The 70448-nt window shown below is 39.1% G+C and overlaps 7 protein-coding genes and 1 pseudogene across 9 annotated transcripts; 7 read left to right on the forward strand and 1 right to left on the reverse strand.

Annotated features, from left to right (window-relative positions):
* The first annotated feature begins 9549 nt into the window (after window positions 1–9549).
* Window positions 9550–11713, forward strand: LOC137743278 (epidermis-specific secreted glycoprotein EP1-like). Its single transcript, XM_068483148.1, has one exon. The coding sequence runs from the start codon at window positions 9566–9568 to the stop codon at window positions 10862–10864; it is 1299 nt and encodes a 432-aa protein (XP_068339249.1). The 5' UTR covers window positions 9550–9565; the 3' UTR covers window positions 10865–11713.
* Window positions 11714–28537: 16824 nt separating this feature from the next.
* LOC137743414 (protein trichome birefringence-like 41) lies at window positions 28538–31009 on the forward strand. Of its 2 annotated transcripts, none has more exons than XM_068483298.1 (5): window positions 28538–28867; window positions 29107–29278; window positions 29781–29956; window positions 30065–30223; window positions 30650–31009. In XM_068483298.1, the coding sequence occupies exons 1-5, from the start codon at window positions 28578–28580 to the stop codon at window positions 30939–30941; spliced, it is 1089 nt and encodes a 362-aa protein (XP_068339399.1). In that variant the 5' UTR covers window positions 28538–28577; the 3' UTR covers window positions 30942–31009. The 2 variants fall into 2 exon arrangements, with proteins under 2 accessions (XP_068339399.1, XP_068339401.1); XM_068483300.1 differs by having other exon boundaries at window positions 30656–31009.
* Window positions 31010–47031: 16022 nt separating this feature from the next.
* Window positions 47032–53150, forward strand: LOC137743918 (phosphoenolpyruvate carboxylase, housekeeping isozyme-like). 2 transcript variants are annotated; one of them, XM_068483847.1, is made up of 11 exons: window positions 47032–47186; window positions 47500–47698; window positions 48342–48733; window positions 48863–48947; window positions 49242–49464; window positions 49585–49688; window positions 49833–49923; window positions 50648–50802; window positions 50923–51921; window positions 52010–52396; window positions 52574–53150. In XM_068483847.1, the coding sequence occupies exons 2-11, from the start codon at window positions 47531–47533 to the stop codon at window positions 52868–52870; spliced, it is 2901 nt and encodes a 966-aa protein (XP_068339948.1). In that variant the 5' UTR covers window positions 47032–47186; window positions 47500–47530; the 3' UTR covers window positions 52871–53150. The 2 variants fall into 2 exon arrangements, with proteins under 2 accessions (XP_068339948.1, XP_068339947.1); XM_068483846.1 differs by lacking the exon at window positions 47032–47186 and adding an exon at window positions 47286–47363.
* Window positions 53151–58605: 5455 nt separating this feature from the next.
* On the forward strand, window positions 58606–62780 carry LOC137743464 (alpha-1,2-mannosyltransferase ALG9-like). Its single transcript, XM_068483359.1, has 10 exons — window positions 58606–59034; window positions 59703–59790; window positions 59905–60064; window positions 60141–60358; window positions 60512–60807; window positions 61301–61415; window positions 61505–61643; window positions 61896–62092; window positions 62175–62264; window positions 62342–62780. Exons 1-10 carry the CDS (start codon window positions 58748–58750, stop codon window positions 62471–62473), a joined length of 1722 nt encoding a protein of 573 aa, XP_068339460.1. The 5' UTR covers window positions 58606–58747; the 3' UTR covers window positions 62474–62780.
* Window positions 62781–63037: 257 nt separating this feature from the next.
* On the reverse strand, window positions 63038–63580 carry LOC137741916 (uncharacterized). The gene is made up of 2 exons (XM_068481617.1): window positions 63447–63580; window positions 63038–63335 (listed from the first exon to the last, which is right to left on the reverse strand). The coding sequence occupies exons 1-2, from the start codon at window positions 63578–63580 to the stop codon at window positions 63038–63040; spliced, it is 432 nt and encodes a 143-aa protein (XP_068337718.1).
* Window positions 63581–65261: 1681 nt separating this feature from the next.
* LOC137741336 (AAA-ATPase At3g50940-like) lies at window positions 65262–67024 on the forward strand. Its single transcript, XM_068481062.1, has 2 exons — window positions 65262–66298; window positions 66517–67024. The coding sequence occupies exons 1-2, from the start codon at window positions 65330–65332 to the stop codon at window positions 66940–66942; spliced, it is 1395 nt and encodes a 464-aa protein (XP_068337163.1). The 5' UTR covers window positions 65262–65329; the 3' UTR covers window positions 66943–67024.
* A 575-nt stretch (window positions 67025–67599) lies between these two features.
* LOC137741917 (probable protein phosphatase 2C 55) lies at window positions 67600–68640 on the forward strand. Its single transcript, XM_068481618.1, has one exon. The coding sequence runs from the start codon at window positions 67600–67602 to the stop codon at window positions 68638–68640; it is 1041 nt and encodes a 346-aa protein (XP_068337719.1).
* Window positions 68641–69144: 504 nt separating this feature from the next.
* Window positions 69145–70448, forward strand: part of LOC137741918 (AAA-ATPase At3g50940-like) — a 1336-nt pseudogene continuing 32 nt past the window's right edge.

The following is a 70448-nucleotide window of genomic DNA, read 5'->3' on the forward strand; positions in this document are numbered from 1 at the left end:
TTTATTATTTTTGAAATTTTTCTTATAACGGGCATGGTATGTGGTTAATATGTAACTCACAACGGCCATAACATGTGGTGTTAGATTTTAATATATCACGTGCACAATTTGTGATTACATCGCATTTGACAACAGGCATTGCCCATGATAAAAACTGAAGTTTTTATCAGATCTAAATTACTAACGGGCATTATGTCCATGGTGAAGTGTAATCTACCACGGTCATTGACCATGATAGATGAGCTCTTGTTTACTAATGCTTGCTCTCCAAACACCAGAAAACCTTTTGCCAAAAAATCCTATATCGAGGTTTCATCGCCACCGCATGTCCCGTACTCCCCATTGGGGCCTGTTGGAGATCCCCCTATCTCCCCTCTGTCTCATTCCCACCCCGCAACTCTTTGCTTCTTCCCTCATTCTCTCCCTCCGCCCTCTTTATCCCTCCTAGCTCACCATATACCTACTTCTTCCTCCCCTATCTCACCGTCCCTTTGTCCTCTTCCCACCTATCACCTTTGTGCTTTTCTCTTTTCCTCGCTGCCCCTCCACCTTTTTCCATGATCTCTTCTCTTTCTTTTCAGTTCAGTTTATTTTCAGCTTTTCTTAAATTATCCAAATCCGCCTTCCTTCTCCGATCTCTTCCTTTCTCCCCACCGTTTTGTGAGCCACTTTCAGTAGTCGTTAGTGGGTTAGATCTACCCCTTGGCTCAATACCACGGTGGCTGCTTCGTGCAGCCAGATCGGTTATGACACATCTGGACGATTTTCGACAAACATGTCGGGCCAGGCAAAAGATATGCCGCTTGCAACACCTTGGGTGGTGAGGTCTGTTGGTTTACGCCCATTTGGTGTTCACTAAGGGATGCTTCCAACGCTTTCTTCAACATGTTATGTGGCTACGCTGCCTCGTACCACCAAAGCTGACGGTCAAGCCGTATTTGTTGGAAATTCAAATTAAAAGTTATGTGATATGTCCATGTGATGCTAACCTTTCTTTACAGATTGTTTCCAGCCAAATATAATCATCATTGCTCCTTCATTATTCAGCCAAATGGTGATGAAAGACAGCAAGTGTGCTGCCATGTGATGTGCTAGCAGGAAGACAGCAGTGTGCCTCCATATGCTAGCCGAAAGGAAGGTATTACAACCTGCCATGATGCAATGCATGTGTATGCCAACTATCAAAGTTGCTGCATGTGTTTGAAAGGGTGTAAAGATGTGGAACACCATCATTCATTATATGTATTGTTGGATTGTTTATTTTTTCAGTTTTTGTATAAATAGGCCATCTTGCTAAGCCTTAGAGTATATCATCCAAATCCCATCTGATTTGTCATTCAATTCTAGAAGTGTATTTGCAATCTGTTTTTAATATCAAAGTGCCTTGTTTGCCAAAGCTTGTAGCTTCCCTCATTTCTCTATTTCTTTGTCCAATTTTATTGAGAGTGAAAGTAAGAGGTGTGATAGAGTTTGTAAACTTATCACCCACATATTTTGGTATTGAGTTAGTAAACTTATCACCCACACTGCTGCACCTGCCAGAATGGTATCAGCAGTTATGGCGTCCAACTTAGTGCAACTCCAAGTTCCCACATTGAAGAAAGAAAATTATGAAAGATGGTGCATCCAATTCAAAGCATTGTTTGGATCACAGGAGCTATGGGAAGTTGTCAGTAGTGGGTATGTTGTACCCACTGCCGAGCAAGAAGCCGTTTATACTGCGGATCAAAGGAACACTCTCAAGGACTTACGAAAGAAGGACCAAAAGGCGCTGTATCTTCTATACCAAGGTTTGGAAGATTCAACGTTTGAGAAGGTTGCAGAATCAACAACGAGCAAGCAAGTATGGGATACACTCAGTACAATCTACAAAGGAGTAGATCGAGTCAAGAAAGTAAGGTTACAGTCACTTCGAGCAGATTTTGAAACTGCTCATATGAATGAAGGGGAGTGCATCTCCGACTATCACTCAAGGCTCATTGTGATAGTAAATCAGATGAGGAGAAATGGCGAGAGACTCGATGAAGTACGAGTTGTGGAGAAGATACTCCGGTCACTCACATCTAAGTTTGAGCATGTGGTGACTGCCATTGAGGAATCCAAGGATTTGGAGGTGATGAGCGCAGAGGAGCTACTAGGATCCCTCCTAGTTCACGAGCAACGCATTCAGAAGAATGCAAACCCCACAACGCTAGAGCAAGCTTTGGAGTCAAAGTTGAATATTGACAAACCAAATGGAGGTCGTGGGCAGTGGAACTCACGTCGTGGGAGTTCATCTAACCGTAGCCGAGGACGAGCTCGAGGAAGAGGTCGAGGCTATGCACAAAATCGAGGTCAGTCTCAGGAGTGGAGATCTACTCGAGGAAATGCGCATATCCAGTGTCACAACTGTAAGCAATATGGACATTATGCCAATGAATGTTCACATAAAAATGGTGAGCATGTCAACATGGCAGAATCAAGTGGAAATACTGATGAAGAACTTACAGTCTTGCTAGCACACCATGATTCCAGTAGCCAACAAGATGTTTGGTATTTGGACTCTGGTGCAAGCAATCACATGTGTGGAAAGAAGGAGTTTTTTGCCGAACTCAAAGATGGGGCCCATGGATCTGTAAGTCTTGGTGACTCCTCAAAGTTGCCAGTTGAAGGCAAAGGGAAGATCAAGATTATCCAGAAGGATGGTAAAGAAGAATACATCTTCGATACCTACTACATACCAGGTATGAAGAGCAACATTCTAAGCATTGGTCAACTGCTCCAGAAAGGGTACATTATACATATGGAGAACATGCTTCTCACTCTCAGGAATGCAAGGAGAAAGCTTATTGCACGTGTTCGAATGTTAAAGAACCGGATGTTTCCGTTGAATTTGAACACAAAGATTGGAAGCTGCAACATCGGTGTAATGGAAGATGAGTCATGGAAATGGCATCTTCGATTTGGCCATCTTCATTTCAATGGCCTAAAGTTGCTGTCAAGTGGAGGAATGGTTCGTGGTCTACCCCAAATTGAAGCCACACGCCAAGTATGTGAAGGTTGTATGCTTGGCAAGCAAGCACGACTATCGTTCCCTGTTGGTGATACATGGAGAGCAAAGGCACCACTGCAGTTGGTGCACACAGATATATGTGGTCCATTGGATCCCATTTCTTATGGAGGTAATAGGTATTTTATTACCTTCATTGATGATTTCAGTAGAAAGACTTGGGTCTATTTTCTCAAGGAGAAGTCAGTTGCCCTAAAAATTTTCAAGGAGTTCAAGGCACTCACAGAGGCTGAAAGTAACCACAAGCTTATGGCTGTGAGATCAGATAGAGGTGGATAGTACACCTCCAATGTTTTCCAAGCATACTGCAAGGAGCAAGGAATTAGGCATCAACTTACTGCTGCCTATACCCCACAACAAAATGGGATAGTCGAAAGAAAGAATCGAACTATCCTTGACATGACAAGGTCCATGCTTAAGGAGAAGAATTTGCCAAAAGAGTTATGGGCAGAAGCTGTAGCTTGTTCGATTTATTTGTTGAATCGATGTCCAACAAAGAGTGTCAAGAGGATGACACCACAAGAGGCTTGAAGTGGGTACAAGTCGAATGTTGCACACCTAAGAGTTTTTGGGTGTCTTGCATATGCTCAAGTTCCAGAAGCCAAGAGGAGGAAACTTGATGATAGAGGTGAGAAGTGTGTGTTTGTGGGCTATAGTGAAGAGTCCAAGGCATACAAGCTCTACAACCCACTAACTGGCAAACTAGTGGTTAGTAGAGATGTCATCTTCAGTGAGGAAGAGGCATGGAAGTGGAACAACAAAGAAGTCAGTAAAGAGAAGATCGTTTCCACTGATTTTGAAGAACCAGAAGTTGTACCACATGTTGAGCAACAGTCTGCTCAAACAATCACAACAACTCCAGTGCACAGAATTGCAAGGAGTGGTCCTACATCTAGTGAGGAAAGCAGCTCCTCAACTCCAGTGAGGTTAAGAAGTCTCACCGAGATATATGGATAAGAAGAAGAAGAAGAAACCAACCTTTTCTGCTTGTATCCAGACCACGAGCCTCTCTCATTCAATGAAGTTGTGGAAGAAAATCGTTGAAGAATAGCTATGGAGGAAGAAATCCATGCTATCGAGAAAAATGACACTTGGAAGTTGACAAAGCTTCCACCAAATCAGAAGGCTATTGGTGTTAAGTGGGTGTACAAGATCAAACGCACTGCAGATGGGAGTGTAGATCGGTACAAATCAAGGCTTGTAGCAAAGGGCTACAAACAGAAGTATGGAGTGGACTATGATGAAGTCTATGCTCCAGTTGCAAGACTTGACACGGTAAGATTACTAATCTCTCTTGCCGCTCAGCATAAATGGAAAATTTATCAATTAGATGTCAAGTCAGCCTTCCTTAATGGAGTTCTTGAGGAAGAAGTGTATGTGGAACAACCAGAAGGCTTCCAAGTACAAGGAGAAGAAGAAAAGGTGTATCGTTTGAAGAAGGCTTTGTATGGCCTCAAGCAAGCACCACGAGCTTCGAACTCAAGGATTGACAACTACCTTCACCAAAATGGATTTCAGAAATGTCCATACGAGCATTCAGTTTACATGAAGAATGGTGCAAAAGGGGAGTTCTTAATTATTTGTCTCTATGTAGATGACTTGTTGTTTACAGGAAACAATGAAGCAATGTTCTGTGAGTTCAAGCAATCCATGTTCAGTGAATTCGAGATGACTGACAATGGATTAATGTCATACTTTCTTGGCATAGAAGTGAAGCAAGGAAGTGATGGTATCTACATTTCTCAACAAAAGTACATGAGAGATATATTGGAGAAATTCAATATGGATAAGTGCAATATTGTAAACACTCCAGTTGCAACTGGATTGAAGCTGTCTAAGGAAGGAGAAGGTGAGTTTGTAAACTCAACCGTGTACAAAAGCTTGGTTGGAAGTCTAAGGTACCTTACAATCACAAGACCTGATATAGTTTATGGTGTTGGACTCGTGAGTCGATACATGGAAACACCAAGGGAGTCTCATTGGCTGGCTGCCAAGAGAATTTTGAGGTACATAAGAGGTACTCTAAACTATGGTCTAGTTTATAATTTTGGTGAAGATGCAAGATTATTTGGTTATTCAGATAGTGATTGGGGAGGTGACCAAGATGAAAGGAAAAGCACAACTGGCTATGTGTTTTTTCTAGGATCAATAACTTTCTCATGGACTTCAAAGAAGCAATCAATTGTTGCTTTGTCATCGTGTGAAGCCGAGTACGTTGTTGTAGCCTCAACCGTGTGTGAGGCAATTTGGTTAAGAAATCTGTTGAAGTCAGTGTGTCATCCACAAGCGGAATCGACTGTGATTCATGTGGATAACATGTCTGCAATCAAGCTTGCAAAGAATCCTGTTCAACATGGAAGGAGCAAGCACATTGATACCAGGTTCCATTTTCTAAGGGACCATGTGAAGCAAAAGACAATTGAGCTTGTCTATTGTCACACGAAGGAACAAGTGGCAGACATCTTCACTAAGCCATTACCAGTTGAATCATTCCGGCTGTTACGTGAAATGCTAGGCATGAAGGCGTTTTAATTTGAGGGGGCATGTTGGAAATTCAAATTAAAAGTTATGTGATCTGTCCATGTGATGCTAACCTTTCTTTACAGATTGTTTCCAGCCAAATATAATCATCATTGCTCCTTCATTATTCAGCCAAATGGTGATGAAAGACAGCAAGTGTGCTGCCATGTGATGTGCTAGCAGGAAGACAGCAGTGTGCCTCCATATGCTAGCCGAAAGGAAGGTATTACAACCTGCCATGATGCAATGCATGTGTATGCCAACTATCAAAGTTGCTGCATGTGTTTGAAAGGGTGTAAAGATGTGGAACACCATCATTCATTATATGTATTGTTGGATTGTTTATTTTTTCAGTTTTTGTATAAATAGGCCATCTTGCTAAGCCTTAGAGTATATCATCCAAATCCCATCTGATTTGTCATTCAATTCTAGAAGTGTATTTGCAATCTGTTTTTAATATCAAAGTGCCTTGTTTGCCAAAGCTTGTAGCTTCCCTCATTTCTCTATTTCTTTGTCCAATTTTATTGAGAGTGAAAGTAAGAGGTGTGATAGAGTTTGTAAACTTATCACCCACATATTTTGGTATTGAGTTAGTAAACTTTCGAATACCAACAGTATTAGGGACCGAGTTCGATGGCCATGCCACTCTGGGCGACAAGATTGGTTAATTCCGCTGCATTAGGTATTCCGACATGGCTGCTCCGCCGCCATGTGAACCCTGATCAAGTGGATGACCGCCTTAGGTGACTGGACCTGACGGATGCGCTGCCCTATGCAATGGGATGTGGCGTTTTGTGCCTCCTTGAGCGACCAGATCCATCGATCCGCTGCCTTAGGCATTCAGACATTTTTAGAGCAGTATTTATTTTTGGCGGATGCTGAATCTTTCTAGTATAGGTGCAGTCCTCACAAGGAGACGAGTGGATTGGTGGTACTTTCTCGGATTAGGTAGTTTTTTAGTTTTAGGTTGTATTTTGTTTGTGTTGTGTTGTGCCGCTTAGCTAGGTTATGTCGCTCTGGCGAGTTTGTTGTAGCTTCGCAGTTTTAGTGGTGGTTTGATGTGGCCTCACTTTTAGCCGTGGTGTTGTGTGTACTTTCGGTGCTAGATTTGTCGTCTCTATCATCTTTTATAAATTTGCACTTGCATTTTGTGTAGCGGTTTAACGTATTTGTTGGTTGTGCATCTTAATGTATATATTGCTCGTTTGAAGTATTGCTGATTTGATGTATGACATAGTATCCATTCCACATTAACAACTTTGCAAACTAAGAATAATGCAATTTATCAACTACAAGAATCAACTGTGAACAAATATTCTTTGTTTAGGTTTAGCAGTCCAAAACTATGAGTTTCTTTTTCTTTTTCATTCCAACCGATATTGAATAAAAGAAAACCGAAGACACGACCTAGATGAAGAATATTCTTCGCTAGCTACTTGAGGAGAGTTACAAGCCCTCTAATTATATGAAATGAATTTTTACATATGAATCGTATATTTTAAGCTTAATTGGATTAATAGTCTTTGTGGTGATAAGATAGTTAGAAGACAGCCTGTGGTAAAAAAAAAGAGAAAAAATATATATATTTTTTAAGCCTTTGTGGTAAAATCTGTTAGATTTACACCCAAAGTTGTAGATTTCATCAACTCTTCATTAATTGTTAGTACATAAGGCTCACATATGAGACTAAAAAAATAAAGTTAGCCTTACATGCAAGCCACACTTGCTAACAATTAATGAAGAGTTTCGTTTTAACTTAATATGTTTGGCTCAAGTGCTAATAATTAACAGAGAATTGACGAAATATTCAATTTTGGGCATAAATCCTTATAGACTTCACCACAGGACCTTAAAACCTTTTTTTTTTATTTTTTTATTTTACCGTATGGACTATCTTCCAACCACTCTATCACCACTGTGACTAATAATCCAATTAGGCCTTTATCTTATCTACACCTAATTATATATATATATATATATATATATATTCTAAAATCCCAAATTTGCCCTTATTTAAACATATTAATAGAATCTTTTTTGTTAACCAAATGATGATGAAAAGACTATTTAGTCTTTTACCACAATAAAAAAGTTAAGAGCATTAACGTAATTTTACAAAACGAAATTTAGCTTTTGTTTAAGCATCACCTACAAGTGATTTTAACATCTCTAATTTTTAAAAAAAATTATATCTCTCTTCCTACTCCCACATTCTCTCTCTCTCTTCCTCTATCCTTCAATTTTGAAAACGAAAATAAAACATTTCACACATTTTGTGTATGGTCATATACTAGTGCTAATAAAAAAATTAAAAAAAATTAAACCATCCAGTCTCCATCAACCACAATCGAAAATACACGGACACGCTACCTAGTTAAACCACGACAGAATGCATTACGCTTAAACTAGGGTTAACAATGCTGCATGCATTTACTGCAGTACGTAGTTCATATTCATTGTTGTGTTTGTTCTTAATATGTATACAAATGTATTCTTAAAGCTTTCAACCCAATGACTAAACATCCAAAATTAACAAATTGGGTGACCAACAAGAATAGTAAAATTTAAAAAAGGAAATACAAATTGGATGGAGGAAATAGAAAAGGAGGATAACAATGTAATTGAGAAAGAAAAGGAGCCAGAGAGCAATAGTTCATTGGAAGTTGGAACGTTCACAGCTTCCAGGTGCTTAATTATACGTCATTTTGTGAAGGGTAAATTTGTTAATAACATTTTTATTAAAAGATGAGTGAAAATAAGACATTAAAGTGGAGATATCCGTTCTTATTTTTGAATTAGTGTACATTACATATGGCGCGGAGTTACCTTGATTTTGTGTTCATAGTTCTGCGAGCATAGGTCTCCTACTGATATTATGTGGATGTTGTTCCAACTAATCCAATTTGTTGGAGACATTTTCTGCTGGTGGTTTAGACTAAGTTGTAGCATTTGGAAAGGACTACGGAAGAAATGGTCGAAAGCTTTGCCCCACGGTTGGCGCTCACTGCACGAAATGGTCGAAAGCTTTGTAACCAATCAATAGTGGGTTGAAGTCCCCCGAGTTGCATATTTTGTTCGAAGATAGTTCAGAATTTGTTTATGGATTGACACTTGAGGATAGGTCATTTATGTTGTGCGGAACATTCTTTTCCCTTCAGCTGGAGTGCATTCCCGACAAAATTTTATCGAGGCCCAGTATGCACACTATCCTCAATTTGTTTGTATTCTGAATTTGCTTGCAAAAATTTATCGTATTTCTCTCAAAAAAATAAATAAATAAATAAATAAACAATTAACCTTCCGACATAACCTTTGTGATTTGGACAGATGGTCTCGGATAAGATGAGGAAAATCGTTATAATATGTGCAACTAGACCGTTCTTAGAAGTACAAAATAGTAACTATCAACTCCCAAACAAATAAATAAGGAGAATCAAACAGGTACAATGTAATATAAAATGTTTGCTTCTAGATGTGTAAATTATATAATATACAAAGTTATATAAATCCGCATATTTGAGAATACATTATCATAAAAATAATGCTAAAGACAACGAATTTTTAAATTATATTTATTTTGTAAATCATGTGATGTTGATAATTGAATTATTACTTAAGTCTTAATTAAACGAAATTTAGTAAACCATGTATGTTAGAATAATTAACATGCTTATTTTCTGTTAATAACATGTAATTTAATTTATTAATTTAATTTTAAAATTTAGTATCCCAGCGTTATCCTTATCATAATATACCATTATCTTATAAATCCAACACGATCATTACCGCTTTATACAAAGTGCAGCTGTGCAGGGTAGGGCTGATCAACATTGGCGTCTAAGCAGTCGGTGCACGCAATGATGAATGATGGCTATATGTTAGTAATATTTATCAAAGACCAGATCTGAGAAATGATCCCAATCCAAATTATAAATAGAGGGACTACTAAGTTCTTTAGATCAAACTTGAACAAGATTTCTACTACATAATTTAACTATGTCACCCTTGTTTTCCCTCTTTCTTTTCTCACTCTTTGCTTTCGTTGCTCAAGCTCAAGTTCCCGCAAATCAAACCTTCAAGTTTGTCAATGAAGGTGAATTTGGGCCTTACATTGTAGAATACGATGGAAACTATCGTATGCTCAGTGTGTTTAGCTCCCCCTTCCAACTTGCCTTCTACAACACCACCCCAAATGCCTTTACTCTTGCTCTTCGAATGGGTTTGACTCGTTCGGAGTCACTCTTCCGTTGGGTTTGGGAGGCCAATCGAGGAAACCCAGTTGGTGAAAATGCCACCCTCGCATTTGGAGAAGATGGCAACCTTGTACTGGCGGATGCCGATGGTCGAGTGGCTTGGCAAACCAACACTGCCAACAAAGGTGTGGTAGGCTTCAAGTTGCTTCCAACAGGCAACATGGTACTTTATGACTCCAAGGGCAACTTTGTTTGGCAAAGCTTTGACCACCCTACCGACACGTTGTTGGTGGGACAATCTCTAAGGCCAGGAACAATAAACAAGCTGGTGAGTCGGGTCTCCGAGACAGAAAACAAAGATGGGCCGTACAGCTTGGTGATGGAGCCTAAGGGAATATTTTTGTACTATAAGAGCAACAACTCTCCCAAATCAGTACTCTATTCTCAGTTGTTTACCATTGAGAAAGGCTCACTTGATCATGTCACATTGAATGTTGCACCGGACACAGATGAGGGTTATGCTTATGACATAAGCTTGGAATATCAAGTGGCCAACTCTTCCTCTGGTGGAAATGCCATTCTAGCTAGACCCAAATACAATAGCACACTGACATTCCTTAGGCTAGGAATTGATGGAAATGTCAGGCTGTACACTTACTATGACAAGGTGGATTGGCGTGCATGGGAGGTGACCTTCACTCTTTTCGACAGAGATAATTCGATATGGGAAACCGAGTGCCAATTGCCAGAGCGGTGTGGAAACTTCGGTCTCTGTGAGGACAGCCAATGTGTTGCTTGCCCATCCTCTAAGGGACTATTCGGCTGGAGCAAGGCTTGTGAGCCTGAAAAGCTAACTTCTTGTGCAGCAAATAGCTTCCACTACTACAAAGTTGAAGGGGTTGATCACTTCATGAGCAAGTACACCCGGGGAACTGCTATAAAGGAGACCGATTGTGGTAAGAAGTGTACTTCGGATTGCAAGTGTTTGGGCTACTTTTACAACAAAGATACGTCAAGGTGTTGGATTGCTTATGATTTAAAAACCTTGACCAAGGTTGCCAATTCTACTCACGTGGCATACATTAAGACACCTAATCAGTAATCACTAGTTTAATATGGGGTGCATTATCACTTGAATTTATTTATTGTGATTTGAACTTAAAAATGTTATTGCATCCATAAATAATTGTTATGATTCTCCAGTTGCATGGAGAACAATATATACATAACAGGGAACAACGAATATATCTTTATGTTCACGATTTGGTTATAAGTATATAATATAATTATCAATGTTTCCGGTGTTTAACCTCTGCTGTGCTTAGCGATCGAGCATTCTATGTGCTAAATTAAGTTGGCATATATATTTGAAAGGCATTAGCCTTGAGGAGTAATTGGCTGTGCTTAAAATATGTCCTTTCTTCTAGTGATTAATTTTCTTTCAGGTCTTATAAAATGGGTAATAGTCTTTTCAGTTTTGGTCATACTGATCTTCATTCCAAACACGAAAGGACCAAAGAAGAAAAATAAAAAATAAACTTTAGGAAATATTTAAGCCCTGAAGATTGACTTTCAATTTATGTTTTTAATGGATATAAAATAGATTAAAGACCAGAGTCACGAGAGGGTCATCAAACATAAAGCATCATATAACATCACACAACGTCTGTTGAGCCAGGATTGGAAGGTACAAACCCAATTACATCGGAAAAGATAAAGTGAGCATAATTGGCTAAAGCATCGAAAACACAGTTAACCTCTGCCAAACATGCCTAAAACTAATAGATTCAAAGGTTGAACTTACAAACAAAATATCATGGACAAGAGTTTTAATAGATTCAAAGGCTGAAGCCAAACATGTCGTCCCTTGTGCTATCAATAAAATCAACGACTTCCATATTTCTAAATGGTATCGTGAGTTTAGATTTCTAAATTTTCTTTGTGTCGTAGCTACCCTAGCTTCCCCTCCCTCTGCTTCTTCTTTTCCCAATATATTTTTAGTTACACAAAGTCACATGATTTCGGTCGACCAACTTCTATGCCCAATGCAGGATCCTATCCTATCAGATGACTAACTCATTTCACTCCAACTCGTCCGAGGGATCGGAAAAAGTTTTCCCTCCAAAACGCGTCTGCCACACGAACGATCGGATTCGGGAATATCTTGCTAAATGTCGAGGACAAGCTGATGCATGACAATCATACGAACCGCCACAAGACACAAATGAATGCCACCAACTAAGAATTGCAATAGAGTAAAATGACTACCCATGCTCTAGTTCAACGATAGCATTGAGGTTCGTCAAATTCAGTCTGTACAATTATACAAACCTCAAATGACTTTCAATCAATCCCATTGCTTTTAGCACAACACAAATTGCTATTCAGCTACAATCTAAAAGTCTTTCTTCAAAGCAAACGCTTCCTACGATCCCTATAAGATCTAAAACTCTTACAGCTTTGCCACCTCGTGGTGTGATTTGGTTGATGGGTTCCAACAATCCCTGATTTCCTATATGAGGCACTTGTTTCCTGCTTAGTCTAGTCTGGTACTTGTACCAGTGATGTCAATAGACTTCCCTCGCATTATCTCACCCTTCATGGCCTGAATCTTGCTAGAGTTTTACTGTTTTTTTTTTTTTTTTTTTTTTTCTTTTTTTTGGTTTAACCATTTTCAGCTCATTTACTTTTCATGTCATGTAGCTAGACTTACCATCATGTAGCTAGACTTACCATCCTAGATTTACTTTTGACTTCATCATGAAATGATTATGTTTAGTTTCTCATTTTAGTTTCTATTTCTCTTTAATGTACTTTTTAGGCAAATACATGCAAATTCATACTAAATTCTAAGTCCTCATTCGCTCGAGGCACAAAAATAAACTTAATTGAACTACCCTCCCACTCAATTCCCAATCTTCTGGTTACGAAGTCAATTTTACATGCAACCTTACACACACTCAAACACCAATCAGTGTCTGTTGGCATCCTCCAACAATGGCACGCATATCTTCTCTTTTTGTTGAGTCATCTCGTGGTACTGAGATCGAAAACAACACTCCAAACATATATGTGTTGAACCTAACAGACTCTATCCGAATTTTGATACCAACAAAGAAAAATTGATGTGGAAATATTTTGCATTCGCATTCTCGAAAAAAAAAAGTTAAGTCGGGTTAGGAGAGACGTCTGATTCCATAATTTAGCCCGTATAACATGTGACTCAGTTGCGTGATGGTTTCAATTTTTTGTTGATGTTGATATACTGGACCCTTTGAGAAAGTAATGGAACATTTAAGCAAAAAGACTCATAAGGGGGGAAATGGACATCGCATTCGCATCAATATCGTCTTAGATCTTTCTTTTTCTTGATAAACCCCTAAGTCTTTTTTTTTTTTTTTAGTTTAATGATGTGATAAATCGTGCAACTATACAGGGGATAAAGATTAGCCAATTGCTCATCAGAAGCAACTAAGACACAATCATGAAAAGTATTAAAGAAATAATATATAAATATTAAAGTCACCGACTACTATTCCAATGTCTACTTATCAACTAAATATGACACGTGATGAGCTAATTTCTGTGAATAAATTAGTTACTACAATTTTGACCCAAAAAAAAAGAATTAGTTACTACAACGGTAAGTTCTTATAACGAACATTAACCCGTAATTAGAAGAAACGAGTCACGTCTAATTACTATATTGGAATTTAATTAGGTCACCAGTAAGTAATGATGCAATTATAGTTTTTTTTTTTTCAAAAGAAAATGCTTATATTATTGAGAATCAAATTCGAACAGTTACATTGACTCAGCTGCCAATACATTGAAAAGCCAGATGATGACCATAAAATTACAAATTCGAAATTCCTAAATTAGTATTTTAATTAGTACTTTATTCTTTCCCTTATATGACCACTATACTATTTTGGCTATGTGGTTGTTTGTGTAGAGAGTAGATAATGTACAGCAAAATTGAAAAGGAGGGAATAGAGTAAGTTGGTTGAGAGAGAGGAACTTAAAATTTAGTAAATCGGAAATCAAATACGTAGGATTTTTTCTATAAAATATATTTGTGGATGCAAATTTCCGTCGTTTTCAATCTTGACGAAAATGTATTTGCAAAACAATCAATACCTTTGATCAAAGACCTAAGCCTCACGCACCCACGAGTTGGGGAAGGGGGTTAGGTCAACGGATCTCCGATACCTAAGTTAGTTTCTTTGAGAGAGTAAAGTGTTTAAGGTTTTTTTTAGGGTTGCAAGAGGCTTTTAATTTGGTAGAATGTGGGTATTTATAGGGCTAGTGCCGGCCATATAGGGTTTAATGGAGAAATATTCTTTAAATATTCCCAAGATATTTAATATGAGATAATATATTGAGATAATAGGGTAATAATCCTTAATTGAATTAAATTAGGATTACTTACTTGATTGGAATCAATCTTCAATTAGGAATGTATTAAAGATAGGATTTGGATAATTAATCCTTATCTTTAATTCATTGTCAAGGGCAAGTGAGCTGTGGGCAGTTGTGTTCAGCTACTGAATCTTTCAGGGATGTGAGCTGCGCGTGGGTGCATCTAAGAAGCCTGCCCATTTATTGAGGGCAATCTTGTCCTTCTTGAATAAAAGTCCACTTGTCGCCTCTAGAATTTTTGGGATTATTTTAGACTCCACAAATGCCCCCACACCTACTGTGCTGCTCACATGGAAAGGGTAGTAGGTGTAGAAATCCCAAGTTGCTTGGGTTTGTAGAGTTGTTACCCAATTTGAACTTGATATTCTTCCTTGATTTAGAGATAGACTTCTTATAGGAAAAGGAAAATAATTGCCCCCAATACCTATTTAATTCTGCCTTAAGCAGGGGATTAAATAAATTTGGAGAACAATCATTATTCCAACAAGAAAGAGAAGCCAGAGGATATTTTTTTCTTCCCCCTCCCCTAGCGTTCTTCTTTTCTTGCCCTTGCGAATAGTCGTTTTCTGTGCCGCACCAAGGTAAGAAAAATTTGAATTTTTTTCTTCTTCTTGAATTTTTGGGAGCCTTGGGGCTTGAAAAATTGGCTTGGTAGGTGCCAAGGATGCATGAATGGCGTGGCAGGGAGGTCGCGGGCTGTAGGTGGTGCGGCAAAGGTGTTGGCTAGCGTGGGGAGACCGGCTTGGGTTGGATCTCCATGGCTGCTGTGCTGGTGCCTAGGTAGTGGGAAGAAAAGAAGAAGGACCGGCGTGAGCCGACCCTCCTGTGCGCGGAACCTGGGTTGTGAGGCCTGGGTTTTCTTCTTGGAGCTCCTTGCGTGTGAAGGAGAGGAGAGGAAGGAGGCACGGGCCTCCCTTCCTGTTAGGCCACATCCATGCTGCTTTTCTTGGGCATATATATATATATATATATATGCATACATCTTTTTTTTTCTTTTTTTTTCGAACTGCCTTTTAAATATATATATTTTTTCTTCGTGCTTTTTGCAGAGACTCTCAAATGTCTTCCTCCAACCGCAAAAGTGACTAATATCCTCCACCTTTGTATCGTCAAGGTGGTTCTTCTGGCAAGGTGAGTTACTTCAAGGCTTCGCATGTCAAGATTAATTCCAATAAGCTGTTTCGGGATTTTCTTGAAGCATACAAGCATGCAATTCCGTCTGGGGTTCGTGTCAAGCGGGTGAAGGATGATAGTGGCCATGAACCATGTGGAGAGGGTGCCTCTGCTAGGAAGAGAGCTATCAAATTCCATCCATATTACTTTGTGTTGGGATTTACTTTTCCCATGCCACGTTTTTTCCAGGAGGTGATTTTCTTCATGAAATGCGCGTCTGCTCAGTGCTTCCCAAATGTAGTTTATGTGATGGTGGGATTCTTAAACTTAAGCAAGCTCTTTGAGCTTGGCTTGACCATAAATGAGTTTTGGTACTTCTTTGAAATCAACCACAAGGAGGGCGTGGGGCAGCTGAGATCTCCCCATAGGTTATTCGATACGTTTAACAAATGTGACCATGAGTGGGCGAGAGATACCTTAGAGGAGTGGGAGTCTGACTCTTCTCTTGAGATGTGTGTCCCGACAACTTTTACTGCTTCATGTATGTTCTGCTTGAATTTTTGTTGAGCTGCTCCATCATTTCAATTTATTGATCGTATTTCTTACTTTTTGTAGATTCGGAGTTTGGCTCAACTCCAAGGACTTCGGCGGATATGAAGAAAGCTAGCAAAGGTGACCATGAGTGGGCGAGAGATAGCTTAGAAGTGAGTGGAGAGTGGGAGTCTGACTCTTCTCCTTAGCTGCGTATCCCAACAACCTTTACTGCTTCATGCATGTCCTGCCTGAATTTTCGTTGAGCTGATCCATCATTTCAATTTATTGATCGTATTTCTTACTTTTTGTAGATTCGGAGTTTGGCTCAGCTCCAAGGACTTCGGCGGATATGAAGAAAGTGTACGTTGCCTTGGGCATTCCAGTTGAGTACCGTGAGTGGCGCTAACTACTCAGCCCTCTTCACCGGAGAAATCTGGCATGCCCCCGAAGGAAAAGATAAAGTGGATAAAGGACGAGGCGTTGGCCCGGCCGATCGCTGCTGTAGAGTTTGCTGTCGATGGTGGTGCAAAGAAGAGGTCTTCCTCACCTGCTTGTGAAGCTTCAGTTAAGAAGAAACCAATGACTTCTTTTGCTGCTCGTCTGCTGCCGAGAAGCTTGTCATTAATCTAACTTCCCCCAAGGGGGTGAAGATGACTGTTGACCCCGACCCTGTGCAACCTGCTACTCCGAATGTGATTGCATCCATTGCTGAGAGACTTATCCAACGGAAGAGTTCGGTGGTGCCTCCAGTGTTCGGGTTTGTATCGAAGCGTCCGTTGGGAGCTAAGTCTAGCTCTGCTTCTGAGAGGTTCACCGCTATGAAGAGTGGGAAAGTGGATTATGCTACTAAGATGGCGTCTAGGCATGCTCCTACTTCTTCCATGACTGACTCGTCTACTGAGAAGGGGAAATCTACTCTCAGGGGCAGTTGTGAAAGATCCACTAAGTCTGAGGCTGAAGAGTTTCCCAAAGTTTGTGCACTGCTGAAAGCTGACTTGCTTAAGGACGTTGATGCATGCGCCAAGTTTGTTGATAGTGTTGGGAAAGTTATCGTTCGTTTAAACTCTTTTGTGAAGTATCCGCCTACTCGAGAAGGTCATCCTTAATTGCTGTAATGCATAAGAATTTGATCCTGGCAACAAAGTTTATACGCGTTGATCAAGATGTTGTTAAGTGTGATAAGGAGGTTGAAGTGGCATTGGTGGCTCAGCTTCGCTCGGCTGTTGAAAAGATAGAGAAGCTCGAATCTGAACTCGCCATTTTGAAGGGGTTTGATGTCTTTGCCACCATTTCTTTGCAATTGGAGATCGCTCGTGAGGAGGCCACCCATTTGAATGCTAGGCTTAGTGCGACTCAAGAGATGTTGGAAGCTGTAGAAAATGAAATCAGTCGTGTTTCTCCGGTGGTCGATGACCTTGAACGTGTCAATTCAGAGCTACAATTTTTTTGTTTTACCAAGGACGAGGAGTTTATCTTCATGCATACTGAAGTGTCTCGTCTCAAGGAATTGCCAATAAGCTTGAGTCCAAGGAAGTGGATATGCAAGGTGCGCTGTCTGCTAGCGTGAACCTGAAAAATGAGCTGGATAAGCTGCAAAGTGCTCATACTAGGCTTGTTGAGGAGAATGTCGAGCTGAAGATTGAGAAAGTTGGTCATGAAATGGCCCTTGCTTCTTGTCAGGCCGATTTCTACAAGCTTGGCTATGTAGATGATTTTCAGGGCAGGCCGTCGAATTATGAGTTTTCCGAGAAAGACTTCGAGACTTTCTCCATTTCTCCAATTAATCTGCTTGATTTCTTGTTTAAGGCTGCCTTTGGTGGAGCAGCTGAAGGTGTAGTCTAGGCAGGGGTGGCTGAGGATGAGCTGATGGAAGCTTTAGCTGCTAGGAATAGCACAGCTGCCGAATGTGTGGCAATCAAGGAACCAGTGGTTGCATAGGCTTCCAAGGAGTAGTCTTTTTGCTTACACTTAGGAGTTTTCTTATTTTCCTTTTTGTTTTTTTTTTCTTAGACTTTGTTGGCCTTCAAGCTGGTTTATCAATTTGTTCGAAATTTAATAAACAATTTTCCTTGTTTTTGCTTCATCCTCTTATTTCGCCATGTCTTTTGCAAAACTTTATAGTAAGAAGGCGGCTGGGTGAACTTACTTCAATGAAGTAGTTCATCCCACATCGTCACTTAGGTTTTAGTTTCAACTTCGGGGCTTCGGGAACCTTGCTTGCTTGAGGCATCTTGCAAAACTTTATCATAGGATGGGCAGTCAAGTGGGCTGCTCCGATGGAGTAGTTGAGTCATATGGTTAGTTTAGGCTTCAGTTTTGTCTTTGGGGCTTCTAGAGCTTTACCTAAAAAATGAAGAAATGCAGGATTTCCAACTTATAGAGCTGGCGGCCGAACTCGTTGTCTCCACAGAAGGTAGGCGAGTTCGCGTAACTACTATAACTGTAAATCTCTGCTTTAGGTAGGTTGGTGAACTTTAGCCCTCCCGGGGTATGGTACGAGATTTTTGAGTTATAGAATCGTCAGTCGGACTCTTGCTTCTCATAGGAAGTAGAGAAGGTCAGCGTAGTTGTTATAGTCGTGACATTTAACTTTAGTGGCTTATTAAGCTTCTAGCTCTCCTGAGGCATGTTGCGAAATTTTTGACTTACAAAGCTGTCGGCTGGACTCGTGTCTCTCGTAAGAAGCAGAGGAGGTCGGCATAGCTGATATAGTAGTGACACTCAACTTTGGTAGCTTCTTGAGCTTTTAGCCTTCCCAGGGCATGTTGCAAGATTTTTAACTTATAGAGTCGTCAGCCAAACTCGTGCCTCTCGTAGGCAGTAGAAGAAATCCACATAACTACTATAATCGTGACACTTGACTTTGTGGCTTCATAAGCTTTAGCCTTCCCAGGGCATGTTGCGAGATTTTTAACTTATAGAGTCGTCGACCGGACTCATGCCTCTTGTAGGAAACAGAGGAAGTCCACATAGCTGTTATAGTCATGACACTCGACTTTGTGGCTTTTTGAGCCTTGGCCCTCCTAGGGCATGTTGCGATATTTTTATTTATAAAGTCGTCGGTCGAACTCGTGCTTCTTTTTTTAAGTAGAGGAGGTCCGCGTAGCTACTATAAGTCGTGACACTCAACTTTGTGGCTTCTTGAGCCTTGGCCCTCTAGGGGCATGTTGCGAGATTTTTGACTTATAGAGTTGTCGGTCGGACTCATGCCTCTCGTAGGAATCAGATGAGGTCCGCGTAGCTGTTATAGTCGTGACACTTGACTTTATGGCTTCTTGAGCCTTGGCCTTCCCAGGGCATGTTGCGAGATTTTTTACTTATAGAGCCGTCGGCCGAACTCGTGCTTCTCTTTGGAAGCAGAAGAGGTCCGTGTAGCTACTATAGTTATGACACTCGACTTTGTTCCAGCAAAACTTAAACCATAGACTGTTAGCTGAAAGTGATGCTTACAAGTAAGTAGGCAAATCTGCGTTATCATAGCAGGTGTAGGTCTCGGCTTACGGGCTACCTTGGGCTTGTAGCCGTAGAGTCGTCGGCCGGGAGTCTTACTTACAGAAACAGATGTCCTGCGTGACCATTTCATGTGTCATCCATGGCTCTCGGAGGCGTTTTTTGGCGTGAGGTGTAGGCGAAGTCACTTCTCAAATACCATATCATTGCGAGTCACAGCTTTGATTCTGCAGGTCACTTAACTAGTATTGCAACACTTTAAAATCAAGCCATTTCATGAAGATTTGCACGTCGAGGATGAATCATCTTATTCACGTGACATCTTTCATGGGCAGGGGTCTTGCACTTAATTGTCTTTTCCGGTTAGAGACCCAGGTCCCGCGGAATTAAATCCTTCATTTGGCTAAGTCTATTATCGTGGAATGATTATTTTGGCCAATTCTGGGAGTCGTTCGACTCAGGTAGTCGCTGACATCAAGGGAAACTGAGCAGTCGTACTACCCATCCACGTCTAGATATTCCAGATACGTTATGTCTAAACGTGCAGATGGAGTCTTCTGCTTGTCACAAGGGTGGTCATGCCATGTCTATAGGGCAGCGGGCGTTCTCACACATGCCTACCAAGCAACGGGCATTTTGCACCATATCCGCCAAGCAGAGGGTGTCCTACACCATGTCTACAGGGCAGCGGATATTTTCTGCTTGTCGCAGAAGATGGTCGATTTGTTTATGCATTTGGCCCAGGCTTGTGAATAGTTCATTCGATCTTCATTGAAAAATAAAGGCTCTTATTGACTTTGCTCATAAGCAATAATGTCATAACAACAGATAATCCTTAGCATACAAGGTCTCTGAACGTCGAACTGCTTAAGTCTTCGAACTTTTTCATCTTGAACAGGGTTCAAAGAATGGCAATAGCTCACATGTAGTACCTTCTTAGGTTGTATGCATTGCACTGCTTGTCGATTTCTTTGTCGTTCATAGTGGTAAGGGTGTAGCTGCCCATTTTGCCTACTCAACTGATTTTGTACTGACTTTCCCATATGGGAGCTATCTTTTTAGAGCTTTCCCGTCAGGCGATGATGAAGGCTTTTCTGGGGACTAAGTCTCCTGGCTGGAACTGTTTGATTTTTGCCCTTTTTGTTGCAATTGGAGAAGAGATATTGCTGATAGGCCGCAATGGTGATAACCTTCTCGCGATCTTCCTCTGCCAGGTCTAAGTTAGTGGCTATCTCTTTTTCGTTCAGCTTGAGGTTTGGCAGTACAGTGTTAATGTTTGGCACTACGACGTTGGGAGGAATAATTGCCTCAGAACCATACGCCAAGGAGAATAGAGTTTCACCGGTTGCTCACCTTTTGGTGGTGCGATATGCCCATAAAGCATCGGGGATATCATCTGGCCACTTGCCCTTCTTGTCTGAAAAGGTCTTCTTGAGGCAGTTGAGGATGGTCTTGTTAGATGCCTCAACTTGCCCGTTGCCTTATGGATATATGGGGCGTGGACATGTGCTACTTGATGCCATGCTTTTTGAAAAACTTCGCCAAGTCTTTGTCCACGAACTGTGGACTATTGTCGGTGATGATGAAGTGTAGGATGCCGAAGCGGCAGATAATGTTCTTCCATATAAAGCGCTCTATGTCCATCTGGGTAGTTGTGGTCATGGGTTCAGCTTCGACCCACCTTGTGAAGTAGTCAGTTGCTACGATCATCATGCCTCTGTCCCCAGTACCAGATGGCATTGGTTCTACCAAGTCGATCGTCCACTGCATGAATGGCCATGGGCTCGTCTACGGGTAGAGTTCGTTGGCAGATAGTGCAGGCACGGGCTTGAAACGCTAGCAGTTGTCGCGCCTTTGTGCATACTCCTTGGCGTCTTGATGCATGGTTAGCTAATAATAGCCAGCGTTTAGAGCTTTTTGCGCCAATGAGTAGCCTTCAAAGTGGTTTTCACAGACGTATTCGTGGATTGAGCTAAGAATCTTCAGGTCGTCAGGAAACGATAAGCAGCAAACATGTGGTCATGAAAAGAATCTTCGAATGAGTATGCCATTCCATATGTAGTAGCGTGCTGCCTTCATTTGGAGCTTTCTAGACTCCAATCTATCTGCGGGGAGTGTTCCATTGACTATGTAGTCGATGATAGGATATTGCCAACTCAAAGCTGTGCTAATCTGCACCACCTCGACTACTGGTTCCTCATCTATGCTTAGCTTTTCCAAGTACTCAACTAGGATAGAGCGCTTGAGTTGATGGTCTAGCGCAGAGCCTAGGCTTGCCAATGCATCTGCGTGGGCATTTTCTGCTCGTGGAACCTGAGTGAATGTGTATGTCTGGAACGTCGCTAGCTGCTCTCATACCTTTTCGAGGTATCAGGCCATCTTTGGATGTTTTGCTACGTACCCCCCTGAGGTTTGGTTGGTGATCAGCTAGGTCTTTTGCCAATCGAAGACCTGTTAATAGGACTTCATACTCCGCTTCATTGTTTAATGCTTTGAAGCTCAGAGTGATCGCTTGCTCGAGCATCTGAGAACTAGACCTACTCCCGATCCTTGATGGTTGGATGATCCATCGACTTCAAAACGCCAAAAATCTCTATTTGGTGGGGGCAGGTACCGCTATGGCATGCTCGACTACCTTTGAGGTGTTTTCGGGCTGTGTTGCTGCATCTTTCAAGCTTGGGGTGAATTCTGCTATGAAGTCCGCCAATGCCTGGGCTTTTATTGCCATGCGGGGTTGGTATGCTAGGCCGTATTGACCAAGTTCCAACACTCACTTCATGACTCGTTGAGAAGCATCTAGGCTGTGCAAGACTGATCAAAGTGGGTACTAGGTCATAACGATGACCATATGCCCTTGAAAGTAGAGTCTGAGCTTCCGAGCTGCAATAACTAACACCAAAATTAGTTTTTCAATCTTCGGGTATCTGGTTTCCGTATCAAGAAGAGTTTTGGATATGTAAAATACAAGCAATTAGGCCCCCAGTTCTTCTCGTATGAGGGCAGAGCTCACTGCTACTTCTAATACCGCCAGATAGATGTATAGGTTCTCTACTGCTTCCAGTTTGGATAGTAGTGGAAGTCCTGAAATGCTTTATCGCACTCATCGTCCCATTTGTCATTATGCACCTTTTTTATTGCCTTAAAGAAAGGCTTGCATTAGTTAGTAAATCGCGAAAAGAAGCGATTGAGTACGACCGCTCGTCCGGTCAGACCTTGCATCTCCTTCAGAGTTGTGGGCAATTTCATGTCCAGGATCGTTTTGATCTGCCTTGGATGAACCTTTATTCCTCGTTGGGTTACAAGGTACCCTAAGAATCAGCCTGAGGAAACGCCAAATATGCACTTGGCTGGGTTGAGCTTCATGTTGTATTCTCGGATAATAGCAAAAGTTTCTGCCAAGTTGCAAATATGGTATGACCGCTGCTTGCCCTTCACCATGATGTCGTCGATGTAGACTTCCATGGTGACTTCAATCTGCTTCTTGAACATTGTGTTTAGGAGTCGCTAGTAGGTTGCTCTTACATTCTTAAGGCCAAAGGGCATGACCTTATAGGAGTATGTGCCTCATTCGATCACAAATGCGATCTTTTCTTTATCAGGCTTATGCATGGCAATCTGGTTGTGGCCTGAGTATGCGTCCAAGAAGCTATGCAGCTGGTTCCCAGATGTTGAGTTAACGAGCAAGTCGATTCGGGAAACCGGATAGTTATCTTTAGGGCATGCCTTGTTGAGGTCGGTGTAATCCACGCATACTCTCTATTTGCCCTTTTCTTTTTTCATTACTAGCACGACGTTAGCCAGCCATGCTGAGTGTGTCACTTCCTCAATAAATCCAGCCTTTAGTAACTTATTGATCTCCGCCTCAATAATTGTTACTTGCTCAGGTGCGAAATGTCGCCTTTTTCGGATCACAGGTTTGGCAACGGGATCGACGTGCAACTTGTGACAAGTTATCGTTGGATCAATGTTGGGCATATCAGAAGGTGACCATGTGAAGACATCGCGATTTTCGTTAAGGAAAGTCGTGAGCTTTTCCTTCTCTGCTGAGCTTAAATATGAGCCGATTTTAGCCATATTTTCCGACTGCTGGGGGTCATGTCCTCAACGTCTTCTTCGGGTTTCCATCCTGATTCATCTTCCAGGGCATTGTCAACCTTGACGCCTTCTTCTTGACCTTTCTGCTGTAATTGCTATTTGGATGAAGTGGAGTCAACTTTTTGCACTTCAACTGCCACTGCTGGGGCGAAAGACTTATTCTTCGACTCCTTGAGAACTTGTACAGTGCATCGCCTGGACATGGCTTGGTCGCCTTTGATTTCTCTGACTGTTCCTCCCAGGATGCGAAATCGAATTTTCTGGTACTCGATCGAGGTTACAGCTCCAATCTTTACTAGCCATGGTCAGCCCAATATCCCATTATAGGGAGATGGATCACTTATAATCACGAAGGTCTGCAATGAAACAACCGGTAGGTTGGTTACATCGAGTGTGATAGTGCCAATAGCAGTTGAGGTGAGTCCGTTGAATTGGTCAAAACCTCTGCTTTACGTTGGATTGTGCTTTCTATGTCCATCTTCTGGATGACTGACAGTTGTAGGAAGTTGACTGAGCTGTTGTTGTCCACTATGACTCTGTGAACGATGGCATGGGCCAGTTGTACAGAAGTCACTAGGGCATCGTCGTGGGGAAAGTTTACTCCCTCAACATCTTGCTTAGTGAAGCCGACGATTAGTCCAGGTACAGTATCTATAGCTTGAACCTGATTGACCGATCTCACATGCTGGATCTTCCTCTTATTGAAGTTATTGGTGGCCCCCAGATGCTCGGATTCGGCAAAGATTCTGTTGATTTGGATTATCTTGTTTAGGGGTTCAGCATTGGCATTTGTTTCTCACCTTGGTCGGGCAGCTGGTATGTCAACATACTGGTCGCACTTGCCTTCCTTTACTAGTTGCTCAAGGTACCTCCTTCATGTAGTGCAATCATTGGTTGTGTGTCCAAGACCTTTGTGGAATACGCAGTATTTGGTTTGGTTCATCTTAGAGGTGTTGCCTTTTAAAGGTAGCGGCGGCTTGAACCATGGCTTATCCTTGAGGTCGCGAAGGATCTGGCTAACTGGGACTGAGAACCTAATGTACGTCTTAGGTGATGCGCCCCCTTTAGCTAGGGTCTGATCCCTATGTTTGTCACCTGGCTTGCTTTTGTTATCGAGCAGTTTGTTGCTCACCTTCTTTTGAGTCGATTCTGCGTCTTTGCACAGCTACTCAAATAGCTTTTGGGAGCGCTTTTCTTCATCCCAGAGGGAGTGCTTTTCTGCCAAAGCATAAGAGTTTGCCAGGGATAGGTTCTCGCCCATAATCAATTCTCCAAAAAGTAGGTGATCTATTGAGAATCTTTTTCAGAAAACTGAACATACGATGTTATCATTGCATCTAACGATCTTTTCCTTTTCCACCTTGAATCTCTTGACATAGGTGTGGAATGACTCATTCGAATCCTTTTTCATGCTGAAAAGATGGTCAGACCTCTTCTTGATCTAGCAATAAGACAAATATTCCTTAGTGAAAACCAAGGAAAGTTCATCGAAGTTCCGGATTAAACGTAGAGGCAAGGTGTGGAACCAGTCTTGCGCCTCGCCTTGTAGCGTTGTGGCACTTCGGTAGTGCATCAAGTGTCTGTCCAAATCTTTATCTCCCCTAAACCAGGTGAAATGTGGGGGGTTGAACTTCCGCGGTGGTTTCGTCCGCTTGATCTCGTCTGTAAAGGGTGACCTACTCAGGTTGGCCACGTCTTTACAAAGAGCATCATCGGTAGTGTCAATGCGTTGGAATCCGCATAGCTGCTCTGCTACGAGCCTTTGTACTTCCTTCTGGATTTACGCTTGGTGGGGCGGTGGAACCTCCAATTACCCTCGGTGCTGACCTGCTGGTCCATGTTGCTCTTGGCATGTCCTGCTCGTCTATATCGCGATCACCGTGCACGTGGTTCTAGCTGTGCTGCTCGCCCTCGCGCCTGGTAGGGGCTACTAGTAGAACTTGAGTTGAACTGCTTACATGCTCTGCTTTGTGCATCATGCGGCTACCTACTCCGTTGTCTCATAGAAAAATATCCTTGTAGGCCTAGCCTCGTGTGGACGTTTCTCCTAGAAGGTCTTAAGTGCTCGTCAAAGTGTGGACCCAACCTCGAACGCACACTGACTCATGAGCCAAGTCGGGAATGAACGCTTCTCTGCGCATCTAGGCGGCAAAACACATTTCCCCGAGAGCCCAAACGAGAATGTACACTACTCAAACGCTCGGTTTATGACGGGCTGAGCGGCTATTTGCCAGGATGTCGTTAGAATGAGTTACGTTATTTCGCCCTTGTTCTGCTTCAGGACACCTCATCTGAGGCACGTTGCATCTCAATGCTCTGGCTCACCAAGATGGTTTGTTGCGCGAATTCGTTCGTCAAATTGGCAACCTTTTGAGGCAGGTAGTGCTTACCATTTGGATTGGAAGAGTCCGGATAATAAGTGTCTCCATGCGTGGTGGAAGTATAGTCAATTATGGGTACAAAGCTTGAGCCCAGAGCGGGCAGTCCTGCAGAAAAGTGGGGTGTAAGTAACCCTGAGTTAATCTTAAGACCTGTGGTCGGAATCTAAACCACTAGAGGTGGCCTCAAAATAGGTTAGGTCGCAGGTCGAGTCATCGGAGCGAGTCGTGGAGTGCGTTAGACCGGCGCCTGCTCGCCTTAGATCTGCATGGCCATAGGCCTTCCTGGCTGTTGGGCTGCCACATCTTGGCCTGTTGGCTGAGTGGCTTGGGCTTGGGCTCGCTAAGCTGCTTGGCTAGCAGCAGTTACCAAATTATGGGCTTGGATTCTAGCCTGCTGTGCAACAAAGCCTGTTGCTGCATTGGGCTGAGCTTTATACCCAGGGCTTGTTGTGGCAGCTGCCAAGTTCGGGGCCTCCTACCTAAGGTTTGGTTGCCTAGGGTTTGGTGGGAGTGGTGTCTTGGCCTGGTTGCCTTGTCGTAGTTGCTGGGTCACGGAAAAGGTGGTGCTTCATAGCAATAGGGCTCCTCCTGCCGTCGCGTTGAGCCTTGAGGATCTTTGTCGTGGGGCTATGTCCTCGTCTCCACTATTTGGTCCAAATCCTTCCACGTATGGGGTTCCATTTGTCGTAGTTTCTAAATTTCCTACCATTGTATCATTTCTCCAAGGATTGATAAAGAAACTTTTCTAGCAAAAATTAATTGATACGACGTGTGAGAAATTCAACGTAACAGAAAATTCAAGAAACTAATGCGAAAGGCTTCTTTGAGTATTTTGAATCAGCTCTCAATGAAAGCACCAATTTGTGGATGCAAATTTCCGTCGTCTTCAGTCTTGATGAAAATGCACTTGCAAAACAATCAACACATTTGATCAAAGACCTAAGCCTCATGCTCCCACGAGGTTGGGGGGGTTAGGTCAACAGATCTTCGATGCCTAAGTTAGCTTCTCTGAGAGAGTAAAGTGTTTAAGGCTTTTTAGGGTTGCAAGAACCTTTTTAATTTGGTATAATGTGGGGTATTTATAGGGCTAGGGCCTGCCATATAGGGTTTGATGGAGAAGTATTCTCTAAATATTCCGAAGATATTTAATAGCAGATAATATCTTAAGATAATAGGGTAATAATCCTTAATTGAATTAAATTAGGATTACTTACTTGATTTGAGTCAATCTTCAATTAGGAATGTATTAAAGATAGGATTTGGATAATTACTCCTTATCTGTAATTCCTTGCCAAGGGCAGGTAAGCTGTGGGCAGTTGTGTTCAGCTGTTGAATCTTTCAGGGATGTGAGCTGTGCGTGGGTGCATCTGAGAAGCATACCCATTTATTGAGGGCAATCTTGTCATTCTTGAATAAAAATCCACATGTTTTATGTAGAATTTTTAAGATTATTTTAAGCTCCACAATATTGCTAATATATAAGGCAAAGCAAGATTTTTCTTAACTAAAATTGGCAACACATTTATTGTGTTACCAATTAGCATGGGAAACACTCAACACCAAAAGATAATGACCAAAAATAAAGGACAATACTTTCTACCCATCTTTTTATTCCTTTTGAAAATTTTTATTTAAATTATTTTTTTTTATTTAGAGTTTTTATCGATAATAGCCAAAATTTAACACTCAATTTCATAAATATCATTTTTTATAAAATCTTTCAAAAATAACAGAAAATCCGCTTAAATAAACTTAAATACCCTCAGAATTAAAACCAAATAAACGTAAAGTTAAAAAGTCTAGGTTAGCCAAGAACCAAAGATCATAAGCAATAAGATCTACACAACCCTTAGCCACATCATCGTTCCCAACTTCCTTGTCATAACCACCAGTAACAAAAGTTGCTACCAACAATGAAGGTACCATTAAAAGCCTTTCTCATGGGTACAAGACTATGAGGGGGAATCACTCTTTTTCTCCTACTATCTTCATCGTTAACTCAACCATATGGCAGTACAAGATCCCATATTTGATCAATGAATTGGCCAGATAAAGGCCCAACGCTTTCGAAGTAGCGTCTCGAGCAACCGAACTTCAACACCTGCAGCAACAATGGAGATTGATCTCGTGGCAAGAGGTAAAAGCAAGAAGATGAAGCGCACTGCGCCCAAGTCCGATGATATCAATCTCAAGCTTCTTGTCAAGCTGTACCGTTTTCCTCTCCAGAGGACTAGAAGCAAGTTAAATGTAGTCATTCTTAAACGTTTGTTCATGAGTAAAGTCAACAAGGCACCCTTTCTCTCTCGAGGTTGATTAAGTATATGCAAGGAAAGGACAACAAGATTGTTGTGGTTGTGGGGACTGTCATCGATGACATTAGTGTTTATGAAGTTCTGCAATTGAAGGTTACAACGCTAAGGTTCACTAAGACTGCAACAGTAGTAGAGTGCTTGACATTTGATTAGCTTGCTTTGAGAGCACCATTGGGCCAGAACGGGGTTCTCCTCAGAGGTCCTAAGAATTCTCATGAAGCACTTCTATGTAAATGGTTTTGAATTTTGAGGGTATTTAGGTCTATTCATGTGAGGAGAAAACTAAAAGATAAATCAATTGCCAACTTAATTTCCATCCTCTCTCACGTATATTTCAGACAAGACTTATAAATATAGTAGCTAACTAGCTATAAGATAAAAAGAGAAGATTAAGAGAAGAGTTTGTAGTCCTATATCATTTCTTGTAAACCTCTCTCTCTCTCTCTCTCTCTCTCTCTCTCTCTCTCTCTCTCTCTCTCTCTCTCTCTCTCTCTCTCTCAAAGGATTCATGGATTACTGGGTTCATAGTAGTTTTTGTGTTAGTAGTATAGCTGCTCTCCTCCTCCTCCTCCTCCTTCTTGTTTGTGATTACCAAGTAGTAGTACGTGCAAGAGGTGATGAGTCATCATCGTCGTGCGATTTCTTCAAAGGTAGATGGGTTCTGGACCAGTCCTACCCGCTCTACGATCCTTCCTCATGCCCCTTCATTGAGCGCGAGTTTAGCTGCCAAAAGAATGGCCGTCCCGATCAGATTCACACCAAATACAGATGGCAACCACTTGACTGTGATTTAGCAAGGTGCACCAATCTCTCTATCTCTCTGGTTTCTGTAAAATTAGGATCGGCAGAAAAGTATTTGGCCAGAACGAATTGTACTGCTCGAACGAAAACAATGCTAAATCTATATGCATTAAACCTGCAGCCTACTGGAAGAAGAAAAACATTATTAATCTAGCATTTACATGTTTTACCTGAATGATAGATGGTTTATCCTATAGAAACCCAACTTAAAGTTTTTTGACAACTTTGATATTCAGATTTGATGCACTTGACTTCTTCGAAAGATTTAGAGGGAAGAACATCATTTTCGTTGGAGATTCATTGAGCCGAAATCAATGGCAATCCTTGACATGCTTACTTCACTCTGCTGTACCAACTGCTACGAATAATGTGACAAGAGTAGATACTGTATCTATCTTCGAATTCACGGTTCGTCTAATCTACATTTTGTTATGGGTATTATTTCCTGTTTGTCATGAGAATAATTCTATTGTCATATAGTTTCACATATGTTGTTATCAAGTCAAGATATGAATTGATCAAAACCTTTCACATACATTTGTGTTTGTATAAGTAGTCAAAATTAACAGCTTAGTAACATATAATATGATTAAACCTTTAGCAATAAAATGTTATTGTCTGTTTAGTTGATAACCAACTTAAATATCAAGAGAAGTCAAATCACACATAAATGTGGTAAGGTGAGTGCAATGAATCAATCCTAAAAGTTTATATAGACTTTTTTCTTCAGCTTCATTTGGTAACTTAAGTGGGTCCATACATGGGGCTTATTTAGTCTCGTGAAATTTAATTTGACATTTCAGCTCCCTTGGACAAACTAGTTGACAAGAACTTTTGTCATGATCCTACCAAACACGAAGCATGTGATTCTTTCTCAATTTTCTTTTGGGATCTTTATCAATACTTGCAGGATTATGGAATTAGAGTGATGCTAGACAGTAATATGTATCTAGTAGATATTGTAAAAGAAAAGATTGGGAGGGTCTTGAAGCTTGATTCAATTGTGGGAGGCAACTTATGGAAGGATATTGACGTGCTCATCTTTAACACTTGGCATTGGTGGAACCGCAGAGGACCCTCTCAACCGTAAGCCGGCCTAAAACTATATTTACTACAAAATATTTGGTTTTCTTTTAGTTAGACTTTAATTGTAGTTAGAAGGTGAATACATAATTAACTATTATAATTTTGCAGATGGGATTATGTTGAAGTAGGAGGCCAGACCAGCAAAGACATTGACCGCATGCTTGCTTTTCAGAAGGCGCTCGAGACTTGGGCTGGATGGGTGGATTCAAACATTGATCCAGCAAAGTCTAGGGTTTTCTTCCAAGGAATTTCTCCCTCTCATTACAAGTAAGTTTTTTATATAACTAATCTAAACTAATCAGCTTTGGATTTTAAATTAAGAGAAACCGTTATTAGTATTCCACGAAAATCATCTTATTTTCACAACACTCTTTATAGTGCAATTTCTCTCTTATGGTTTTATAAATTAAGGAAAAGTGTTGAATGACCTTTTTAAAATGTCAACTTCATGAATCAAATTCATCATTTTTTTTATTGGATGTCATCATGAGTGTTTGCCAATCCTGGATGTACAAAAAAAATTAACACATGCGTGCAAATAAATAAATGATAACTATCTACATACACGTGAATGACTGTTGTTATGAATTTCGAATAATTTGTTGTGAAGACTTGTCTATAAAGTTTGTTTTGTTCCAATTACATCAATCAAATTTATAGTCTCTTACTTTCTTTTCTTATTTTTTATTTTAGTGGCAGTGAATGGCATGAACCAAGTGCAAAAAGTTGTGTCGGGCAGAAGGAACCTTTGCTTGGGCCCTATCCAGGAGCTTCGCCACCAGCTTTGGGCGTGCTGAAGAATGTGTTAAGCACTATCCAAAAACCAGTGACATTGCTAGATATAACAAGCCTCTCGCTTCTGCGTAAAGATGGGCATCCTTCAATTTATGGGTTGGGAGGCCGCACGGGAATGGACTGTACTCATTGGTGTCTCTGTGGAGTCCCAGATACTTGGAATGAGATTCTCTACAATTTTTTTCTTTGAATACCATCAAAAGGATGGAGATTTGACAACTTCTTACAAAGAAATAATATTATTTTTAAGAAACAATATTCAGAATTTTACAACTCGTTGTTGAAGTGTGGATCAAGTTAAAAGATTTTAATTTGATATGGAAAATCATGCTTGACCTTAAATGTTTTAGACTCGAACAAATCTTCAAAGATTTCTAACTGCTTTTGGTGGCTAAAATTCGCTTTGGCTAATAGGAATAAGAAACAAAGAAGAATAAAATTAGGAGGTTCCTCAAATGAACATAAATATTCATCATCATGAAAGAACTTACACCACAAGAAAAGGCAAAAGAAAATAGCCAAGGAAGAATATGTGTCAAGTTAATTTCCCAGGCGGCTTGATTTAGCATGTTCATTCATCTCTTAATTTCTCTGTCAATAATTAGCTAGGGGAAATATGTTGCTTGGGGTTGGCTTATTTGCTTATGTTCTTCTAATACTTGTATGCCTTCATGAAGGCCAATTACATTTTCTGTGCAAAAGTAGTTATCACCAGCTGCGATTTGTAAAGAAGGGAGTTTAGGGTCTATGATTATACCTATCCACTCTATGACACATCGAGCTGCCCTTTTTATTCATAAAGAGTTTGACTGTCTGAAAAATGGACGGCCAGAAATGTCTATAGATGGCGGCTTGCAGACCCTAATTCTGTATTGCCAAGGTAACATTGATGTATTTTCTTCTCTCTCCCCATTTTCTCATAAAATGGCAATAGCTCTCTTGCCGTTTGGAAACACATAAACACATGACAATAGTCTATCCATGCGCGCATTTCCGAGCTTGAAACATGCATGCAAGCAATATACCGGCGTTCCCTTCATCGGAATGCACATATTCCACCGTTTCTGAATAGTGTATCATTACTGTATAAAGTTTATAATCGGAAACTGTTCAATTTTTTAATCTTCATTCGAAAATCATCCCTACAAAAAAATTATTCGAGTTCGAGACTGTTTGATTAGCCAAATTATATTAATAAATTAATAGTTTATTATGAATATGTTACTTGGAACTCTTACTATTGATTTGCACGGCTGACCCTATGATTTTTGGGGCTGGAGGTGAGGAGCTTATAGATTCAAAGTCCTCAACTGCATTACCTAAATTTTTATGGTTATTAATCAAAATATCTTTTAGTATATCCTGACTTAGAACAATGAAAACTACAAAAAGAGAAAAGATAAAAAAACAAAATAAATATAATCAAAACACAAAATTGTCTTCTACGATGCTACTTGATCGAATGCAATCAAACAATATACATTGATTGTCTAAATTGGATTACCTCAAATTGCATTCTTCTAACCCTTATGAGAGTGGGTTTGCACATCCACTAAAAACTTGAAAATAGAGAGTTGCATGGAAAAGTCAAGGAATATAAAACCCTTAAAGCCCGTTTGGTGAGCTGAATTAGACAACCTATGATCAATTAAAACGAACTCAAATCTCAAGCCGTTGTTTATGCCGTTAAAGCATATAAGAAGGAACGGGATTCTATTACAAATGCAAGTCCAATAGCACAGGAATAATAAAGGCTTCCTTTTTTTTTCCTTTAAGATTATGACAACATTTGAAAATAACAACATAAAAAAGTTAAGTAAAATGATTCTTATACTTGTATTTTAATAACCACAAAAAAAAAAAAAAAAAAAAAAAAAAAAAAAAAAAAAAACTCAAATTAAAACAATTCCGATTTTTCATCTTTGTAAGTAAACAAGCACTTTGAGAGAGGCTGGGGGCTTGTGTGTGACTGTTGACTAGGTGGGTTTAATTACCCTTGGGTTTCTTTTTTAATATTGAATTCACTAATTGGGCCTCTTTGTTTTAGTATTCTATGACACACACACGTGAGTATTTGGGTCCCAAATTCAAATTTAGAAAATCAGCTTATTGGACGGGCCAATCCATTTTTCCCTTGAACCACTTCTTTATATTCTGTGAGTAAAGAGAGATTTTTTAGTGGAGTCGGAACATAAGGCGACACATTCTATATTATTACACAAGTAGAGAGATGTTCTTCTTTCAAGTGTCTTTCCACTCATCTAATGACATATGACGTATGCATTTGAAATATAGACACATTAAAGAATCTCTCCTCAGTAAATCATCAGATTTCTCTAATCTACACTAATTGGGAGTAGGGAAACAGAGACAGAGTATGACTCAAATTTTAATCATTCAAATTAGTTGACTAGAGAATACCTGGAATTTGTACCGGAGCAAATAATATATCATCATCTAGAGGAGCACTAATTAATAATTAACCTTCAAATAGTAATCCACTCATATAAGAGAATTCGACAGTAATCATCATACTCAAATTACCACACAGTAAATCTGTAACTCAAACAAAATCAACATCACAAATAGCCCACCGGTTAACAATAATGGTCCGAATTCACAGTATGTCAATGTTTCCTAAACAACATTGTTTTGTTCAAGTATATATGTTTTATAATTAATTGTCCATCTCAGGTATTGAAATCTAATGATTGGGATTCAGAAAGCATATATCATATCAAGCTAAGAATAATTTGACTAGTCTAATTTTCCCTAATACGACGTCCTTCACAACCTTAAAGAGAAGCTCCACCAACCATCCTCGTGTAAAATATGCTATATACATGCTCCTCCCGATCGACAAGTATCCTTTTTAGCATGCCAATTACGACTATTGGAAAGCTTAGAATTCCATATGGAAATCCCCATGCCGAATTCGAAACGTAATCAAAATGACATTAAACTCCCACAGGCCATCACCATTTTAATGCGTTTTGGATGTGTCCTTCAAACTGCGATGACCGAAAACGGATAGATAAAAGCATAATACATTCTAAAAAATTTCGTGTGGTGCCATCTAGGTCCCTCTTGGCTCCGTCTAGGCTCCGCTTAACGCCGTTCAGGTGCTAGGGTTACCGCCCAATTAATCCCTAGGCATTTAAAAATTAAGAAGGGGCAGCTAGACCCACCTAGGCACCCACTTAAATCACAACTCTAACTTAGACAAAAAATATGTAACTTTCATTTTGTGTTTTATTTTATTTTAATAAATTGTAAAAGACTTGTTGAATACTTGGATGAACACTCATTATATTTTGGTTCCCGTGTTTTCATTATGTTTTAATACTTTCTAATCTATATGTCATTCGATCTTTCAATTTATGTAACCTAACACAATTATGTATTTTTTAAGTATAAACAATCACTTATTGATAGGGTGTATAATAAGTTTACTTAAATCCGCTTAGTCTACCTAGGTCCCCACCTAGCCACCCAGGTGCTAAACCCCAATCTACCACTTGACTAGCATCTAACGTTTTTGAGAACCTTAGTATATAATACAACACAATATTATGTAATAATCAAATTAATGAGTAATATGATCATTAGTATGTAATTCACTCTTCCACCCACTCGCATTTTTTATAAATATGGCACGATATTCATTGGCATTATGAAGCATACCTGCAAACCAGAAGATATACTGCTTTGTTTGGGCATACCGGTAAAAGGAGAATTTTAACCCGAACTAAGAGATCAAAAAGAGCACCCGCACCAAAAATTACGTAAAAAGACCATCTTCAATAAGAAGACCACCAATAAAATCGATAAGTTTGTAAATCCGAAGGAAGTCTTATTCCATTGCCAAACCATAACGATCGAGCAAGCCTATGTGCTACTCTATAAGCCTCTCTTAACATATGTTTGTATTGAATTTACTGAGTAGGATCAAGGAATACTAGATAATGCTAGGAATACTAAAATTTAAACAATGGTAATGTTAGGAAGACCAATAATTTAAATCAAATTTACAAATAAAATGATATGTCACCAATAGATAATAAACACGTTAATCAACGCTTACGTAATAATCCAATCATCAATAATTATATCATTTAGTTTGCAAATTTAATTTAAAAAATTTAATCTCTCTAACCTTATCCTTTAAACATGCATACATTATGCACATAGGGATGTTGATAAGTTGTCTGTGATCTGTGAGTTTGTGACACTCTAAAAACGATGCAACTTATCCCTTACCTTCCCAAGTCAAAGAAGCTGATGCCCAATATAATATGGTAATAGAAAAATCTTTCATTAAAAATCAGGAATACAGAAACTTAAACAGTTGAAATGTTAGAAATAACATATACATGAAAAGAAAAAAAAAGGATAATTTATTACACATTATTGTACACTTATGTGTGTGGTAGACCGACTTCGAGGCTAAATAATGCATTAAAATATATGGTTTATTGACGGTGGCATCTTGAAAATCCTATGGAATCTGCTTAATTGACAAAACGATGGCATGACTTTAGCATTTCTTGTTCTTTAATCACAAAGACCAATGAATAAGACGGCATCCCCCAAAACAAATTAAGGAGTTGCATCATGCATTGTTGGGTGTGTCAAAAGAAGAATTTTTCAGAGTGTGATACATACTACTAAATGTAATAATATAATTAGTAAAAAAAAAATTAAGTTATCAACTAATTATATTATTAGATTTATGTACTAAGTCATGTTTACGACATGCTGAAAAAATCTTCGTGTCCAAGGGTTCAGGGTTGACATGCTTGCTCACATGAAAGCTTGCAATATTCACGGTGTTAGTGTCCATAATTTCAACTTTGTTTAGCGTGCTTGCTCACATCACGGTTGGGCTACTGGTCATCACCATCGGACATTGAATTTTCTTTTTCGTGAATAATGAATAAGCACTTGTAATTTTTATTGCGAATATAAGATTTAAGCACTTGTTTTGATAACTTGAACCAGATAAGCGTGGCTGATAAGCAGTTGATTAAAAAACACACTTTAATAAGCCGAAAGCCACCTCCCTATAACTCCGACTTACCAATCACCTACCACTACACTACCATAAGTCAAACTAACCAAGATTGGACACATTAGAGAAATCGAAGCTGGCCAACGAGTTCGATGTAAATCTGAGAGAGATGATTCCCAAGGGGGAGCAACCGGCGGTGGAAAAAGAGAGAACAGATACAAATGTGAACCTGAATTTGAGCAACGGACAAACGGGACTGCGCTACTCGGTTCAACAACCGGGTCAGTATCTGTACCCGCAGGTTTAGCGCAAAAGGATATATTTAGCGAATGAGATTAGCCACACTCCACCGTGGACAAGTCAGCATCGTGGAGTTCCAGTTGGAAAGGGAGTGTGCCTCGTGCCTATCACGTCAATAGTTAATTAATAGACAAATTGGCAGATAACGAAATAATGTCTAACATTGCAATAAATTCGTAAGTTGATGTATGACATTGTAATTTTTTTTTTTTTTTTTTTATTGCGCCTACCACATCATCATTTAACGGTTAGATTGATAAAAAAAAAAATTTAACGAATGTCTGAAATTGCAATGAATTATAAGTTGATGTATGACAATATTTAAAAGATAAGGTTTGAGTTTATTAGATGATCCAAAATTAAAGTGGTAAAATATAATTTATCCTTAATTCTTTCTATGTAATCATTTCTACCCACACTCTCATTCTTTTAATATGGTACGATATTCATTAGCATTACGAAGCATGCGTACATAGAGAATTTCAACCCAAAAAACAAAACAAACAAAAAAAAAAGAGCACCAAATTACATAAAAAGACTATCTTCTATAAGAAGACAGACAATAAAATCGAGAAGTTTCTCAATTCAAAGAAAGTATTATTCCATCATCAAATCATATCAAACAAGCTTATGTGGTACCGATTAGCCTCTCTTATCATATGTTTGTATTGAACTTGCTAGATACAATCAAGGAAACTTCATGCATTATTTAAACATGCACGCATTATGGATATAGGGGTACTAAGAGGCGGATGGAAATAGGGATCAAGGTCGTCCCAGGATCATTCGAAGTTTGAAAAATATATATGCGAAGGTCTTTTGAGGATCCTTCCAATGTTTAGTACTGGTCTCTTTTGTGCTTACTAAATATTTAATGTAATGCATACTAGTCTAAACAAGTTGTATCGACAATATTTGACAAATTCTATCTACATCACTTATCAGGTTCCTTTGTCATATGCAGCTATTTATTGACATGTATGCAACATGATTTGATTGACGACAACACGCCCACAAAGCATTCAACAAAATACTTAATGAATAAGCTGAATTTTTATTTTTTTCGCACTTCGCGCTGTGTTTGTATCTAAAAAACTTATATTTACCTTGGTACCTAAAACTTAAATCCTAAATCTGCGATTGTCTATGATTTTGTGAGTTTGTGACTCTCAATAAACGGTGCAACTTATCATCTTACTTCCCAAGTCAAAGAAGCTGATCCCATCATCCCAATAATGCATTAAAATATAACATAAAAATCAGGAATTCACAATCACAGACTTAATAGTTGAAATGCTAGAAATAAATATACACATCATAATTTTTTATACATTTGTACAATTATCTTTGCGGTAGACCGACTTTGAGGCTAAATGATGCATTAAAATATATAGAAAACTAATGAAAATGAATTGAAAATTTTGAGTTTTAACTAAAATGACAAAAATGTATTGTAAGTGAATAGTATCAAGAGTGATTTTTTTAAAATAAAAATATTCTTAACGTTAAAAGTGAATAATACCAAAAATGTTTGGTTAAAACTCTCTAATGACATCTTCAAAATCCCATGGAATGTGCTGAATTGACAAAACGATGGCATGACTTTAACATTTCTTGTTCTTTAATCTCAAAAAACAATGAATAAGACGGCATCCCCAAAACAAATTAAGTACCTGGCATCATGGATTGTCGGGTTTTGTGTCGGAAACACAGATCGATATATTAAGTATAATAATACAATAGTTAGAAATTCTTTTTTTAAGTTTTTAATCAATTATATTATAACACTAGTTGTATCTTACTGTGTTTCTGGCACACTTAAATACTCTCGTGTCAAAGGGTTCGGGGTTGACGTACGCGGTATGCCCCATGAAAGCTTGCAAGATTCACGGTTTACTTTCCATATTTCCAACTTTTGTTCTACCAAACGTGCTTGCTCCCATCATGGTGGGGCTACTGGCCTTCACCATCGGCTTTGAATTTTTCTTTTTCGTTAGTAATAAATAAGCATTCTGTTGTAAAATCGACGGTGTGTGTGCATTGGAATAAATAAAATAAGACACAAAATTTACGAGGTTCCTCTACAGTCAGTGTGACTGAAGTACGTCCTCGGGAAGCAGTGATGCTTTCATTATAATTTGGAATATTAGGAGTACAAAGATAATTCTATATATTCCTTCCTCTCCTCTTCCTCTCTTTCTTTTTTCTGCTCTCTTTCTTTTCTCTCTTATCTTTTCTGTTACATGAAAACATATGGAGTGCTCTATTTATAGAGCAACTCCATACTGATGCATTAACTGCATGTTGAAATTTGTAACGCGTCTTCTGACAGCACAATTAATTTTCCACTTTCATTTTCTACAAATGGAACTGTGGGCATTCATTGCCCATGAGACTTTTCAACACTCCCCCTTGGATGCCCACAAATCAATATGAGTTGCCTCGTTAAGATCTTGATCTATTTTTGGATGCTCCCCCTTGATGAGTATCTCCCCCTGATTTCAAATTATTTAGGCTGATCATTCATCCTGCTGCTTTAGTCTTTTAGCGGTGATAGTTGCCGAATAAGGTGTTTCACTTGTTGTTAACTTTCCACATACTTGTTCTTGAACTGGGTTGGAGGGCATTCTGCTAGACTTCCTCCAAAGGTCTGAATTTATCCTATTTTATCTGGAGCTGAATTTGATTCAAGGGTGGTGGACACTTAATCTTGAATCGGACTTGTGATTTCTTCAAAGGCCGTCTAGGCTTGATCTTGAATGAAATTGGACCATGAGGAGCTTCATGTGACAAGTGATCTTAGACTTTGTCGGGGATGAACTGACATGTGTTTGTTGTGGTTGTCTCCACATGCTTCAATGTATCATTTTCACTTGCCTTACTTGCTCCTTTTGCAGAAGTGGTATTTTCCTTATGCAGGTTTGACATCTTCTCGTGTAGTATTTGTCCTCTGATACAGGAGTGGGATGCAAACCTTGTATTTGAATGGACCATCACTTCTTGGTGGCAGCGAAAGTTTGAGTGGAGGTTCCGGCATATTGCTTTCTTTATCCTTGTCTTGGCAGGTAAGAACAAGGACAAAGGAAAGGACAGGGAGATTGCATGATATGAGATACTCTTGCTCTCGTCCCTGATGATATGAGATACTCTTACTCTGGTGTGACTTGTTTGTAGATGTATTCTCAGAGAGGAAGAAAACTGAGTATTTCGACATACTTTGTGAAATATGCATTCTCGGAGATGAGGAAAAGTTAGATATTTTTCAGTTCTGCCTTGCCATGGAGGACAGATGTTGACATATATATGGATTTCCCAATAACAGGTAGTAGTGTTGTGCCTTTACTCTTGTCAGCAACTGTGGTGTAATTAGAACAGTAAGATTCACGCGTTTTCAACTTTATCAGAGATCTTTAACAAAGTTGCACGTGATATCCAAGAGCTGAGATTGCGTCTGAGAAATGTTGACAGACGTCATGCAGGGAAATCCGGCTTTTGAAATTCAAAAATCGGTGTCTCTTCGATTTTTGAATAAGTGGTCCTGTTGCCCCTCCTTTTATAGAGATATCAATTTTTGTTCAGAAACACTCAGAAAATTGTTGCCTGCAGAAATTTCCCTTTCTTGCACTTCTGAGATTTTATCTGACTTCCTTCATCATTTCTGAAAAATGGCTTACCCATCTAACATTTGCTTAGATTTGAGTCTCAGGATTGATACAGACGAGCAGTGTCAGGATAACATATGGCGCCCGTCCTTCTCATCTTTTAATGGTCCTCTTATGGTTGGGGACTCTGTGATGAAGGATAACATAACTGCTACAGTGGTAGCCAGGAATCTTCTCACTCCAAAGGATAACAGAATTCTTTCAAATCGGTCTGATGAGGCAGTCGTTCAAGACTCATTGGCTCTCAGTGTTCAATGTGCGGGCTCTGTATCCAATATGGGCCAGCACTTACTTGTTCGAACTCACCAAGTTGAATCATTAATGGCTGAGGTTGCAAGTCTTAAACAAGAGATTAGAGGGCTCAAGCATGAGAATAAAGTGTTACACATGCTTGCAAATAATTACTCTACGAGCATGAAAAGAAAGATCGACCAGCTACTGGAATCCGAAGGTCGGACTCAAAATGACAATCAGGGGTTCGAGTCTTTATTCCAAAGACATCCATTGTCTTAGCTGTCTGGAGTTCCACCAAGTATTGAGACTCCAAATAATCAACTTCTGGTGTCTTCCCATTCTGGGGTACTTCCGAGTACTGAGGCTTCACATGAGCAACCTTTGTAAAGGATCCCTCCTATTTGTTTGTTTTAACTCATGTGTATGTAATTCCTCGGAGATATTAATATATAAGCTTTATTTCATTCAGTGTATTGTGTTAAATACAATAAAGCATATATTTCACTAAGATGTGGTACTTCTGGACCAAATATCAATTTATCTTTACCCTCGTGAAGATAAATGATTATTCTTAGTGTCTAAATCATTTGAGTATTCAACTCATAATCTTCAATCCATATGATTTTTTAATGTCATAAACATCATGGATAAGATTCGTGTTGGCATATTGTTCGATTCTGCAGTTCGAGACAATATTTCTCTCAACACTTTATAATCTTTCTTGACTCTTCAGGAGTCCCAATTTAATATCATCAACTCTTGCAAGAGATTTTAGTATGTTGCAACAATACCATAATGGAAGTACTTACTAAGGCAATTTATATCATCTATTGGTATTGAGTACATATTTCATGCTTTACCCTTCCGGGGCTTTCTTCAAGCAATTTGAATCCTTCAGGGATTTTCTACATTTCATGACACATTTTCCTTTAGAATTTATACAGAGCAATTTGCTTCCATGTATATTTGAGGGATTTACTTATGGAGATATGATGTGGGCGACTCATAACCCTTCGTATATAATTCTCCATTTATATAAACTCGTTTCCAACCCTGTGTCTTATCATATGAGTGTATTTCACGGTATTACAAATGCCCATATGTAACCTTCTAGGTTCAACATCTTTTGGCTATTTGTATTGTATCCAAGTATATAGGTCTATTTTTCTACGTTCTTACAAAATTATAATGGAATTTTCCTTTCTCCATTTTTGGCCCATAATTTTGTTGATGGAAAAAGAACAGGACTCAATATCACCACAGCTCATTGATGAATTTAGTAGCTACTTGTAAAAACCAAAATTACCATTGGTTATCATCAATCTGTGATCCTATATTCTAATGTGCATGCGCATGCATAAAAGCTTTTCATTTCTTTTGGATATCCATTGCCTCTTCAAGGGCATTACACTATCTCTTCCAGGATAGTTATAATTTAGAGAATGCGGATCATAATCTCCTTTTGAGCGTTATAGAGCTTGGATTTTAATCTCCACTTCGAGAGTTGAGTCATTGGAACTTATACGTCTATCATGCTTCATGCATGAGACATCAATATTCCCATGTCCGCGGATTGACCTTTTCGGGACAAGTATCCTTGCGGCAACTGTCATGCATCTGGCATGTGACAGTTATGCTTCGAGAATGCAATAGTTCAGTAGTGTCATATCCTTCTTTTTTCTAAGGACTGAACCTTTTGAGTCTTAGGGGCTGCCACGCTTCAGGCGTGCAACAGATAAATCATTTGCTGCCATATTATTTTGTCCAACAGGGACATTAATTCTTGTAGGCACATTTGCAGCAAGTATATGTGATTTCATCACTTTCGTTGCATCATTAAATGCATCATTCAATTATTCTCACTTCGTTTGTATATTGATTGCTTCATGAATCAAAATAAGACAAATTCTTTTCGTCCTTCTGGAACGGTTTTTTCTCATCATTCTTCTGGAATGATATTTATTCATCGTTCTTCTGAAACGAAGTTATTTTCTCCCCCTAACTGCGGGAAAATTGTCTTATCAAAATGACAGTCCGCAAACCACGCGGTAAATATATCCTCAGTCAAGGGTTTTAAATATTGAATGATAGATGATGTTCAACATCAATGCCTAATCTGCAATGATGCTTCATTTCAGTATGTTGTGGCAGTGCAATAGGCACATAGATAACACAACCAAAAACTCGTAAATGTATAATGTTTGGCTGGTTCCCAAACACAAGTTGTACTGAGAAGTATTGATGGTTGTCTACAGGTCTCAACCAAATGAATAATGCATCATGTAAAATGACATGTGCTATGTAGAAAATTTGGCAATTTCATTTTCATCAGCAGAACGCGGGTAATCAATTTCATCCGATTAATAAATGCTTCTGCTAAACCATTTTTTGAGTATGGACATAAGGAACTTCTGGTCCTTGTTTAATAATCTGTGGACTGAGACTCTTATGGCTTTTATTGCAATTAAGTTGAGGCACTTTGGTTCTTCAAACTTAAGGTACTTATCAAGGAACTTCATGTCCTGATCTTGAGGATCAATGGACTTCATGCCCGATCTTTTTGTTTGATGGAACTTCAGGTCCAATCATTTTTATTTGTTAAGGATCAAGAAACTGCAGGTTCTGATCTGATCAAGGAACTTTGGGTCCAGTATGTACTCATCGTAACAAAAAGAAGTACAATAAATAAATTAAAGCAATTGGCGGTAATTCCAGCCATAATGAATAAATTGCATTTAAGTAAATAAAGCTTGTGACAAGGGCTTTAGTTCAGCACCATTCACATAAATCAAAACTTAAAGCGGTAGGCGGTAAAACCGTCCATGATAAATAAATTGTTTTAAAGGAAATAGAACTTGTGAAAGGGTTTTAAACTAACACCAATTCACATAAATAACAAGAAGTATCATACCTCCTTTTATTTATTATTTTTCTTTCTTTTGTCAGCACTTATTCAAACCTGCAACATGGTGCTATGCACCAACAGAAACCTATTTATGTTATGTTGACCAAATGGTGCCATGCACCATTCAAATCCTTTTTATATATATATTTTTTCTTAGGTTGCAGTCAACATCTCCTTTTTTTCTTCTTCACATGTGCCTTGCCATTCCATCAATCCCCATTTTCTATTATTTTTCTTCCTTCTCTGTCTCTGCTAGTCTCGAAACACAAGGCCAGCTGGGTAGTTATGGAGGTTGCCCAAATTCAATTCAGAGACTGGCGTTGTTCTTGCATGACCCAGGGAACATGGCATCGTTAAGCAAGAACCTCCTTACAGAGACATAGATGACAGTGAGGTTGACGGAGGCACAAGAGAGGGAGGCTTGTGTGGATTCATTCTTGCCATCACCATCTCCAACAACCAAGTATTCATGGGAGTTCTCAAGATCCGTAAAAAACAACGTGATCTGGGTTTCCAAGTCTGATAAGATTCTTCTAGATCTCTGGAAACCAGTTGTCAAGTACGAGTTTTCTCATCTCGTGATGACTTCAGGTCGTAAATTTCAATTTTCACCGGAATTCGGTGGGGCGCTTCTGGCGCAGTGGGAGAGACGAAAAATGGACATACCTTTTATTCTGTGAGATTTTAGATGACTGAGGTGAGAGGTGGATAGTGCTTCACCGGATTTATGGCGTTGTGCTTTCCACTGACATGAGAGCTTTTCGTGCTGATAACGTGTTGTAAAATAGACGATGTGTGTGCATTGGAATAAATAAAATAAGACACAAAATTTACGAGGTTCCTCTACAGTCAGTGTGACTGAAGTACGTCATCGGGCAGCAGTGATGCTTTCATTATAATTTGGAATATTAGGAGTACAAAGATAATTCTATATATTCCTTCCTCTCCTCTTCCTCTCTTTCTTTTTCTGCTCTCTTTCTTTTCTCTCTTATCTTTTCTGTTACATGAAAACATATGGAGTGCTCTATTTATAGAGCAACTCCATACTGATGCATTAACTGCATGTTGAAATTTGTAACGCGTCTTCTGACAGCACAATTCATTTTCCACTTTCATTTTCTACAAATGGAACTGTGGGCATTCATTGCCCATGAGACTTTTCAACACACTCGTATTTTTTGGTGCGAATATAAGGACTTGTGTTTGATAACTTGTCAACCAAGTAAGAGTGGTTGATAAGCAGTTGATTGATTAAACACACACTTTTATAAGCCACAATTGCAACTTATCAATCGACTGGACCTAGTGACGTGCACTGCCAGAAGTCAAACTCTTAGAACGACGATTGGAGATATTAGAAATGCTTGCATCTAGCAGTTACGAAAAGTCACAAGTTTGACGATTTATTTTCAAAAAATGAGGGCCCCCTAATAACAAATTTATTTTTAGTTTTTATCTTTAGCATTAGGTAGAGAGAAAATACATTGGAAATTCAAATGAGGAATGAATAAGAAGTATGAGACAGACTGAGTGGAGGTACGTAATTGGAACAACTCAAAATTGTTTTCAATTTTTTGTTTCTAATTTTCACTTTTGTATCATTCTTGCACATTTTTTTTTTCTCACTTTTCATCCATCATCTCTTTTTTCACTCTTTTTTATTTCTCATTTTTTTAAATTCTTTTCTCATAAAAATACAAAATAAAAATGAAATAGTCATAGTAAACAGACTGTGAGGTTTTTGAACAATATAAACACAATATCGATCGAGCAAACGTTTATTGAAGTAAATATTTCACTCTTCCAATATAATGAATCTTTGCAAACAAATCATTAGTTTATATATTTGCATAAAATTTTCTTTATCTTTAATCAGTCGCTTCAATATAAAAGTCAATTTATAATTTTTAGTCAAGTAAAATGACTTCTTGAATGTTTATGTATTGTTCTTACGTAGTAACTTGGGCTCCATAACATGTGAATGTCGCCTTAACTAAGTAATTTGGACTTCACACGTCGACAACATTGCTCAAATATCATGCATAAAGTTGAGGTTTCACTATAAAATCAAATAGCAACATAGAAAGTAACTAAACTACTTATAACATATATGCAAAATCAATTCTTTCCTCGATATGAAATTCATATACTCACGATACGTAATGCTAAATGGGTATTTTGTACAAAAACAATATATGATGAGTGAAGTAAATTAATTGGAGTTGGTAACTGAACCACTCTTCACATGTTATAAGATGTTCCAACATCAAACCACATGGTAAAGATGGAAGCATGATCCCAAACCGAATCACATGATATTGTGCACGATTGATGTGCCGATAACCTGATTACTTGGATCATGTTGTTGAACACAATTCATCACACAAATAAAAAAATGGCATGCAGTTGAGACTCTCATGCGCAAGCATATGTTCATAGAATAATCATACAAAATTACATGAATACAATAATTTTCAGTTGACCAGACATTGTGCGCATGCTCTTGTATGCGTATGTGTCGACAATATTATTATAAACTGTCTTAGTTATTCAGTTCAATTGAGTAGAATATTAAGCCCATTCATATAAAAGTATTTCTATAGACTAATGTGGAGGCTCATCTGGTTTATCTATGTTAAAAGAGAAAAAAAGTTTCCAGATAGAATGTATATTTACTTTCAATTCATTGCGTTCTACGTTAAACTTTTTAAATATTGCCCCTTATATTTCGATTTATTTTAAGTGATGAACAATGACGAAACAATTTTGGAAGGTTGTGCATTTGGAGGGTAATCACTTGTAATTTTAATAATGCTCACAATTTTTTCTTTTATGATATTTTCTTTCAGTTATGTATGAAAGGGATAATAGCATTTTCATTGATTTTTTATTGACAAAAAGTGTTATGTTATTAATAAATAGTGTAGACAGATATTTGGTCAAAAGCCTTTATTCTTCTTCGTTTTGAAAATATGTCAGGCGATGAGTTAGGGCCTAGCACCTAAGCGGTTAGGGGCTTAGACGGATTAGGCGGATTTGAGTAAATCTATACTTATAAAAAATACATAATCATATTGAGATATACAAATTACAAAATCAAATGACATATAAACTAATGTATCATAACATATTGAAAATATTAGGAATAAGCATATAATGAGTGTTCATCCAAGTATTCAACAAGTCTCCTACAATTTGTTGAACCAAAATAAAAGTTATTGATTTTATGTCTGAGTAAGAGTCATGACCTAGACAGGTGCCTAAGTAGGTCTAGGTGGGCAACGCACATACCAAAGGAGGTATGGACGTCATTTCTTAATTTTCAAAAGCCTAAGGTTTAAACGAGACAGTGACCAACCGCCTAGCACTTAGGCCAGTCTTAAGCGGCGTTAGACGGAAATTTTTAGAATCGTGACTCTAATTTTATATGCATAAACAAGCACCTTTTGTAGTTTTCCATTTTTCATTTGTGATGAACAAGTTAGACTCTAATATGATAAAAGAATAATAATTAAACTAATTCATGTTGCACGATAACATGCACACGGAATAGTTTATTTTAAAATAGTTTCACTTGACAGTCTACATTACTTTGCACCATAGTTCATTTGAGATCCACATCAATTTAAAAAAATAAAAAATAAACGTACCAAACTGCCACATCGAATAAAATATATATATGTATGTATGTATGTATATTTTTAACAAACGATATTATATAAAAAACAAGATATCGATGAGTCCACAACTCACCGTTTTTAACAACTAACCCCAAAGATTTAATCTATTGAACGAGATGCAACGATTTTAATGGGTTAAAAATATTTTCCTATTTTTTATTAAGTCATTTCAAGAAAATGAGAAACCTTTTTTTCTATTCTTTTTTCTACTTTTTCAATTTTACAGAAAAGCAATATATTGACGTTGAAAACTATTCTCACAATGGAAAGTACACAAATTGTCCACGAAAACAATTACAGCATCTTTGATTGGATATTCCACACTCGCAACACCAACCACTCCTAAGTGGGGTCAACTTCGAAGTGAGAGAGAGAGAGAGAGAGGAGAGAGAGAGAGGGGACATAAACAGTTGAATAGTAAATAAGCGAAGTCAAGTATGCCAAAGGGTGAAGCGTGTCAGCGACGGTGAGAGCGGTAATAAACAAACCAAACTCGTGAAATCGCAGGCCCAGACACTTTCTATATATACTCACTCCCACCCCTTCGTTTGGATCTCACAGCTCTCACTCTTTCTCCCTGGTTCATTGATCCCACTTTTCGTCTTCGTCTTCTTGCTGAAAATCCAAACTTCCCCAGATTCAGGTACCCCATGTTATTATTGTTATATTTGTCGACAACAAAATACTTGATCATTCTTATCTGGGTCATAAAAAAACCAGCTTTGGTCTCAATGAATGGTGTGTTTAGTATGCACAATCTCCACACTGCACGTGGCTTCTGCCCGTTGATTCCTACATTTTTCAGGCTCTAGTTTTCTGGGTCCTGATCAGAATTTTGTGCCATTGTGTTTCGATTCAATCCGAGATTTCAGGCTCATATGTTCAAATTTTCAGTTTTTTTTGGGTTTTTATTATTTTTCAAGTTCTGAATTTTTGTACTTTTTGTGGTGGGTTAGTTGTCCACAGAGTGAGGATCTGTGGGGAGCAATGGCTAACAGGAATCTGGAGAAGATGGCGTCCATTGACGCGCAGCTTCGGCTTCTGGTTCCGGCCAAAGTGAGCGAGGACGACAAGCTGGTGGAATACGATGCTCTGCTTCTGGATCGGTTTCTGGATATTCTTCAGGATTTACATGGGGAGGATCTCAGGGAAACGGTGAGTTTTTCGGGTTCGATTAGCTGTGAAATTGATTTTGATCGGTTTGTGATGTTCAATCTTGATTTTGGTTGGTACCCGTGATGCAAAACACTTGAATTTGTGATTAGAATTGGCTGCATTTATTTTATATTGCTAAAAGTATGGAACTTTGTGTGTGAATTTGAAAACCCATTTCAAATTTGTATAAACCCTTTGATTTTAGTGGATTTAGGGATCCTTTAAGGAACGTACAAATCTCTGTTTTCGATAGAAATCTTCATTTTATGGGAACCCAAATTCTGTTCACGATATTTTAATCAGTAGTTTTCTGGGCTCAGTTTGGGATGTTTGATTTGGTCAATGCCTATGATCCAAAGCAATTTAATTTGCTAGTGGAAGTTTGAAATTTGTATTGTATTTAACAATCTATTTAGATATTTTAATCAACAATTTTTAGGCTGTTGGTGGATTGTTTAATGATTCATGAGAGATCCCCGGTGGCTTGAGTTTGAGCTCTTCAGTCGGTTATGGCTTGGATCAGAGAAAAGACAAAGGGAGTCATTAATGTTGTTAGTTTTGAGTCGAAACTGATTGTGGTGAGTGTTATGAGTTGCACGATTATGGAACACTAACGTCATTTGTGACGTTTATGTTCGTACAGGTTCAAGCGTGTTATGAGCTTTCTGCTGAGTATGAAGGAAAGCATGACCCAAAAAAGCTCTCAGAGCTTGGAAATGTATTAACAAGTTTGGACCCAGGTGATTCTATTGTTATTGCAAAATCCTTCGCCCACATGCTTAGCTTGGCCAACTTGGCTGAGGAGGTCCAGATTGCTTACCGCAGACGACAAAAGCTGAAAAAGGGTGACTTTGCTGATGAAAATTCTGCAACGACTGAATCAGACATCGAAGAAACTCTCAAGCGGCTTGTGGGGGATCTCAAAAAGTCTCCCCAAGAGGTTTTTGATGCTCTTAAAAATCAGACTGTTGATCTGGTCCTCACTGCTCATCCTACACAATCAGTTCGTAGATCCTTACTTCAGAAGCATGGAAGGTTTGCTCTTGAACTACTACTACTACAATCTGCATCTTTGACTTTTGTTTGTAGAGACTCATGTCGTGCAGATTTATGGCTTAGAATCTTATGGCTCTCTCTCACTCTTCGACACACACATTTGTTCAGGATTCGGAATTGTTTAACCCAGTTGTACGCCAAAGACATTACTCCTGATGATAAGCAGGAGATTGATGAGGCACTTCAGAGAGAGGTAGCCATTTTACTTATTCATGTGTTCCATCAATATCTTGATTTTATTGACGTGAGCATTAAAAAATGACTTTTGTCCACATATGCATTGCTGAGAATATGTTTGACTCCCATAAAGTGCATTTTCGTCAATTTGAAATTCAGGTAGATTCAAAAGTGGCAAGATTTTCCAAATATTATGTTTACATGAGACAATCCGGAAGGATATTCTAAGTCCTTTAGAATTTGAGCTTGAGCTTGAAATGAAATTAGTTGTCAACTATTCTCCTTCATGTTGGGTTTTCAATTTATGTAGATCCAAGCTGCATTTCGTACGGATGAGATCCGAAGAACAGCTCCCACACCACAAGATGAGATGAGAGCAGGGATGAGCTATTTCCATGAAACAATTTGGAAGGGTGTTCCAAAGTTCCTACGTCGTGTTGACACAGCTTTGAAGAATATTGGGATTGACGAACGTGTTCCCCATAATGCCCCACTTATTCAGTTTTCTTCTTGGATGGGTGGTGATCGTGATGGTATGACTCTTGTTCAGTAACATGAATTGTGCTATCTTGAATGTATGATATATGTGCTGGCTTGTGTGCTTCTGCGCATCTTTCACTAATTTGGATTAACATCTTCTTTCATGGGAGCAGGCAATCCAAGAGTAACTCCTGAGGTAACAAGGGATGTTTGCCTACTAGCTAGAATGATGGCTGCAAACTTGTACTATTCTCAGATAGAGGATCTTATGTTTGAGGTACCTGAAAAAGCATCTTGAAATTGTGTTTGAGGAGTTTCGCTTACTCATTGAAGTGGTTGTTAGATTTTGGTTTGAGTGGGGTGTTTGTTGCTTTACTATGTTAGTCTCTGCATTTTGCTAATTTCTTTTCTTTTCTGGCAGTTGTCTATGTGGCGGTGCAATGATGAACTCCGTGTTCGTGCAGATGTAGTACTTCACAGATCCACGAGGAGAGATGCAAAGCACTACATAGGTAATCATACTTCTATTGTGGTTGGTCCCTTGATATGATTTTTAAAATTACGTCCTGTGCTGCATTTTCTTAATGAGAAGTAGAGTGAAACTGTTTACGTGATGGATTTAAGGAAACTTGAATGACGTATACCTGGCACGTCATGCTATAATATACTTCTTCCAACATTTTTCATAAATATTGACTAATAAACAGGTGCACAATGTACTGTCCGAGTAAAATTTTACACTAAGTGAAGCCTTAATAAAACAAGCTTATACTAATATTTTAGAGCGCCACAACCATAAATTGCTGCAGTAACACAATGGCAACAAACCTTAGATCTAGTTTCACTGGCTGAGATACTCTGGAGAAAAAGGAAAATCGGTTTGTATATCCGGCCTTAAAGTTTACATCAGTATGTGAAGATAGCATGTGAATTGCAGTCATATGTTGGATTACAGTTATAGTTAAACTTTTTCCAGTCTTATTCTTCAGTGCATCCAATTTAGAGAACTTGCTTTTGTAAACCATAAAGGCAGATGACCTTTAATATTTAGGAATACCATTTAAAGGATCTACATCCTGTTCACTGTTCAGGCTTCCCCAAGGAATACCCACTGTTGTAGACCAAGAAAACAAGCACAAGTTTTCCATCCAATACTTACGGTTTTCCATTCATGCCTTCTAATTTGGTGAACATTGTGCTTCTTGTGATACTTATTGCCTTTGTTTCTCAATTCAGAATTTTGGAAGCAAGTTCCTCCAAATGAACCCTACCGTGTGATTCTCGGTGATGTAAGGGATAAGCTTTATCATACACGTGAACGTTCTCGTCAGTTGTTAGCCACTGGACACTCTGACATTCCAGAGGAGGCAACACTGATTAGTGTCGAGCAGGTACTGCCATTCTTAAGTAATTGTATGATCCATCAGATACAGTGTCATAATATATATTGCCCCCTTATTCTCATTTGGTTAATCGATTGTAAGCCTAACTGTGATTTAAATTGTGTGTAGTTCTTGGAACCTCTCGAACTCTGTTACAGATCACTCTGCTCTTGCGGTGACCGGGCAATTGCCGATGGATCACTTCTTGATTTCTTAAGGCAAGTGTCCACCTTTGGACTTTCACTTGTGAAGCTCGATATTAGGCAAGAATCTGACAGGCATACTGATGTGATCGATGCCATCACCAAGCATCTGGAAATTGGTTCCTATCGTGAGTGGCCTGAAGAACGCCGTCAGGAGTGGCTTTTATCTGAACTATGTGGCAAGCGCCCACTGTTTGGCCCTGACCTTCCAAAAACGGAAGAAATTTCTGATGTTTTGGACACATTACATGTGATATCAGAACTTCCATCTGATAACTTTGGAGCATACATCATATCAATGGCAACTGCTCCATCTGATGTGCTTGCAGTTGAGCTCCTGCAACGTGAATGCCATGTGAAGAAACCACTGAGAGTTGTTCCACTGTTTGAGAAGCTTGCAGATCTGGAGGCTGCTCCTGCTGCTTTGGCTCGGCTTTTCTCAATTGATTGGTATAGAGAGCGAATCAATGGAAAGCAAGAAGTCATGATTGGGTACTCAGATTCTGGCAAAGATGCTGGGCGTTTCTCTGCAGCATGGCAGTTATATAAGGCACAGGAGGAGCTTATAAACGTTGCTAAGAAATTTGGTGTGAAGCTAACTATGTTCCATGGTCGTGGTGGCACTGTTGGAAGGGGAGGTGGGCCCACCCATCTAGCTATTTTGTCTCAACCACCAGATACGATTCATGGTTCACTCCGTGTCACTGTCCAAGGTGAAGTTATTGAACAGTCGTTTGGAGAGGAGCTCTTGTGTTTTAGAACACTCCAGCGTTTCACCGCTGCTACATTAGAGCATGGAATGCATACGCCAGTTTCACCAAAACCGGAATGGCGTGCACTTATGGACGAAATGGCTGTTGTAGCTACAGAGGACTATCGTTCCATTGTTTTCCAAGAACCCCGATTTGTCGAGTACTTCCGTCTTGTAAGCATTTGATACTTTACTTTAATTACATTAGTTTTTCTGCTCTGATTATTTTCAATGTAATGACCATTGCGTACTTGTGATCCAGGCTACACCGGAGCTGGAGTATGGTCGGATGAACATTGGCAGTCGCCCCTCAAAGCGAAAGCCTAGTGGAGGCATTGAGTCCCTTCGTGCAATCCCATGGATTTTCGCCTGGACACAAACAAGGTTCCATCTTCCAGTGTGGTTAGGCTTCGGAGCAGCCTTCAGACATGTCATTAAGAAGGACATTAAGAATCTTCACATGCTGCAAGAGATGTACAACCAATGGCCCTTCTTCAGGGTCACTATTGATTTGGTCGAAATGGTGTTTGCCAAGGGAAACCCCGGAATTGCTGCGTTATATGATAAACTCCTTGTTTCGGAAGACCTATGGTCATTCGGAGAGCGATTACGGTCCAACTATGAAGAAACCAAGAATTTTCTGTTACAGGTAAAATCTTCGACTTTGAGAGAACATCTATGAAATTTTGAGTACATCATAAAACATTGAGTAGTACGTAGTTGTATACCAAACGAACAATGAAGAAATTCATCAGTTTTCTCGGAGCATTTGTCGTGATTTGTTACTGCATGAAATAAATTGACGTTTGCCTTTTTCCCTTGGTAGATTGCTGGACACAAGGATCTTCTTGAAGGTGACCCGCACCTGAAGCAAAGACTCCGCCTGCGTGATTCATACATCACAACCCTCAATGTTTGCCAAGCATATACACTGAAACGGATCCGTGATCCAAACTTTCATGTGACATTGCGGCCACACATCTCAAAGGAAATCAGCGAAACAAGCAAGCCGGCTAATGAACTTGTAAAGCTGAACCCGACAAGCGAGTACGCACCTGGTCTGGAGGACACCCTCATCTTGACAATGAAGGGTATTGCTGCCGGCTTACAGAACACCGGTTAAACGTGTATTTCTGCTCTTTTCGTTATGTTTTTCTGCTTTCGAGAGACGGGTTGTGTCCCGAAAAAACTGAGTTAAATTTACCCGAAAGTGGATGATGCCTTTTAATCATCCACCTTAAGGCCAGATATTTGAGCGAACTTGTTTAAGTTCTGTGATCAGATTGCTGTGCAGAATAACTAGAGCCAGCATTGTTATTGTTGGCACAAAATTAAGTAAACACTGAGTGGAACTGTTTTGTTGTGTTTCAATGCAAAATAGCATTTATGTGCTTCATGTTTCATGGCTTGGTTTCTTGACCATCAAATAATTCGAACTTTAAATTCCAAGGATTGTTTTTACACAAACGCAAAGAAGTAAAATGTAGCTTGTATAAAAATTAAAATTATCTATTGAATGTATACATAATCGAACAATAACAGATAGAAATGTCTCACGCCTAAGACTAAACCCAATCCTAGGCTAAATGCTATTTTTTAGGTTTTATTCCTCTCTCAAACCCAATCCAACCCAACTCAACCCATGCTAAGACCTTCTCCAAACCTGAGCTATTTGCTAAATTTCCCCCCAAAATTTCATCCCAAACACCACCCAACCCAAGCTAAAACATTGGGCTAAAAGCCAAATTCCCCCCAAACACGCGTGGACTCGCATCAAATTGGCCCAGTCTCGGCCCACTCACTCGCGGACGCACCCCACGCAGGCTGCTTGCAATCACGTCTCGACAGCGTGGGGGCCCACTGTCAAGGCCATGTCGGCCACTTCCCCAAGCCCAATGGTTCTTTTCCACATCCGACAGCCATCATTTAAGGACTGTTGGTTGATCCAACGGTCCAGATTCAAATTTCATTTTAAAAAAAAACATGTTATTTTAAAATACATTGAATCCATTGACTGAGATCGAATATAATCAAATCTAACGGTAAAAAAAAAAAAAAAAGATCTAACGGCCCAAACTTAAATCCAACAGCTAAAATAATTAAAAAAAATTATTTAACTCAAAATTTACCCAAAAACTTTATAAATACCTATGTATTTGTTCAAACATCCACACAAAACTCAAATTTCTCCTACCATTATTCTAATTTATCTTTCTACTATTTCTTTCCATTTCCAAATTGTTCAACATGGCAAGAGAGCATGTTAAAGGTCGTAATTGGACCTGTGAGGAAGATGTTGTTTTATGCTTGGCATGAGTTTCTGTTAGCGAAGAATCAAAATAAAAAGGTTTTGTGGGATAAAATCATTGCAAATTATCAAGAAAACTGCAACGGCGGCGGATGGGATGGTGATGGTGTTTATGATCGGTGGAAGACTATCAACAAAGCATGCACTTTATGAAAGGGAAGCTTGAAGAGAGCCGTGGTTGGCATGCCTAGTGGAAGGAGCGCCATAGAAATTGTGAGTTTTTTTCTTGATATTTTATTTGTTATGTACATAATATTATTTTGCAACTAATTATTTTTGTGTATTTTTTGCATAGGATGACAAAGCAATGGAAATTTACAAGACAAGAGTGACACCAAAAAATCAAGTTTTAAGTTGCAACATGCTTGAGACGTCCTCAAGGATTGTCCGAGGTGGACAACTAATGTGGACCAACAATGGGGAAGATTATTTCAACGTGAAGCCGCACCGAGAAATGTCGGAGATGAAGGCGTTGATGAAATGACCCCCATCTCCTTTTTTAGCAAGGCCCCCGGGAAGAGATAAGCAAAAGGAAGCAAAGAGAAAAGGGAAGTCCTAAGATCCGATGAGTGGATACTTTGCTACCGGAATTGCAAAATTGAACGAAATCCATAGCGCTCGCCAAGAAGAAGCGGCACGAATGCGTTTGCAACTGAAGGAAGAAGGGGATAGGGAGCAAGATAGGTTTGAAGTTAATTTGATGATGGAGAACCTTGACAAATACACTCCAGAGAGGAAGAAGTTCTTACGTAGTAAGCAAAAGGAAATTTTGCGAAAGTATGCCACAAGGAGTTTATTTCAAGATGATGAATCCTTTGAAGCCTATATTCCAAGTCAACCACGAAGTCCATCACCAAGTGAAGATGGTGGATATGATTATTAAGTTTATGTAGTGTATGAATTATGTGCTTTATTTATTAATTGTCGTTTGTATTAAGTTTATGTGATTTATTATATGGTTTATGTACTTTATTAAATTTATGTCTTATTAATTATTGTTTCTATTAACCTAGATGCCTTCAATAATTATTGTATTTATTATTCCACACTTTGATGTAGAATAGATGTCTTCAATAATTCAATCTTCATTCAATAATTCAACCTCTATTCAATAATATATCGAACGTAGTAGACAAAATACTTTGCACAAGAACACACTTAAATTTATTACTAGAAAATAACAATATAGTACACTTAAAATTATTACATAAATGCTCAACCAATATCATCAACGTTCACCTTCTCGGCGTTATAAATGCTCAACCAAATCCTTGTGGAGTGTGTCAAGACATTGAGGAGCTTAAATTCTATTTAAACGTCTTATATACTCACTCAAGGTGACCCTACCTTGTCGGGTCTCATATGTGGTTGGAGCGAGATATTCAATATTTCTTGCAATAGCTCTTGCATGTGTTGGTTGGTCATCATCCACATATTCGTCTGAATCTTCTTCAATTTCGATGTACTCATCTTCCACAATCATATTGTGTAAAATTATGCACATCATCATGATTGAATGGAGGTTTTTAGTTTGCCAAAATCGTGCAGGCCCTCTAACAATGGGCCATTGAGCTTGTAAGATCCCGAACGCTCTTTCCACATCCTTCCTTTAAGAATCTTGCCTTTGTGAAAATAATTTTTTCTTTGCACTATCAGGATGAGAAATTTTTTTGACAAAGATAGACCAACTAAGATAAAAACTATCAATTAGGTAGTAACCTAACTCATATCTATTACCATTTACCTTATACCGAAATTATGGTGCCCATCCATTCACAACACCATCGAACAGGGAAAAGACCAAAGAATGTTGATATCGTTGTTTGATCAGGGAGCGCCGAAGAATGTATGCCAAATCCATGTGTTGTAAGACTTCACAGCCTCCAGTACGATGGTTGGCTTGTTATGACGGCCCTTGAATTGGCAAACCCAACCAGTAGGACAATTCTTCCACTCCCAATGCATACAATCAAGACTTCATATCATGCCAATGAAGCTTCTTTTGTCTGCTTTGCATAGAAGCATTTTCAAGTCTTCACGATTTGGCTTGCGGAGGTATATGGCTCCATATATGGCTTGAATTACCTGATAGAAGCTCTTCAAGTTCTCAATAACAGGACTCTCCGTAAGTCGGCAATACTCATCAGTTGAGTCTGCAGAGCACCCATTAGCTAGCATCCGAAATGCAAATGTGAGCTTCTGATGAGGTTATAGACTTTGTCGGCCTACGACATCTATCTTCCTTGCAAAGTAGTGGTCATGATTGACAACTGTGTTAAAGATGCTTTCAAAAAACTCTCTCCTCATCCGAAAACCGCCTCCGAAAATCATGAGCAAGAAATCTCGGCTGCTCGATGAAATAATCTTTCACCATTTGGTCATGACATTCTTCTCTATCATGCTGCACGAATAAACGCCCCGTGACAGAACCACGATGGCTAGATTTGTCATGGTGCTCATATTGCATAAACGAGTTTACAAGTTCAGCTTCGACATTGATCAGTTCTGCATCCTCAATATCAAGCCTTGCTTGGTATTGTGCCATCTGCATTGCCCTACTACGCCCTCTTCTATCACTCATTGATGAGATACTAAGGATTTTTAGGAAACAAAAACTTTTTGAAAGTTGAAAGATTGGTAAATATAGAGGATGATTGAAGGTTGAAAGATTGTGTGATCAACTAATATTGAACCTGTATTTATATAGAAGATGATTGATGAACAGTTGGTGCAAGTTAAAAGTTTGGTGTTGAACGGTTGGTGAAAGTTGAAAGTTGGGTGTTGAATGGTTGGTGAAAGTTGAAGGCTTGCTTTGTGAAAAATTTAGTGATTTTTCAATTTTTATCGGAATTTAATTTTTTTAGATTAAAATGTTCATAAAATTAATTTACAATATTCTACATTTTTTTTTAATTTGATTTAAGAAAAAAATTAGCCTAACTTCATTCTTTAATAATCTCGGGTTAAAATTTTAGGCCAGAAGGGTTGGATGTCACATCTCGGTCCGGGGCGGATCACTTTCCGGGCTCACTCCACCACCGTAGCACGATATTGTCCGTTTTGGGCTTACCATTCCCTCACGGTTTTGTTTTTGGGAACTTACGAGCAACTTCCCAGTAGGTCACCCATCATGGGATTGCTCTAGCCCCCTTCTCGCTTAACTTCGGAGTTCCTACAGAACCTGAAGCCAGTGAGCTCCCAAAAGGCCTCGTGCTAGGTAGGGATGGAAATATACATTTAAGGATCACTCCCCTGGGTGAGCCTCGTGCTAGGTAGGGATGAAAATATACATTTAAGGATCACTCCCCTAAGTGATGTGGGATGTCACAATCCACCCCCCTTAGGGGCTCGACGTCCTCGTCGGCACACCACGACCAAGGTTAGGCTCTGATACCATATTGTCACATCCCAGCCCGGGGCGGATCACTTCCCGGGCTCGCTCCACCACCGTAGCACGATATTGTCCGCTTTGGGCTTACCATTCCCTCACGGTTTTGTTTTTGGGAACTCACGAGCAACTTCCCAGTGGGTCACCCATCATGGGATTGCTCTAGCCCCCTTCTCGCTTAACTTCGGAGTTCCTACGGAACCCGAAGCCAGTGAGCTCCCAAAAGGCCTTGTGCTAGGTACGGATGGAAATATACATTTAAGGATCACTCCCCTGGGTGATGTGAGATGTCACATTGGAATAGAAAAACTGTTTTTGGGCTAAATGCCAAATTTTTCGGGCTAAAAAATTTAGCTTTTAGCCCAAGGATTGGAGGTTGTCTAAATGTGTGAATTAAAAGCTTTACCTTAAAAAAAAAAAAAAAAAAAAAAAAAAAAAAAAAAAACCAAATTTAGCCTAGGATTAGTGGGGTTGACCCACCATATATGTGTATTTCATTTAGTTTTATATTTATAAATTCATTGAATTCAAGGGTTAAAATCTAATTTGATGAAATTCAAAGGTAAAATATATATATATATATATATATATATATATATATATATATATATATATATATGTAACGGTCCAAATTTAAATCTAACGGCTAAAGTAATTTAGCAAAAAAAATCTTTTATGTGTTTCATATTTTTTCATAGTGTTTAACGAGTTTTATGAGATAATGTTAGAGAGATCAAATTTGAAAACTAAATGATGTATCATCAATAGAAATTAAGTACATTAATCAACACTTAATAATCCAATAATTTCCAGCCACATCATTTGGTTTAAAAGTTTTGGTTTCCCTAATACCTCAATACCAAATTACCTCTTAGCCCAAGGGTTAGAGATGGTCTAACATTACTCTTCTTTTTAAGCTCTTTGTTTTTGGCTTTTTAGCTAAATGACACATCTCTTCACTTTGGTCTGAGTTTTCTCATCATCAATTATTTTAGCCTTGAAAATTTCTGTAAGACAAAATGACCAAAATAATTAAGAATAGACAAACTCATGAACTACTTGTATTTCAAATTTCAAAAGTTAAAGTGAAGAGTTATGTATTTTTGGATAAATGCCTAGCTAAAAAACTTCAAAGTTCGGGAATAAAAACTTCAAACTTCAACACAAGTGGTGGACTGGTGGAAGTTTTAAATTTAATCACCAAAGTTTCTTAATCTTAACTTTGCAAGAAGGCAAAGAATCATTTTCCTCTACACACCCATTTCACTGAGTAACCCAGAAAAGCTACAGCAGCAGAGTTCACCATGTCTCTCTCCACGAGGCTGAGACGCCCTCAACAGTCCGATGATCCTTCATCATCATCATCGCCGCCGCCGTCGTCATTTTACTCGAAAGTCGACAAGCAAGGGAAATCGGACGGCGGCGCTGCCGCCAAAGGGTTTGGGTGGTTCTTTCCGCTGGTTGCTCTGGGAATGCTGAGGTACATGAGCGCCACATCAAACATCATACACGACTGCGACGAGGTCTTCAACTATTGGGAGCCTCTCCATTTCCTTCTCTACAAATCTGGTTTCCAAACTTGGGAATACAGGTACCCTTTTCAATTCTCTTTCTTTTTCCTCTCTGAAAAATTGAAACTTTGTTCTGTTTTTAGGTGTTTTGTTTCTGGGTTATGATTGTTTGTTATTTTCTGGGTTGTTTTTATTTTGCTTGTTATGAAATTATTTGTCTTTTTGGTTATTTGAAGTTTATTTGATATTAAAGATGTTAATATAATGCTATTTTTTGTTGTAATTTGTAGAGAACTATTAAGCTCTGGATTCAATTTATTGGGGAATTTGGTTGTCGTCGAAAAGCTTACTGCTTGTTAACGTACACGATTTTGTAGAGCATTGCAGCTAATGAACTAATTGCAGTCTTCATATGAACCGATATGATTTACTTCCTTACGGTAGTTTTATAACTAGTAAGTGAATCTTCAGCGTAATGGCTTTTGGTTTATCGAATTTGATTTTTACAAACTGACGTTAGAATGGAGCTAATGCTGTGGATTTATGTGTTTAGATTAGCATTTTGTAGTTGGAGTTAAATGCTTACCATTGGTAGCATAGTATCTTTTTTACCCGGTGATTGTATCCTTTGCTGTGTGCTCTTAAAATATTGTCTGGATCATGGCTATTGTAAATGTGATAATGACTGCTATCGTTTTCTATTTTAGGAATCCTACCTATGAATTTTATTGTTATATGCCTCTTGCAGTTCACAGTTTGCACTTCGCTCCTATTTGTACATTCTTTTCCATGAATTGGGGGGTCGACCTGCTTCCTGGTTGTTTGCTGAGGAAAAAGTACGATTGGTTTTTTCCCCTTGCCTTTTGAACTTTCTGTTTTATTTTAGCAGAAATTGATTTCTTGCCTTTAGTGTTATGGAGATGTGCTGAACCAGTTCTTTGTGCTTGCAGGTGAGAGTATTCTATGCTGTTAGAATCTTTCTTGCTCTCCTTTCTGTTATCACTGACACTGTTCTGGTAGTTGCTCTTTCAAGAAAGTATGGAAAACGTCTTGCTTCTTACACACTTGCAATGCTATGCTTAACCAGCGGTTGTTTTTTTGCTAGCACAAGTGAGCCGGCCTTAGCTCTCTTGCTTTTCTGGAGCTAATTATTCCACGAATGAGTGTTGATGACATTATTTTCCAGGTTTCTTGCCAAGCTCATTCTCTATGTATGCCATGTCTCTTTCATCCGGGTTATTTCTACTTGATAAATTCGCCATGTCAGTTACAATCGCAGCTGTAGGCGTAATCCTTGGCTGGCCATTCTCAATCTTAGCTTTCTTACCAGTCACATTCTACTCTCTAGCTAGAAGATTCAAACAAGCTTTTCTTGCCGGGGCCGCCATCTCTGTTGCTCTTCTTGTAAGTCATTATTGGTATTTTGTTTTGGTGGATGTACAAAGTATAGCCTATACCTACGTAATTGGCACAAATAGAGTTATATATTTCACTTTAAGTTATTTCTTTCTTATTTTTTTTATCATGTTTATGCTTATACATGGGAGGTCTTTTCAGGTCTCGTCGGTTCTCGTTGATCATTACTACTACAGTGGATGGACATCCTCTCTGTTAAATCTGTTGATCTATAATGTTGCAGGAGGCGGTGAGAGCCATTTGTATGGAACTGAGGGGCCGCTATATTATCTAAGGAATGGATTTAACAATTTTAACTTTTGTTTTGTACTTGCATTGCTGTTTTTGGCAATGGTGCCGATTGCAAGGAAAAAGTATGCCCCCAACTTGCTGATTGTTGTCTCACCAGTTTATATTTGGTTGGCATTCATGTCTTTGCAGCCACACAAAGAAGAAAGGTTCGAATAATGTTACCTTTTATGATATCAGGAAACTTGTTGTTCTATTATTGATTGAATTTGAGTATGTTCCTGCTAGTTGTATTTGCTTATCTCCGACGAAATCTACCACTTCCTAAATTTGCACAATTGTGCATTTGCAATAAAAAAATTTGAAATGCTGTTGATAGCTCAGTGCCTTGATATTTCCTTTATACTTTCTCCTCTATCCTACTTAAACAAAATCTGAGCTTCTTCTGATTACTAATATTTCCATATTTCTCACCATAATCATACACAACACTAACCTTGCGTTGTCCTGCAACAATTTTTTTTTTTGGGTTATGTTTTTTCCCCATAATCATCAATGTCCAGTTTGTGTATTTCTGAGTGGCCAAGGGTCCGTTTGTAGTCTCAGATCGGAATGTTTTTATTTAGTGAGTCACTTTGGTATTTGGTGAGGTCACAGAGTTAGATGCAATTGATAACTAGATATTTCCATTTATCATTGCAGGTTCCTTTATCCAATATATCCACTAATTTGTGTTGCTGCTTCGGCTGTCATCGAGAGCTTTCCTGATGTTTTCCGATCCGATTATGATTCCCAAGGAAATTCTCCGACGGTTATGGTGAGCTTATCCTATTTTTTATAAATTTTTCTGTTAAATTATCTTTCTGAACCTTGCACGGTCACACTATTGTTTATTTGTACACGCAGACAGCAAAGATTCTTAGACCGGTGGTTCTTAGCCTTATATTATGTGCCTCCCATGCTCGTACGTTTTCAGTGATCAATGGTTATTCTGCCCCTATAGAGGTTTACAAGCTTTTAGAGGATCATGACGATGTAGGAACAGGTGAGACCAGTATCTTGCTGTTATGTTCTGTTAACTGATATGAACCTTCTACAACTGTGTAGCTTAATAATGATAAGTAGCCAGCTTTTTCTTTTAGTGTTCATACACTTAATTTTTTTTTCCGAACGTGTTTTTCTTGTTGAGGTCTCAAATTGCATAAGGAGCTTACTGGGTTCTCTAGTTGATATTCAGGTCTGCAATTTTAGGAATCCATGTCTTTCTGAAAATTCTGGGCTTCCTTCTGAATTTCAGGTTCTGTACTCTGCGTTGGAAGTGAATGGCACCGTTTCCCATCATCGTTTTTTGTTCCTGATTATGTGGGAGAGGTTCGTTGGATTGATGATGGGTTCCGAGGACTTCTTCCCTTCCCCTTCAATTCTACCTTGGGTGGAACTGCAGCAGCGCCACCATATCTTAACAATAAGAACAAAGCGTCTGACTTGCAATATGTAATCAATTACCATTCTCTAAACTAGTTTGCATAAAACTGAAATTGCTTTCATTGTAAATGACCAATCAATTTTGTTACAGCTCCGGGATCTTGATCAATGTACATTCCTTGTCAAGCTGCAGCTTAGTCGGCCTTTCCCTTCTCGGGGAAGTGACTTATCAACTTGGGAGGTAAAATTGAGTCTGCATTTATACTCAGTTTCCGAAATGAATTGCTATATGCTGAATTAGTTTTCTTCTAAATTCAGGTGATTGGAGCGTTGCCTTACTTAGACAGAGAGCTCTCGCCTGCCAAGTACCGGTCCTTTTTCATCCCGTATCTGTGGCAGCACAAGAATATTTTTGGCATGTACAAGCTGCTTAGAAGGGTACCGAAATGAAGGCAGATGGTTTAATGCATCACACCTTGGTTCTGACAGTGTTAGATTCTGAACCAGCATGACTTGTCTAAAGTGCTAACCCGCCTTCTCTTCGGAGGGAAAAAGAAAGAAAAGTAAAAGGAAGAACCCCTTTTTTGACGTAGTTTTAACTGTTTTGGTTGGTGTGACTTCCTCAAAGTTCTTACAGAAAAATGAGTGGTTGAGTTCAATGGTGCCTTGGATTGTGTGTATTTCTAACCATTTGATGTGCCTAAGCACCAAACTGAGAATTTGTAATTGATGGAAGAGTAGACTTCTCTCTTTTTTTTGCCCCATTTGGTATATCTTTTTTTCATAAAACAACTGTTTTATTTTAAAGTTAAGCAATTATAAATTTTGGTAAAAATAAAATATCATGCTTATTTCTAAAGTAATGGCTTTCAGTAGCTTTTAAAAATCGTCTGTAAGTCGCTTTTAAAGCTGCTTTTTATAAAAAGTAGTTGAGCATTTAATGAATGTTTTTAATTCATGTTATACGTCTCATTAATTTTTAAAAATGACATCATCTATCCTCGTACATACATTTTACTCCAAAAGAACCAAGTGATCACCTATAACTACAATCACTAACCTTACATCATCGCCGTCATTCCCACCATAATCCTTGCCACCACCATCGTCACCACAACTATTGCCGTCATCACCACCACCACAATCACCGTTGCTACCACTACTACCAAAACCACAACTGTCACCACTAGCACCATAATCACAACTACCATTACAACAACCATCATTGTCTTTACTGCCACCACCACAATTGCCACCGCTGCCACCATAACCACCAATGTTGCTGCCACCACCTTTACCACCATTGTAACCTCTGCAACCCAACCACCACAACCCACCGTTGGCATCACCACCATACCCCCTTACAATTGTTGCTGTTATCACTACCACTATCGCCCAGTCCCATCGACACTGCCATCGCTACCTATTGTCTTTGCCACCACCTACGACTGCAACCACCAACATAACACCCATGCCACCATCACCACCACAATCATTGCCACTGTCGCTGCCACCACTGCTACCCCTACAACCCAACCACCACCACACCCCCACCATTGTCGCTGTCATTACCGCCACTACCCTCGACACCGCTGTCGTTACCACCTCCCCATTACTATTTCTAATTTTTGTCATTCCATATAATTATATAACTTTTTACATTAAATTTATCAAACGCTTTGCTTTACAACTCACATCACACTTTTAAAAATACAGTTTATCAAATGCCCAATTGCTTTATTTTACAACTAATTATTTCTAAAGCACTGTTTATATATATATATATATATATATATATATATATATATATATGTGTGTGTGTGTGTGTGTGTGTGTGTGTGTGTAGGAAGCCTTTAAGGGAAGGGATCCCCATTTTTAAAAAAGAAAGGGATCATCATCTTAACCGTTAGATTTGGCTTTAATGAAATCCTGTGGTTGAGATTCTGTGACCTGTGATTTAATCTCAGCCACAAAATTTCATTAAAGTCAAATCTAATGGTCAAGAGGGTGTCCCTATTTTTTTTGAAAAAATGGGATCCCTTCCCTTAGACCACCTCCAATGGTGGGCTAAATGCTAAATTACCCCCCAAATTTCCCCCCCAAACCATCTCCAACCCATACTAAAACATTGGGCTAAATGCCAAATGTTAAAGCTGGGCCAAATACCCCCCCAGATTTCCTCCCCGCGCGACTGGACTCGCTGGCCTTTGGGCCAGTCTCGGCCCGTTCACGCTCCAACGCGCCCCACGCGGAGCGCCTGCATTTCGTTCTCGACAGGGGTGGGCCCCGATGATAGGGGTTTGTCGGCCACCCAACGGCTACATTTTCAATCTGATGGCTGATTTTCACGAACCGTTGGTTGATCCTACGGTCCAAATTCAAATTTGATTTTTTTAAATATGTTATTTTTAAATACATTGAATCCAACGGCTGAGATCGAATATAATCAAATCTAACGGTAAAAAAAAGATCTAACGGCTAAAATTATTTAAAAAAAATTATTTAAAAAAAAATTATTTAACTCAAAATTCATCCAAAAAATCTATAAATACCTATGTATTTGTTCAAACATCCACACAAAACTCAAATTTCTCTTACAATTCTTCCAATTTATCTTTCTACCATTTGTTTCCATTTCCAAATTGTTCAACATGGCAAGAGAGCATATTAGAAGTCGTAATTGGACCTGTGAGGAAGATATTGCTCTATGCTTGGCATGAGTTTCTGTTAACGAAGATGGTGCAGTTGGCACAAATCAAAATAAGAAGGTTTTGTGGGATAACATCATTGCAAAGATTTGGTGATCAACAAATATTGGACATATGTTTATATAGATGATGATTGATTAAAGTTGAACGGTTGGTGAAAGTTAAAAGTTTGGTGTTGAACGGTTGGTGAATTGAAAATTTGATGTTGAAAATTTGGTGAATTGAAAACATATTAATCCCAGACAGTCCCCTATCAGTCTTGACGACTTCTCTTGCACGCCAAAGAGAAAATATGTCTCACCCGCCGAGTACGATACGGTAGGCGTATGCAAGTTACTTGGAAACTTCAAAATGATTATTTTAGGTGAACGTATGAAATTTCTTCATGATCCTTTATGAAGAGTCAAGTTCAAAAGTCAACGAAAGACCACCTCTAATGGAAAGAGTCTTTGTAATAACTTTCTCCCTAGACCTCTATATATTCATGTTACACTTTCATTAGTTTTCACCACCTTCACAAGTTCTCCTTTCTATCCTCAAACTTGTATTTCATATCCTTCATATTTCTAAATATACACAAACACTTTGTCCTTGCAAGATGTCTGAGACAAAGGCTCTTTTGCCTGCAATAGCCACTTTCGCAGCTTCAGCAATGCTTCTTAGAAGCATTGCCAACGACTTCATCCCTAACGAATTTCGAAACTTCTTCTTCTCCGGCCTCCACAGCATTTCGCGCCGTTTCTCTTCCCACATCACCATTGTCATAGAGGAGTTCCAAGGGATGTCCTTGAATGAAGTTTTTGACGCTGTTGAAGCCTATTTGGGGACGATAGAGATCGCTTCTCTTCAAAGAATCAAAGTGAGCAAGGTTACAAACGAGAAGAAGCTAGCAGTCGCAGTGGATCGAGGGGAAGAGCTAGTTGATGTTTTTGAAGACCGTGTTCAAGTAATGTGGAAATATGTTTGTACAAAGGTTGAATCTTCGCGTTCTTGTAATCCCGGCGATCTTAATGCATCCCTAAGATCAGAAACAAGATCGTACGAGCTAACATTCCACAAGAAACACAAAGAGACGGTGTTGAATTCTTACCTGCCATACATTTTAGAGAGATCAAAGGCGATCAAAGGAGAACGAAAGGTAGTAAAGCTCTGCACAAACGACCAGTATGACTGTTATGCGACACAAGAGGTCATTCTAAATCACCCCATGACCTTCGATATCCTTGCAATGGATACGGAGCTTAAGAAAGCTTTGTTGGATGATTTGAACAACTTCAAAAATGGCAAGGAATTTTACAGAAGGATAGGAAAAGCTTGGAAACGTGGATACTTGTTGTATGGCCCTCCTGGCACAGGCAAGTCCAGCTTGATTGCAGCCATTGCTAACCACCTTAACTACGACATCTACGAGTTGGAGCTAACCGATGCTGGTTCCAATTCTGATTTGAAGAGAAGGTTGCTAGCCATGCCTGACAAATCTATTATCGTAATCGAAGACATTGATTGCACAATCAAGCTGCAAAATCGGGAATCTGAGGAGGAATCGTGTAATACCAACAGAAATCAGGTCAGTTTTATTGTCACTTATAGTTTTGATAAATCATACAAGTCAAATGCCTTGTTTCTGTACAAGTTGTAGATCAGGTTGATTTTTTCCCGAAAGGGTTGTCCGGACTCAATAGGATGACAACAAAAAACTGTGTCCGTTAACATATAAGTCCGGCAAGAAAACATTTCCGCTTGTAGAAATATCCGTGATCTTATTACTTACTATTTCATCAACAGGTGACACTCTCCGGACTCCTCAACCTCATTGATGGTCTTTGGTCATGTTGTACTGATGAACGCATTATAATTTTCACAACAAATCATAAAGACAAACTAGATCCTGCTCTAGTGAGACCTGGCCGAATGGACATGCACATTCACATGTCGTATTGCACCATTTCTGCATTCAAGCAGCTGGCATTCAATTACCATGGAGTTCGCAATGACCAACTCTTCGAGCAGATCGAAGGACTTATATTGGAGGTTGAAGTCACCCCAGCAGAAGTTGCAGGAGAACTAATGAGGAGCAGAGATGCTCAAATTTCGCTCCGACGCCTCATCGATTTCTTGCTGGAGAAGAAAACTCAACAAGATCACAAGGCTAAAACTAATGAGACCGGTACGAAAGAAGAGCACAACATGGAAGAGGAGCAGACTAGTTGAATTTATTGTAACCATTGTTTGAAGGGCAAGAGACCCTTAGTTTAGTCTTAAAAAAATTCCATGTACCGATCGAAGTCTTACAATTTCACTAATGAGTACTATATATATTCATTCTATGATATGGCCCAATCAACATACGACACATGTTTCTAATTTTTTTAAATTTCAAGAAAAATTAAACGTATCTATTATTTTTTTAGACAATAAAACTATGTTAATATCATTAGATTAAATTGAAAAGTGAGCATACAGAATACTCAGTAGTGGGCCATTTATTTGACACGTGTCAGTTACTTATACATTTTTGTTAAATTTTATTATTATGAATAAAATTATCCAAAATAAATGAGAGTATTAGACAAACTTGGAAATTTGGCAAGTTTTGTGGGTTCGGAATGTTATGCGAGCGGCTAGAATTTCTGTTAGCATGAAAGACGCGTGTAAAATGAATAAATAGGAGACATGAAGTATTCTATACATCCCATTCCCAGTAGGAAAAAGAAACCCTTCCCAGTTCGGAAAGGAAAATATGAAATTACCAGTTACGAAAACTTATAAATACAAACTTGTTATCAATTGAGTACCTCCATATTTTCCACTGTTAATTTCTTCCCTCTCTGTTTCTCTCTGTCTCGATCTCTCCACTAATTTTCTAAGATGCTGATTGCTCAGAAGCCTAGTAGGGTTGAAGACCCCAGCTTCATCTTCCCGGCGAAGCAAACTATCGGCGTGGCGGACGGCGTCTGTTGTGCCAAGACAGACGTCGACTCCGGCGACTATGCAGGGGAACAGATGATGCTGACGGAAGCTACTTTGAGTTTATTCATGTTGAAGTACGTAAACCACAATGGTATCATCAACCACATCAATAGCTATGGTCAAGAAACAAAGAGAAACCTGCACGAGATGGTTTGTGGGTCGGTGTATCTTGCCAAAGATAACAAGTTAGGCGAAGACGCTCACTTCATCTGCCCGGAGAGGCAGACTATCGGCGTGGCGGATGGCGTTGGCGGTTGGGCCAACAAAGGTATCGACGCGGGTGAGTACGCGAGGAAACTCATGAACAATGCCTTTATCGCCGTCCATAATCCGAATAACATCAACGAACAGAAAGGAAAACGAAAGGCCGCGGATATGATCGGAGCCGTTGATCCAAGAAAAGTGTTGCAGGAGGCTTATGCAAAGACCAAGGAGAAAGGCTCGTCGACCGCTTGCATCCTCAGCCTTAACAAAGAGAGCGGAGTCTTGCATGCAGTGAACGTTGGGGACAGTGGGTTCTTGCTATTTAGGAACCACAAGGTTGTGTACCAATCTCCAACTCAGCAACGCAGGTTCAACTGTCCCTATCAGTTGGGGAACAGCATCAGCAGCGACCGCCCTGATTGCGCTTGGGAGGAATGGATTCAGACAGTCCCCGGAGACATCCTAGTGCTTGGGACTGATGGCTTGCTGGACAACATGTTTCCAAGTGAGATTGAGAAGGTTCTTGTACAAGGTGGTGGTGGTGGTGATTTTGATCTTGATTGTGGCGCGTTGGCTTCGAGCATCGCCAATCTAGCTCTCTATAACTCGTTCGATAAGTACAACCCTAGCCCTTTTTCAGAAAACGCTAGAAAGGCTGGATTTGAGCACAATGGAGGCAAGATCGACGACATTACTGTTATTGTTGCTCAAGTTTGTGGCTTTATAGTAGACTAGCTAATAGTAATCATATGTAATTAAACCTAGTTCCACGTATGAATGAAAATTTGGTTCTTCTATTAATCAAGATATATAATTTTCTTTGTTTTGTTTCTTTATACAAGCCAAGATGTATTATGTTCTTGTGTGTTTGGAATTGGTGGTTTTACTTCTATTTTAATGCAATTAAATTTTTTTTTTTTTTGTTCGAAGTTTTTAGCTTTAATAATAATAAGCATTTTAGTATGGGAATAATTTGGTCAATTTATAGTTATATACAAGTCAAGTGCTTTGTTTTGGTACAAACTACAAAGCAAAGCATTTGTTTTACACTAATTTACGGTAAGAGAAAATTTAAACCCAAAATGCAGTAGATTGTAGAAGAAAATCCTAACTACCAGAACAATTCATCACACTTCATGAAAACTTAGAGAACGTAGTTTAGGAATGCTTCTTTTCTTCTGTCCAGGAAACAACCTAAGAGAGAAAATTAGGAAACCACTTTTCATTAAACCTAACTAAATGCCTGAACCGAAGGCTTTTTTGCCTGCAATAGCCACTCTTGTTGCTTCAGCATATGCTTTGTCAAAGTATTTCCAAGACTTCATCCCCGACGAACTTGGGAACTAATTCTTTTCAGGCCTCCATAACATTTTGCAATGTTTCTCTTCTCAACTCACCGTTGTCATAGATGAATTTCAAGGACTATTTGGGTGCTCTAACGACCCCGTCTGTTAGAAGAATCAAAGTGAGCAAGAATACCAAGAGAAGAAACTTGCAGTGACAGTAGATAGAGGTTAAGAGATAGCTGATGTATATGAAAATCTTCAAGTGAAATGGAAGTTGATTTGTGTACAGGTTAAATCGCCATTAGTTAGACATTGGAGTTACCTTAATGCATCGTTACCACAAGAAGCAAGATCCTATGAGCTAGCACAAAGAACAAAAGGCAGTGAAGTTCCACAGAGTTGAAAAACCGGAGATGGAACCCGGATGCTATCAAGCTTGCCACCCAATTACCTTCGAGCTTCCTAGCAATGGATACAGGGCTTAACAAAGCTTTGTTGGATGATTTAAATAACTTTATAAAAGGAAAGGAGTTTTACAGAAGGGTCGGCAAAGCTTGGAAGCGCGGATACTTGGAATCTGTCCCTCCCGGCACAGGCAAGTCAAGCTTGATTGCAGCCATGGGTAATGACCTTAACTATGAGATCTACGAGTTGGAGCCAACAAATATTAATTCCAATTCTGACTTGCGTAAGTTGTTTTCCATACCTAACCAATCTATAATCATCTTCGAAGATATTGATAGCACAATCAAGCTGTAAAATGGGGAACCGAGGGATGAATCATGGAGGAACAGAAATAAAACTCAGGTCAGTTTACACTTTTCATTTAGAGCACGAATCTAACTTGAGCTCTAGATGAATAGATAACTTAAATTATCCCTTTAAGAAATTAATACTTATAAATATATGTGTTATCTTATTATTTCATCGACAGGTGACACTCTCTGGGCTCGTCCACTTCATAGACGGTTTTGGTCATGCTGTGGTGAAGAACGCATATTTGTCTTCACAACGAATCACAAAGAAAGGCTAGATCCTGCTCTACTGAGACCTGGCCGCATGGACATGCACATCCACATGTCATATTGCACCACTTCAGCATTCAAGCGGCTGGCGTTCAATTACCATGGGATTGCCATCACAAACTCTTTGAACAGATTGAAGGGCTTATACGGGAGGTTGAAATCACACGAGCAGAAGTTGCAGGACAGCTAATGAAGAGCAAGAATTCTCACATTTCGCTACAAGGCCTCTTCA

The sequence above is a fragment of the Pyrus communis genome, chromosome 8 (assembly GCF_963583255.1).
Source record: "Pyrus communis chromosome 8, drPyrComm1.1, whole genome shotgun sequence".
NCBI classification, from domain to species: Eukaryota; Viridiplantae; Streptophyta; class Magnoliopsida; order Rosales; family Rosaceae; genus Pyrus; species Pyrus communis.

Excerpts from the sequence above, each read along its gene's own strand:
- LOC137743278 (XM_068483148.1), top strand. The coding sequence starts at position 9,566 with ATGTCACCCTTGTTTTCCCTCTTTCTTTTCTCACTCTTTGCTTTCGTT.
- LOC137743414 (XM_068483298.1), top strand. The coding sequence starts at position 28,578 with ATGGATTACTGGGTTCATAGTAGTTTTTGTGTTAGTAGTATAGCTGCT. Across the intron at positions 29,279-29,780 it reads TATCTATCTTCGAATTCACG|GATTATGGAATTAGAGTGAT; the intron begins GTTCGTCTAATC and ends CAATACTTGCAG. Across the intron at positions 29,957-30,064 it reads CGCAGAGGACCCTCTCAACC|ATGGGATTATGTTGAAGTAG; the intron begins GTAAGCCGGCCT and ends ATAATTTTGCAG.
- LOC137743918 (XM_068483847.1), top strand. The coding sequence starts at position 47,531 with ATGGCTAACAGGAATCTGGAGAAGATGGCGTCCATTGACGCGCAGCTT. Across the intron at positions 50,803-50,922 it reads CACTGATTAGTGTCGAGCAG|TTCTTGGAACCTCTCGAACT; the intron begins GTACTGCCATTC and ends AATTGTGTGTAG. Across the intron at positions 52,397-52,573 it reads CCAAGAATTTTCTGTTACAG|ATTGCTGGACACAAGGATCT; the intron begins GTAAAATCTTCG and ends TTCCCTTGGTAG.
- LOC137743464 (XM_068483359.1), top strand. The coding sequence starts at position 58,748 with ATGTCTCTCTCCACGAGGCTGAGACGCCCTCAACAGTCCGATGATCCT. Across the intron at positions 59,791-59,904 it reads GGTTGTTTGCTGAGGAAAAA|GTGAGAGTATTCTATGCTGT; the intron begins GTACGATTGGTT and ends TTGTGCTTGCAG. Across the intron at positions 60,359-60,511 it reads CCATCTCTGTTGCTCTTCTT|GTCTCGTCGGTTCTCGTTGA; the intron begins GTAAGTCATTAT and ends AGGTCTTTTCAG.
- LOC137741916 (XM_068481617.1), bottom strand. The coding sequence starts at position 63,580 with ATGGTGGGGGTGTGGTGGTGGTTGGGTTGTAGGGGTAGCAGTGGTGGC. Across the intron at positions 63,336-63,446 it reads GGTGGTGGCAAAGACAATAG|AGGTTACAATGGTGGTAAAG; the intron begins GTAGCGATGGCA and ends GTTGGGTTGCAG.
- LOC137741336 (XM_068481062.1), top strand. The coding sequence starts at position 65,330 with ATGTCTGAGACAAAGGCTCTTTTGCCTGCAATAGCCACTTTCGCAGCT. Across the intron at positions 66,299-66,516 it reads GTAATACCAACAGAAATCAG|GTGACACTCTCCGGACTCCT; the intron begins GTCAGTTTTATT and ends TTTCATCAACAG.
- LOC137741917 (XM_068481618.1), top strand. The coding sequence starts at position 67,600 with ATGCTGATTGCTCAGAAGCCTAGTAGGGTTGAAGACCCCAGCTTCATC.